Source organism: Stomoxys calcitrans, chromosome 3, assembly GCF_963082655.1.
Source record: "Stomoxys calcitrans chromosome 3, idStoCalc2.1, whole genome shotgun sequence".
NCBI lineage: Eukaryota > Metazoa > Arthropoda > Insecta > Diptera > Muscidae > Stomoxys > Stomoxys calcitrans.
This window is the reverse complement of record NC_081554.1, coordinates 25,229,899-25,301,987: the sequence shown is the minus strand read 5'-3', so window position 1 is coordinate 25,301,987 and position 72,089 is coordinate 25,229,899. Positions and strand designations below refer to the sequence as shown.

At 36.4% G+C, this 72,089-nt stretch overlaps 4 protein-coding genes across 7 annotated transcripts; 3 read left to right on the top strand and 1 right to left on the bottom strand.

Annotated features, from left to right (window-relative positions):
- The first annotated feature begins 25,826 nt into the window (after positions 1-25,826).
- Positions 25,827-27,937, top strand: LOC106084883 (cysteine desulfurase, mitochondrial). Its single transcript, XM_013248829.2, has 6 exons — positions 25,827-26,105; positions 26,217-26,308; positions 26,376-26,587; positions 26,646-26,854; positions 26,920-27,511; positions 27,571-27,937. The coding sequence occupies exons 1-6, from the start codon at positions 25,973-25,975 to the stop codon at positions 27,722-27,724; spliced, it is 1,392 nt and encodes a 463-aa protein (XP_013104283.2). The 5' UTR covers positions 25,827-25,972; the 3' UTR covers positions 27,725-27,937.
- A 16,328-nt stretch (positions 27,938-44,265) lies between these two features.
- LOC106084885 (very-long-chain (3R)-3-hydroxyacyl-CoA dehydratase hpo-8) lies at positions 44,266-45,678 on the bottom strand. Its single transcript, XM_013248832.2, has one exon. It carries the CDS (start codon positions 45,513-45,515, stop codon positions 44,790-44,792), a length of 726 nt encoding a protein of 241 aa, XP_013104286.1. The 5' UTR covers positions 45,516-45,678; the 3' UTR covers positions 44,266-44,789.
- Positions 45,679-47,158: 1,480 nt separating this feature from the next.
- LOC106084884 (uncharacterized) lies at positions 47,159-49,026 on the top strand. The gene is made up of 4 exons (XM_013248830.2): positions 47,159-47,546; positions 47,632-47,906; positions 47,980-48,121; positions 48,182-49,026. Exons 1-4 carry the CDS (start codon positions 47,257-47,259, stop codon positions 48,867-48,869), a joined length of 1,395 nt encoding a protein of 464 aa, XP_013104284.1. The 5' UTR covers positions 47,159-47,256; the 3' UTR covers positions 48,870-49,026.
- Positions 49,027-52,360: 3,334 nt separating this feature from the next.
- On the top strand, positions 52,361-70,431 carry LOC106084902 (actin-related protein 2/3 complex subunit 2). Of its 4 annotated transcripts, none has more exons than XM_013248868.2 (9): positions 52,361-52,565; positions 52,905-53,371; positions 62,622-62,715; positions 62,870-62,969; positions 63,073-63,259; positions 63,467-63,687; positions 69,400-69,491; positions 69,565-69,674; positions 69,733-70,431. In XM_013248868.2, exons 2-9 carry the CDS (start codon positions 53,298-53,300, stop codon positions 69,758-69,760), a joined length of 906 nt encoding a protein of 301 aa, XP_013104322.1. In that variant the 5' UTR covers positions 52,361-52,565; positions 52,905-53,297; the 3' UTR covers positions 69,761-70,431. The 4 variants fall into 4 exon arrangements, with proteins under 4 accessions (XP_013104322.1, XP_013104321.1, XP_013104320.1 ...); XM_013248867.2 differs by having other exon boundaries at positions 52,361-52,601; XM_013248866.2 differs by having other exon boundaries at positions 52,361-52,704.
- The last annotated feature ends 1,658 nt before the right edge of the window (positions 70,432-72,089 follow it).

The window sequence follows — 72,089 nt, the reverse complement described above, 5'->3', positions numbered from 1 at the left end:
CCAAGATTTTTTTCTGATATTCTCGCCGGGATTCGAACCCAGGCATTCAGCGTCATCGGCAGACCTCTGGGTTTGTTTGTTTCGTATTGACTCAAAAACGACCGATTGCCTTGAAATGTTCACATATGGGCTGAGCGTCACTTTTAATGACATTTTTCCCTAGGCAGCGATCAGCGGGACATAGCGGACGGGGACATGCAGGAGGAGACCTTCCAGACATTTCCATCGCATCCTTTGATGTTTTGAGTGACGTAGTGCCTAAGGGACTCGAATAAAAGGTAGTTGAGTACAGAGCACGAATCTGATATATACTTTCAGAACCAAGTTGTTGGATGGTGGGGTGGCCTACCAACAAAACACTGCTGTTTTTCCTTTATAAAATCAGCTGTTTTTGACAAACAAATCGAGTGACAAAAAGATAACAAATTTAGTGATCTACGCCGTTGCTTATTTAAGAGTCCATTTACACGATGAAGGCTATAAGACTTTTCTGAACAATATGTTTCTCGAATTCTTATCTGGTTTGGTATTCCCCCATACAAAATAAATTTGCAGTTAGTCATTCAAGCCCTAGCTAAGCAAGAAACAAAACAAAAACGAAAAAAAAAACGTTTTTCTTGTAAACAGACGGAGAAATGGCAAAAGAAAATATGCCGAGTATTATGTCTCTGACTAAAAACACATTTCATTCGCACAAAGTCAACAAATTTGCCAAGAATTAACCAAAATATGCCCATTGAAAATGTACTTTGCTTTACAAAGAATCTCAGAATAAACAACAACAGCAAACACAATAGGCCTCAGCTTCATTACCAGGCAGCAACAGCAGCATGAAAGGCATCATCATATCAACTTTACCCGGCGGCAGTAGCAGCGGCAGCATCTAGCAACGCCTTTGTCATCACATAGATACATAGAAGTGGTGGTGTTGTTGTGAAAGTGGCAGACAGCTGTCGTGCTCACAAAACGATGTTGCCACTTAGAAAAAAAATACACTTATATATTAGGAGAATAGCCAAGCATTACTAGGCGAATGAGGTTATCACGAATGAAAGGAGCCTTATCACATGTACATTAATGAATTTAGTGATTTAATTTTTAACTCCGTGATAAGGGACTTTATAGCTGAGTCCCAACAGTGCTAACCCCTCCTTTGGATAGACAAGTATTACATGGCTGATTGCTTCACAAATGCAGTGGGGTGGAGAATCATTAGTGGGGGATTACCATCGCTGAAAAATTCATTTAAATTCGGTCAGCGTCATAGGTGAACATGATCATAGACTCTTACATTGTAAATATGTATTATGGTTCTCACTGAAAAATGGGAATGAGTTGCAACTAAGAGAAAACTGACGTTTTCTTTTGCTTGGGGTGGAGAATCATTTGTGGGGGAGTACCACCGCTGAAAAATTCATTCAAATTCGTTCAGCGTCATAGGTGAACATGATCATAGACTCTTACATTATAAATATGTCTTATGGTTCTCACTGAAAAATGGGAATGAGTTGCAACTAACAGAAAACTGACATTTTCTAGTGCTTCTTTCTTTAGAGAAATAAGAAGAAGAAAATGAGACAACCCAAAAACTTTGAGAAACACAAGTAAATTAACAAAAAAATAAACAGCAAAGCGTAAACATGTTTTTCAAAAATAATTTATAATTCCTTGGGGATTGCAAATGGGCCATATCGGTTCAGATATAGATATAGCTCCCATATAAACCGATTTCCCGATTTTATTTCTTGAGCCCCTGGAAGCCGGAATGGTTTTCCGAATCGGCTGAAATTTTGCATGTAATGTTCTGTTACGACTTCCAAAAACTGCGCAAAGTACGGTCTAAATCGGTCTATAAGCTGATATAGCTCCCATATAAACGGATCTCCCGATTTGACTTCTTGAGCCTCTGAAAGCCGCTATTTTTGTCCGATTTGTCTCAAATTTTGCATGCGGTGTTCTGTTATGACTTCCAATGACTGTGTAAACATGTTTTTCAAAAATAATTTATAATTCCTAGGGGATTGCAAATGGACCATATCGGTCCATAACCGGATATAGCTCCCATACAATCCGATCTCCCGATTTAATTTCTTGAGACCTTGAACGCCGCAATTTTTGTCCGATTTGGCTGAAATTTTGCATGTAGTGTTTTGTTACGACTTCCAACAACTATGGTAAGTACGGTCCAAACCGGTTTATATGCCAATATCCCGATTTGACTTCTTGAGTCCTTACAAGCCGCAGTTTTTTTCCGATTTGGCAGAAATTTTGCATGAGGTGTTCTGCTACGACTTTCATAAACTATGCCTATTACGGTCCAAATCAGTCTATAACCGGATATAGCTCCCGTGTAAACCGGTCTCTCGATCAACCTTGTTCGGTACCTAGAAGCTTCAAGTTTTGCTGGTTTGGCAGAAGTTTGGTATGTAGAATAAAATTATTCCATTCAACTAAATTTATTTTGCATAAATTTTTAGCAGAATCAATGAAGGTGGGTTCCCAAGATTCGGCCCGCTTCACGCTCTTACTCGTTCTTCATTCACGAGAAGTTTTAAATCACCCGGTTTTGTTTCTACTTGTTGAAATTGTCTTATTTTTATATCCACAATCATAAGATGTTTGAGACACCTTCAAAGATTGATCTGCGACCCCATAAAGTATTTCGAATCTTTTCCACTTTCTGAGTCGATCTAGCCAAATCCGTCCGTCCGTCTGTCGTAATCACGATAGCGGTCGAACGCGTAACGCTAGCCTTTTGAAATTTTGCATAAATACTTCTTATTGATGTAGATCGTTGGGGATTGCAAATGGGCGTTATCGGTTCAGATTTCAATATAGCCCCATATAAACCGATCCCCCGATTTGACTTCTTGAGCTCATAGATGCCTCAATTTTTATCCGATTTGGCTAAAGTTTTAAACAAGGACTTAAGTTACGACTTTCATCATACATGTACAAGTATGATCATATATATCCGCCATATAAACCGATTCCGGATTTGACTTCTTGAGCCCTATATTTTCATCCGATTTGGCTAAAATTTGGAACAAAGACTTTTTTTATGACTACTTACATCAGTGCCAACTTTTATGCGAATCGGTCAATATGGTGATATAGGCCCCCCTAAGTGCCCATGTCCCGATATGACTTCTTAAGAACAAAATAGTTCAAATACTCAGTCAATAAGGGTAAATTTTCAGGGGAATCCATGGTGGTGGGTACCCAAGATTCGTCCCGGCCGAACTTAGCACGCTTTTACTTAAATCATTTCTTATCGTTGCAACTGAAGATGTTGATGTGGTCGGAAGAGATATCTATGTAATGTTATAGTTTATGAACATGGTAGCCACTATAGCTGTGGCTCTCGATATCATTAAAAAAAAATATCTAAATTTATTTTTTAAAGCAAATTTCTTCAAAGTTTGCTTTTCATCGACAATTTTGTCAAAGAAATTTTTATAAAAATTTACGTTGACTGATAAAATACCATCTTAACATGTGATTTTATATAATTAAAATGGCTTTAATTTCGCTGTAATCCATAATATGGCAACACTATTACTACGCTCGATGTCCCTTCTCTGTTTTTGCTACTTTCTCTATCTCCGGCATTTCCTTCTTTTTCAAAAATAGGCTCATTGTCAAAAAAATAAATAAATGGATGGAAAGAAAATGCGGCATAAAGAAAATAATAGAAAATATTTTCTTTCCTTGCAACATTTTTCATGTGTTTCTTTATCAATGTCATCATAATGATGTTTGTAGTGGCGTTGCGGCCCGGTCCGGCCCGGCTCGGCTCATCGTCTTTTGTTTTTGTATTGCTTAAGCATGCTGCTATCGTTCTCATCATCATCAATGTAATGGTTCTTATAATTTTTGTTGTTGTTTCTGGGTGTTGATTCATTCTCTCATTGCAAAGTAAAGTAAAGAATATCTATGCATGCACACATATCTATACACTGTACACACGTGTATATAATGTATTACTCGATGTATTCTCAACCGGGTTGATGTTATTGTTGCCTTCTTCTGCCCTGTCTCGTCCTTAGCTAATACAAACAACATTAAAACCCAAATAATGTTGAGCCCACCAGCCCAAAAAAAACACACGCAAGCACATAACTTGTAAGGTAGGCCCCCCTAATGTGGAAGTGGGGATATTTGTTTATGAGAGGAAAGTCTCCTCTATATTTCGTACATACCTATATATGTTTTTGATGTTTGTATGTGTTTGTGGGCAATTCATGACCAAAATTAAGTAGAAGAGTTAAAGAGTCTTGTAGATTGATACATCGGCTTGCTGTGAGGAAATCGATTATCGAGATAAATTAAAACCGATAGGTATTTAATCTTAAAAGATTTTTGGTCGTACAAACAAATGTACTGTAAAAAGTTTAACTGACAAAAACAAAATTGATTAGAAATGTGTGTGTTGTTAATTAAACTTTCGATTGCAGCCAAAGAGTTCAGGTAATCCCACAATATATGTATATGAAGGGTAGCTGACACAAAGTGTTACTAATTAAAACGTCCACATTATTTTGTGTGAAAATAACTTTGTTGATTCAAATGACAGATATGTGCGAAAGTAATCTAAATTTCAGAATCCAGTAAATTTTACTCGACTTTTGTTCTGAGTCAGTCAAAAATTAGTTGCAAACTGTATTACTTCTGGTGGCCATTTAGATTTTTAGATTAAATCTTCATAAATAAAAATTCAACTAGGTACATAAGTACAATGTTCTTGGTTTTTCTCCTTTATTAAAGTTAACAAAACCGGTTCAAATTAGACAATGTTGTTGTATTAAACGTCTGTCTCATTTGTGTTTAGTTTAATTCTTGTATCAAATAATGCCCGTATTCATGGGCCATTTTATATATTTTATCAAATTTCTCCTATTATCCTCTCGTTGACCTTCAATATATTGATCATTTCATCATGCTCACCAAGTATTATTTTCCCAAAGTGCAGTACTCGAAACTCTTTTAACACTGGGCGTACTGCTATGGCAGAGGTTACATAATTTATGGTTGACCTCCACTCCGTATAAGTTTCCATTTAAATTTAGCATTCCGCCTCTCGCCATTAGGATCCATGTAATGTTATCTAAAGTATTTTCATCTGTTATATGTATATTATAATCCCCTAATTTAGTTTGTTGAGTTTTTATTTCGGATATTACCACGAATGTTTCTCAGTTTCAAAGCCGTTAATAGTTCATTAATAAATGTTTGCCATTGGTAGAAAATATTCGGCAATTCAGGCCAACTGATGTTTAGATCACTTGCTATATTTCTCAAATCTTTCACCCAAAACGAATCTCGTTCAATCAATGCTCTCGTTAGTTTCTTTGGCAACCGATTATCATGATGAATAGCAAAACATTATTAATATATCAAATGTAGATATATCGTATATATATGACTCTCTTCAGCAGCAGTTTCCAAAATCAAAATATAATTTGGCGTATTATTCGGCAACCTTTAAATTTTCTTCATAAAAAAGCGTTGAAGTTTGTCTACTTCATCAAAATGTCTAGAACCATATTTGAGATGCATAGCACTGTATTGTTCTACAAACTGCTAAGCACATCTCCCATTTCATATGTAGACTGATGCGGTTTTCCTTCATTATATGGTTCCAAGTCGTGTTTAGAGCATTATTTGCTAGCAAGTTTCTCTTTTCTATATGCTTTTGAAAGTGACTCGCAAAAAATTTAAATTCCGAACTAATTTTTATTTCTTCTCCTTTGTACCACCACTTTTCTAGTGAGGTTAATCTTCCACCTTTTTTGAATATCGTCATATGTGATTTTAACATATTGACTGAAAGGTTCCATTTGTTGCAGTAGATTTCAAAGTCGTCAACCATTCGGAGGTCACCGTAGCGCAGAAGTTAGCATGTCCGCCTATGACGCTGAACGACTGGATTCGAATCGTGTAGAGACCATCAGAAAAAAATGTCAAGGGTGGTGTTCCCTCCTATTGCTGGCAACATTTGTGAGGTACTATGTCATGTAAAACTTCTCTCCAAAGAGGTGTCGCACTGCGGCACGCCGTTTGGCTATAAAAAGGAGCTTAATCTTGAATTGGGCTGCACTCATTAATATGTGTGAAGTTTGCGCCTGTTCCTTAGTGGAATGTTCATGGTAAAAATTTGCAATATTCAACCATTCATTGTATTGTTTCTATATCATCACAGATATAAACAATATCATCTGCGTAACATTTCAAGTTAGCTTCCCATAGATGAATAGATTTTGAAGTTCACAAATAGACTGGTTGGTGGCGACTATGCCGCAAGAAGAATTTTGGTCTCAATATCAAGATGTTTGCTTTGTTTGCATTCTCCAAATGTCCATAATTGCCTTTCCCGTTAAGGGAACTATGATTTAATGCGCTTATACAGTGTTTCGTGGGTCTTAGCTTCCAATATGCGCAACTTTCACTCTTTTATTTAGATATAGTTTTTTTTTTGCTGTAAATTTAACTTTTAAACCTTTTTTGACAGAGCTACCTGCTTCTAAGAGACATAATAATGAAACACGTCAATAAGCTAGATATTTGCTGTCAAATTTTGAGAGAAATTATAATCCTCTAATCTACCTCTTTGAGCTACCCTCTAGATTCTAATCTTGACCGGGCTTCGACAAAGGCTATATCATATCTAAATGCTGGCTATGTTAATTTGGTCACCGATTCAATTGTGGAGCCCGATTTCTTCTTACCATGTTTAAACTCTCTCTCTCTCTCTCTCTCTCTCTCTCTCTCTCATATCCTTAAGTTTCCCTTTCAAAATCTCGTAAAAGAATTCAACCAAAACTTAACAAAATATTCATCCTTTCCATAACAAGCATTGAGCTCGAAAAAAACCAAGAAATACTATGAAAGAGTTTTGTAAGGGTTGAATGCTTTCATTGTAGTCTAACAAAACTACAATGAATACCATGGTGTATGTGGAATATGTAAAGTATGGTGAATACACTAGAAACCACACAAATTTTGATTAAAGAACTTTTGAGTGAAACTATACACGAGTAAGATGATGCTGTGATCATATATACATACCCATTAAATTTCTTTGAAAAGAAATAAGATATTGATAAGGCCATGATAAACTTTACATTAAAATAATATTCAACTAGTTCTTTCTTAATCTCCCATTTATATTCCAGATTTGTACTCATTTCTTTTTTCTAAATGCCTTCAAATAAGCCCTATTATAAATGAACTCGGTTAATATGAAAACAGGTTACAAGAGCAAAGTTTCAAGGGCCATAATAATCTTCTACTGCGATGAAATGCCGAAAACTTGTTTTTCCCATTTTTTGTTTTGTTTTGAATGAATATTCTACCGGCATTTTTTATTTTTCTTTGGTTAAAATTTCTACCTGAGTTATGTTTCCTCAAACAAAAAACAATAATATTCAAACATTTTGTTTGGCTCTCACACACTCATATCCATGTTCTAACGATGATCTAACTCTTGCGTTAGTAAGATAACAACTTTATTATAGCCCCTCTACAGCATTTGGGCAATAGACGTTTATTTGTGAGTCTTTAAATTTCTCAACGGCCATAAATTTCAGTTTGATTGTCCAGCTTTAGCCAGCTTATTTAAAGTGGTGTTTTATGGCCAAAACTTGAGGCGTTGAACTTGTAAAAACTATTGTTAGGAGAATCGTGCAGATTCCTTCTAAAAACAACAATGGGAGAGCTGGACAATAATATTGCCAACAAATTTATTCAATGAATTATATTTAATTAAAGCTTTTAGGCAAAAATTTATCAAGAAATATTGGTCTACAAATGACCATTAGTCTCCAAAGGACCATTGGTCTCCAAACGACCATTGTTCTCCAAACGACCATTAGTCACCAAACGACCATTGGTCTCCAAACGACCATTGGTCTCCAAACGACCATTGGTCTCCAAACGACCATTGGTCTCCAAACGACCTTTGGTCTCCAAACGACCATTGGTTTTCAAACGACAAATGGTCTCCAAACCACCATTGGTCTCCAAACGACCATTGGTCTCCAAACGACTATTGGTCTCCAAGCGACCATTGGTGTCAAATGACCACTGGTCTCCAAACAACCATTAGTCTCGAAACGAACATTGGTCTCCAAACGACCAATGGGTTCCATACGACAATTGGTTTCCAAACGACGATTGGTCTCCAAACGACCATTGGTTTTCAAACGACCATTAGTCTCCAAACGACCAATGGTCTCCAAACGACCATTGGTCTCCAAACAACAATTGGTCTCCAAACGTTTGTTGCACCCCAAACTACCATTGGTCTCCAAACAGCCATTGGTACCCAAAAACGACCATTGGTCACCGAACGACCATTGGTCTCCAAACAAACATTAGTCTCCAAACGATCAAGTGTCGCCAGGATTCGAATCCAGGCATTCATCGTTATTGGCGGACTTGTTAACTTCAGCGCTACGGTGGTCTCCAAGTTAAAACAATCTTTTTTTTCAAGTACATGATATTTGGTCACCAAAGAACTAAGGGTTTCTTAAAGACTTATAGTCTCCAAAAGAATTTCAGTCCGCCAAAGACATTTTGTCATTTTGATGGATTTCAAAAAACGTTTGATCTCGGAAAGACTGTTCACCGAAAGACTTTTGGTCTCCAAAAACACATATGGTCTCCAAAAGACTCTCGGTCTTCAAAAGGGTTTTGGTCTCTAAAAAATGTTTTGTCTCCAAAAGACTTTTGCTCTCTAAAAACAATTTTGGACCCAGAAAAAGTTGTTATCTCCAAGAACACAACCTTTTGGTATCCAAAAGACTTATGGTCTCCAAAACAAATGTTGGTCTCCAAAAGACTTTCGGTTTCCAAAAGACCTTTGGTTTGCAAAAGACTTTTCGTCTCAAAAATGGTGTCAGAATACATGTTGGTCTCTGAGAGATTTTAAGTCTTCAAAAAACTTGTGGCCTTAAATATGAGAAACGTTCGCCAGTGGTGTGTTGTCTGTGTCCATTCGGCCTGTATGTCTGAAGATTTCCTTCCATAATCAATAAAAACTTTTCATTCTCATGGTCAACAGCCCGTATTCCTCCCCTTTCAGAGATTAATGAAGAAAATATGAAATCAGAAGAATATAATTATAGGCGACCATAACTAATTACAAATGTTGTGTTCTCCAAAAGAGACGTCTGTTTCAGGCATTGCGTGTATCAGAGGTTTTATTATTTCGCTCCACAAGAATATTCTGCAACTCATAATAGGAAGTTATTTTCGGAAAAAATTTTAAGTCACTCAAGGACAGGCGGTTGATGATCTGCGTCTGCTTACAATAGAGAGGAAGATCGAGAGCCGGCGAGTAGACTTAAAACAGACGTCTCAGTCTCTAAAAATAGTGTGGTCTCCAAAAGACCTTTGATCTCTAAAAGACCTTTGACCCCTAAAAGGCGTATGGTCCCCACAAAACTTTTAATCTCAAAACGGCTTTCGATCTCCAAAATACTTTTGATCCCAAAAATACTTTTGGTCTCCAAAACACTTTTGGTCTCAAAAGGACTTTTAGTCTCCGAAACAGTTTTGGTCTCCAAGGGAATTTGGTCGCCAAAGCACTTTTGGTCTACAAAAGACTTTTGGTCACCAAAAGAGTTTTGGTCTCCAATAGGCTTTATGTCTGCTTAAGACTGTTGGAATCCAAACGAATTTCGTCCCCAAAATACTTTTGTCGCCTAAAGACATTAATCTCCCAAAGACTTTTATCTATCTCCAAAAACACTTTTGGTCTCCACTGGACTATTTATCTTAAAAAATCCTTTTAGCGGCCAAAATACTCTTGGTCTCCAAAAGACTTTTGGTCTTCAAAATACTTTTTGGTCGTCAAAAGACTTTTGGTCTTCAAAATACTTTTGGTCGTCGAAAGACTTTTGGTCGTCGAAAGACTTTTGGTCTCTAAATGACTTTTGGGCTCCAAAAGACTTTTGATCACCAAAAGACTTTTGATCACCAAAAGACTAATGGTTTTCAAAAACACTCTTGGTCTCCAAAAGACTTTTGGTCTCCAAAAAACTTTTCATAACAAAATGATTTTTGGTCTCCAAAAACTTTTGATCACAAAATGACTTTTGGTCTCCACAAAACTTTTAATCTCCGAAAGGCTTTTGGTCTCCAAAAACTTTTGATCTCAAAAAGACTTTTGGTCTCCAAAAAACTTTTATTCTCCTAAAAACTAAAGATCTCCAAAAGACTTTTGTTCTCCAAAAGACTTTAGTTCTCCAAAAAAACTTTTGGTCAACAAAAACACTTCTAGTGTCTTAACACACCTTCATTCTCCCAGAAGTGAGACAAAGAAGCTGCTAGATTTTCTTAAAATACTTTAAGCCTCCATTGGGTTATTGTGACACCAAATTAGTAGTACATATACATATTGGGTTGCCCAAAACGTATTTGCGGATTTTTTAAAAGAAAGTAAATGCATTTTTAATAAAAGAAAAGAAAAGAATGAACTTTAATCAAATATACTTTTTTTACACTTTTTTCTAAAGCAAGCTAAAAGTAACAGCTGATAACTGACAGAAGAAAGAATGCAATTACAGAGTCACAAGCTGTGAAAAAATTTGTCAACGCCGACTATATGAAAAATCCGCAATTACTTTTTGGGCAACCCAATAGATCACCTTTCAAATCTTTGGCTCAACATTTTTATGTTCAAATTCAATTGCATAACATTTAACCAACCACCCATCCTCTGAAATTGTCAGCCCCAATTTTGGTAGATCTTATCCTTTTGTTTCTAAGAGATATTCCTATGCCGACATACATTGTTTAAAATGCCAATCATTGTGTTCAATTCAATACTTGCACTTTTCGACCTTGTAATCAATTTTCATTGTTCCTAGTCCGACGACACATGCATATGCTGCTCGTTCGTATTGCTGCTGGGGGCGAACAACATAATGTCCTTCCCTTTCGATTCTTTAGGAAGACAAAAAATATGTGTGCCGAAACTTTGAAAACAAACCAAACCTTACTAAGCCCAAAACCAAACCAAAGCAATCCAAGCCACACAAACAATTCGGGCAAGGCAGAATGTCTGTTGTTCAATAAACTGCCTGCTGTGCAAACAGGGAAAACGATGACAACGAATGAATTGCATTTATGAAACAAACAAACTCAAACGGATTTTCACTTGAGGATACAAAAGGACCCTTCAGCTACACACCTGCCTCACACCCACTCATCCGCAGCAAATTCAACCAAAAATTTGGAAACTAAAACAAAAGAAGAATGGTTTAAACAGAAATGGCCACAGATGCAGATACATGCAAATCAAGGCCCCCTATTGGTAATTCCACAGCCAAGAGAAGTGAAGAGCAAACAGAGTGATCTTTGATGCATGCATATACAAGAATTTTCCAACAAAAAATTTGGGTCAGGAAGGATACCATCTGGTTTTACGATTTTCATTTATGGCTTTAGCCGAAACCAAATTCAAAGCTGTTTGTAATGGCACATTGACAAGTGCATTGTCATGAGTAAGGAGCACAGAAAATGTTTTCAAAAATTTAAATGAAGATAAAATTGAACTTGCAATGAAATATTTTTTCCGGGTTATATATAAAGGGTTTTCCAACAAGAATTGTTATTTTGAATTACAGGTATTTCGGTAGATGTCACTTTTGAAGCTTTTATTCTTTGACATTTGATAAAAAGAAACTACGCCATTATTAAAAATCGAACGATAAAGGCTTCAACAACGCCTGTAATTATTAAAATTCCCTAAAAATATGGTGAAAAACTTGCATTCACTGTTCGGATCGTCTGTTATCGCACCGCAATGCAGCAAAATTTTCGCATTTGGGGCTCGGAAAAGCCAAAAGTTTTGTAGAGAAGCCTGTGACTGGTGCGGTTTATGGTCCGGCGGGGATATTGAACCTTACTTTTTTGAAAACTAGGTTGAATCAAAAGCTACGATGAATTGCGCTTGCGAGATATGATTAATGAGTTTTTACGTGAAAAGTTTCCGGGCCGTTTTATTTTTGGACAAATTAACCAGAGATTTTGGGATGCCAAATCGGACAGAAATTGCGGCTTGTAAGGGCTCAAGATCTAGTCGGCTACGTAGAGGGTTCTCTCGCTGTCAAGGAATATGCAATGGTAGCATTTCTTGACATTGAACGTGCTTTCATTGATGTAAAACCGACGAGGAGTTCCTAGGAATCAATTATACCGTAAGAAAGTTTATTAATAACTTACTAAAAGATGCTTTACGGCAGGTTTGGGATCTGTGAATCTAAAAAGATGGGTCAGCAGAGGAACACCTCACGAAGGTGTACTGTTTCCTCTACTTTGACAACCAATGCTGTCATTGGCTAGAACAGACATCTCAATCATTGTGTCCGTCATGACAGGTCATGGTCTGATCGGAAAACATGCTGACAGACTGAAGGTTGCCAGAAACGAGGACATTAAAGAGTAAGAGACTATAGAACACATAACCTAAGGGCTCATATAAAGTATCTGTGCAAAACTTCACGCGGTTAGCTTTTCCCTTTTGACCACTATCGTGATTTCGACAGATGGACATGGTTAGATCAACTCAAAGTCGGGGCGATCATGAATATATATACTTTATGGGGTCTTAGATGAATATTTCGAGGTGTTACAAACGGAATTACTAGATTAGTATACCCCCATCGCATGGTGGTGGGTATAAAAATACCAAGTTTGCATCCCTACTTGCGATTTTTTCCTTAGGGGAACATGAGAGATAAACACCAACAGTCCAATGTGGATTCAAGATCTCAAAGATAGAATTCGTGAGACTATCAAGAACATAGGGTATCCATTTTGCAATTTGATAATGGAAAATTTTACGAAAATGATATGGTCCTCTAAGCGTGGTCGCGATGTTTATTTTGCTGGTATTCTCTTACGGCATACCTTCATCTCTCTTATGAAATAAGCATACGATCATTTATCTGAAAAAATTAAGTTTTCTTTGAATACCAAAATAACACCTCTTATTGGAAAACCCTTTATAATACAAAGCCTTTCAACTTTTATCATAGACAATATGCCATTCCCAAAAAATAAATCATTCATCTTCTAAAGGTTTTGAACCTTCAAAATCTTTTTTCGAAAAAAATGTTTGCTTTAGGGCCTCTTGTCTTTAAGTAGAACACTTTAAAGATACCTGATGAATTTTACTAAGAAATTGTTGTTTCTTCATGTGTAGTTTATGTGTGTAGGCAATTCAAATATTAATAACAGTAGATGAGAAAGAGAGAGAGAGAGAGAGAGAGTATGACAGATTATGAGATATGAAAAAGCATGGCATTAGTAATACTGTGGTGAAAATTAGAGTACAGATAAAGATCAGAGTAGTTCTTTGTTAGTTGGTGAGAGAGAGAAGAGAATTGACACATGTAGGTAGTATATACATATGTATGTAAATGTGGTGCATTAATCCTTCTATGAGAGTTCAGTATTTGTTCTTATACACTGTTATGCATATTTCATGTCAATTGAGAACAATTATCTGTAAGTTCGTAACAGTCTATGGTTCTTATTCAGTGAATGGCAAGGGTGATGTGATTGTGACATCCACCCAGAGAACATTAGGAGCAGAGATAATTTAAATAAATATTTGGTGTAGTTGTAAGTGTATGTGTATTACTACATTTTAACCATTTAACCAGCTTTTACCCTATTTTTGAACGCACATTAAAAAAAAATCTAAACAAATCTGAAACTAAAAAATATCAAATGTTGTTGAGAATTCATTAAAGGTATTAAATGCCGAATACAATGTTTTAAGGGTCCCTAGTGATAAGATATATATACAAATAAAGTGTACATTTCTAACTTTTACTTGCCTTTTTTCCGTTTTTTGTTCAATGTAGTAAGCGTGACTGCATTTTATTGCGGCAATATAAACATTTTATTGCACTACTCCCTCGATGATGTCCCCCTGTTTATCTATAAAGCAGCCAAGGAAAGTAATGGAACGCTTATACGACAACCCACAGACTTTGGGTTTTGGTTTGGTATTTTTTTTAACCTTTGTTTAATAATTTTTATAATTTTCTTTATTAATTTCACTTTTATAAATTACACCCGTATGGTAATTCCATATGGAAGACGCAGCGTTCTTCTTTGCAACTCTTCGGAACTAGCCGATGGCCCGATTTCACACAACCGGAAAGAGAAACAAAAATCGATTAAACTCAAACAAACCGTATGGGTATTGAAATGCACTATTTAAACGCGATTCACTTGCAAAAAGAGGATTAAATCGAATACACTCCGTCTGGATTTTCTACGAAGATTTCGTTGTTGTCGTTTGATGGGTGGGCGGATTTTTTTTAATTTTATTGGTTCCGTTAATCGAAGCAGTGTTTAAGAGAGACTCCGCGGCGGCCGCCGCCTCTGTTCTTAACGTTAGAGACTAAAAATCCCCATTGGGATCTTAACGCCCGGCGAAAATCTGAAATTTAAGAAAAAAAATAATTATAACAACACACAAAACAATAACGAACAACAATTTTTTAATAAAAATATTTATTTTAAAAAATACAATTATTTGTCATAACTATTCTGCCGTTTTATTTCTAGAGATAAAATGAGACTTAAGATATTCAATGTGTGCCACGTTTGCAACCGGGGATCACACGTCATTTTCAATGTGGGCTGTCAAAGTTAAACCAAATTTTTGTTAAAAATCAGGTTTTAAAGAAATTTTCTTTAAAAACCTAATTTTGACATAATTTCTAAGAAAATAAAATTTTGAAGAAATTTTATACAGAAACATATTTTTTTTGTAAAATTATTTTGCGACGAAATTTTTCAAGAGGCGGAGGCTAACGAAGCGCAAAGGTTACCATGTCCACCTATGACGCTGAACGGCTGGGTTCGAATCCTGGCGAAAACATAAAAAAGCAGTGGTTATAGCCTCCTAATGCTGGCAACATCTATATATTTTTTTATGTATCTTAAGAAAAAAAAAAATATTTTAACACTATGTATTTTCAAGATTCGATCCGGCCAAGTTCGGTCTCACCACCATGGATTTTGCCGAAAATTTATACAAAATAAATTCAGTCGTAGGGCATAATTTCATTCTACATACTAAACTTCTGTCAAATCAGCAAAAATTAAAGCTTCTAGGAACCGAACAAGGATGACCGAGAGACCGGTTTACATGGGAGCTATAACAGTCGTAATAGGACACCGCATGTACATTTTAAGTCGAATCGGACAAAAATTGGGGCGCATGTACATTTAAGTCGATCTGACACGTCACATCGGTTGATATGGGAGCTATATCAGGTTATAGCCAGCACAGTTGTTGGAAGTCATAACAGAACACCACATGGAAAATTTCGGCCAAATCGGACAAAAATTGGGGGTTCAAGAACCCGAATCGGGAAATCGTTTTATATATCTGAATATATATCTGAATCTGAGTATATCTGAATCTGAATCGATTTCGCCCAATATACAAGGAAAATTTCAAGTGGCTAGCTTTACGCGTTCGACCGCTATCATGATTTCGACAGACGGACATGGCTTGATCGACTCAGAAGGTCGAGGCGATGAAGAATATATATATATATATATATATATATATATATATATATATATATATATATATATATATATATATATATATATATATATATTATTTTAGACGATGTTATTTGATATTTGGCCACAAATAACCTGGGGGACGCCCCATCCCAAAACCCACCCGAACGAACAAGGTTACCGATTGGGGCAACATGGGTATCAAATGAAAGGTATTTAAGCGTAGAGTATGAACTTGGTATACAAATTTCACCCTAAGTGTTCTGGGGGTCCCCACCCCAAAAAACCACCCAACAGGACACCTTCACCGCTTTGGGCAATATGGGTAGCAAATGAAAGGTGCGCCTCTCCACCCCTCCCCCATAATGTATATATATATATAAAGCTAGCAGCTTGAAATTTTGGACCCTATCGGTTCAGATTTAGATATAGGTTCCATATAAACCGATCTCCCGATTGGACTATTTGATCCCCTGGAAGCCGCAATTTTTTCGATTTGGCTGAAATCTTGAATGTGGGGTTCTGCGATGACTTCCAAGAATTGTGCTAAGTACGGTCCAAATCGGTATATAACCTGACATAGCTCCCATATAAACCGATCTCCCGATTTAACTTCTTGAGCCCTTACAAGCCCCAAATTTTGTCCGAAATTTTGCTTATAGTGTTCTGCTAAGACTTCCAATAAATATCCTAAGTACGGTCCGAATCAGTGTGTAACCTGATATAGCTCCCATATAAACCGATCTCCCGATTTGACTTCTTGGGCCCCAACAAGCCGCAATTTTTATCCGATTTGGATGCAATTTTGCATGTGGTTTCCCGTTATGACTTCAAACAAATGCGCCAAGTACGGTACAAATCGGTCTATAACTTGATATAGCTCCCATATAAACCGATACCCCGATTTGATTTTCTTGACAAGCCTCAATTTTTGTCCGATTTGGCTGAAATTTTGCACGTTGTGTTCTGTTGCGACTTCCAACAACTGTGCCAAATACGATCCAAATCAGTCTATAACCTGCCTACGGGAAATGTGTAGTCATTGTTAAAAATTCCTTTAATTATTGTTAAAAATTCCTTTTCCTATATTTGCTTACTAATATTATCTCCCTTAGAAATACTTGCAAAGTATACTCATCCTTTTCGAACTGCCCCAGGACCTATCCTACGGTGTTAGAATGGTGGCAAATCGTCACCTCCAGCGACAGACCCTTATAAAAGTGAGTTTTTTTCCATGTAAAGAGACGAGAACTGGGACCGGTCCCTATCACCAAAGGACCTATCCCGTGTTTGGGTTTGGGACCTGTCCCATTTCCCGTAGGGCTGATGCAGCTCCCATGTAAACCGGTCTCTCGATGATCCTCGTTCGGTTCCTAGAAGCTTAATTTTTTGCTGGTTTGACAGAAGTTTGGAATGTAGATTAAAATATTCCCTTCAACTAAATTTAGTTTGTATAAATTTTTAGCAGAATCCATGGTGGTGGGTGCCCTAGATTCGGCCCGGCTAAACTTTGCACGCTTTCACTTGTTTCCTATTAAATTCAATAATTCTCAATTTGAGGCTATTTCAAACGATTAATGCAATTTTTCAGTTTCAATATCTTTGACAATTTCACCCAGAGATACATTGCTTCATTTTAAACTATTCTAATTTGGAATTCATTCCATAAACTTCTTTTCGACAAGAGCTCTCTTCGTCTTGAAAAGGCAAAAAAAGCGGTGAGATAACGCACCAGACAACAATAATCCACAGCTGTTAAGAAGTCGTGGATGTCTTCGTGTTTATCGTACAACAATGAAATCACTTGGCCTGCCGCAATCAAAAATAATAACAACAACAAAACAAGCACAATAAGGTTTGCCTTAGCACAGTCAACAGTAATAACAACAAAAATAAAGGGGCCATTGCAAATGTTCAGATGGGATGAGTAAAATGAATCTCTTATCTTAAAACACAGATGACAGCTGAAGACAGTTATTTTTCGTCTTGTTGTATTGTATATATGGTGCTCTCTTATAAACTCCCTTTAATTTTAGGGGCGTGTGTGCGAGTGTGGATGGTGTCGTCACAACTAAATAATTCCCTTTGGAAATTTAATTTTCACATATTTTATTTTACGTTTTTAAGGCCTTATGTTTTTCTTTTCACTTTTATTATTTCATTTGTGACGTTTTCTGCCAAGTTGTGTTTTATTTTGGCTTACTCCTCGGCAATTCTTACGTTGCCAAAAACCATGGGAAAATTCTACACATTCATAATTTTTCCTTTCTTTATCGGGTGTTGTAGTTGTTTTTGTTTGAGTTTTTTTTCTTTTGTTTTTCCTCACAGCTGCTACTAAAGAAAACAACACTAATGTGGATTTGGTTGTTCACTTTATTGAATTTTCCCTTTTAATATTTCATTGCCTTGAGAATAATTTTTGTAAAATCGCATAAGATAGTCTTGGTCTTTTGTTTTTAATATTTATTTAAATCATATATAGTATTTATTTACTTTTGCCGATTATTTTAGAAATATTACTGCTGTTTTCAGTAGCTTTAGCAACATTTTTTATTTTTTTCACTTTTTATCAGAGAGAAAAAGAATAAGCTGCAAAGTTCATAAAACAATAATAATAATGTAATTTAATTTATTTATATTAAAACAAACACTTTGAAAAACATTAGCAACTTGCCTCACACTTGTAAGTTGATTGGCTTTATGTTATATATTTTATACTACACATTTATTAATTCTTTGTAATTTTTTTTCGTTTTTCATAAAACGAGAATTTAGTATTTTTTTATAGATTTTTTTCTTTCACAAAAACCTTTATAAATTCACTGACAAATTTCTTGATATTGTTGTTGTTGTTACTGGCACAAGAAAAGAAAAACACGGAAAAACAATCCTCGACCGTTTCGTCTCGTTTCCAATCAATGAATGAAATGCCTGAAAAGCCAGTAAACCACGATAAATAAAAATTCAAAAGCTGTATTTTAGTGCTTTTTTACTCTTTTTTGACTGTTGACATCACTGAATTGTTGTTTGAATTTGATGGGCGACCAACGTGGAATGGAAGAATAAAGATTGAGAGTGAGAGTGAGAGTGAGAGCGTGTTGCGCAACATTGCACTACGTTTTCCAATTTGTGCGGATTCAAGTAACATGTTGCTTGGTTGCTTGGAATGAAACAGAGATAAAATTGCTACTAATTTCTCTTTCTGTTTTGTTTATTCCTCATCCACTTTCGTCGCGGACGGCCATTCCTTCATTCCATTCAATTTTTAGTTTTTAACAGCGTTGCCACTACACAAAATATTTAATAAACAACATAATTTCCTTTTCACCTATCCAGATTATCTACTTGACTTATTTACTTGGTCTTTTGTATCAACTCTATTCTTCAAATCATGTTTACACTTAGAGCAAATCTAGATTTTCGACGAGATTTCGGAAATCTCGTGTTTTGCAACGAGGTTTTCCATACATTTTCAGTGTGAGCAAATCTACTTATTGGAGGAGATTTTCAGCAAATCGGCTTCGAAATTCAAATGCAGCACTGCGTTTGCATTGAATACCGTTTATTAGCGGTAGTTTTGGGCAGCACTTTTTCTCAATATCTGATATATATATTGTGGATAGCAGTCAACAATATATATGCTGACCACAATTAAAATGGATATCGTAATAAAAACGCTGTCAAAAACATCCCTGTTGGCAAATGCAAATCACTTGAATTGTAGTGTACACGGGTTTTGGAAATTATCTCAAAATTTATTTATTTAAATTTGGGCTCTAGTGTAAACATGGTTTTGTCATTATTATTATCTATATATTATCTATATCATTATTATATCTATACATTTATTTGTATTGTTAGATTATTCGATTAATTATTTCTTTGAAAATCCAGGTTCAACTATTAATCCAACAAGACAAAAATTGTTGGTTCAATAATCGATTAACCGATTAATCGAAATGATATATTTTGGGACATTTTTTAAGATCTCACCCTCCAACTATTTCTCAAATATGTATGTCGTTCCGAATTGTCAACACGGCAAATTGATCCTTTTTATTTGATTTTGTAGAAGCAGCTTTTATATAAATCACATTGAAGATAATTATATTTTTGATATTATACGTAATGCACTTTAATTTTATTTGAACTTAGATTTTTGCTTGAGTGTAACCAATTTCTCTTTAACGTTAAATATTAAAACACTCTTTTGAGTTTTGATTTATACCATTGATATTTTTACCATTTGTAACATTAACTTATACCATTGATTTATATACCATGGATTTATTCTCTCATTTGCAATTTTACACTCGAATCATTATCACTCACCTAATAGCATTTGTCTCTTTCTTTATTATACGTTTTGTCATATGATCTATAGTGAGTACTCTCACTCTCGTTTGTATAACATGTTTTTCTTTTGTTTTGAGTGTATAACAGATTAAGTTTGTCAAACACTTGTAGGCTTAGTCTTAAACTTTGTTAAAAATAAAATGATTCTTCTAATAGCATTCAACGAAGACAGTTGTCTCATTATTTAAAGCGGAAGAAACTCATAGGAGGACAAGTTAGGACTTTTAAGTCTGACTTGGCCCGTAAAATAAATATAAAATTAAACTGAACATTATCCAGCTAGGACGTTTCGTCTGGTTAGGATTTGTTCATAAAATTCATAATTTAATGAAATATAAAACCACTAGGGTTGGACCCTTAATCTTGCCCTCAAAACTGCTAGGGTTGGACCCTTCATCCTGCCCTTAATATATCCTAGGGTTGGACCCTTCATCCATTCCCTACAATTTCCCTTTTTAGCTAAAGTAAAATAATCTCATCCCAAGCAAAGAAAAATTTGGACTGTTAGGGCCCAAATGATCGAAAAATGGAGAAAAAGTATGTAAAGGGTGATTTTTTTGAGGTTAGGATTTTCATGCATTAGTATTTGACAGATCACGTGGGATTTCAGACATGGTGTCAAAGAGAAAGATGCTCAGTATGCTTTGACATTTCATCATGAATAGGCTTACTAACGAGCAACGCTTGCAAATCATTGAATTTTATTACCAAAATCAGTGTTCGGTTCGAAATGTGTTCATTCACCGTTCAGCGATGAGGCTCATTTCTGGTTGAATGGCTATGTAAATAAGCAAAATTGCCGCATTTGGAGTGAAGAGCAACCAGAAGCCGTTCAAGAACTGCCCATGCATCCCGAAAAATGCACTGTTTGGTGTGGTTTGTACGCTGGTGAAATCATTGGACCGTATTTTTTCAAAGATGCTGTTGGACGCAACGTTACGGTGAATGAACACATTTCGAACCGAACACTGATTTTGGTAATAAAATTCAATGATTTGCAAGCGTTGCTCGTTAGTAAGTCTATTCATGATGAAATGTCAAAGCATACTGAGCATCTTTCTCTTTGACACCATGTCTGAAATCCCACGTGATCTGTCAAAAACTAATGCATGAAAATCCTAACCTCAAAAAAATCACCCTTTAGTTTGTTTGTTTTGAAGCTTTCTAACATTTAACGATTAATCGATTAACATCCCTAACTATTCGTTTGTTTCTTTTTTTTTGGAAAATGTGTCACTTTCAATTATTCGATTATTTGAAATATCACGATAATCGAATTTACACCCAAGTACTAACTCAATCTTGAATTCATATAAGGATTGACTGAATAAGGTTAAGCCAACCTATCAGCCGACAATTTTTTTAATTTTTGGCAGTACTTGCCATTGGGGATGTCAATTGTTCTCTTTTTTATCCATTCTTTGTTTCATCCATTCCATATGATGACATTTTCAATCGGCAGATTCGACATCCTTAATGATGTGCATGGGGCCTATCCACTTCATGTTTTCGCATGTGACCAAACCTTCTATTGGTTAATCCTACATCCATATAACTCCAAGATTAATTGTTTTTAAGCGCTCCTTTTAAGCCATTTGTGAAAAAAAAAATATTTTTATTTCACATGTTGTTTGCTTATACATTTTTATATATGGAATTTTACAGTTGTTCACGACCGAATAGCTGAATAGAGTACCTACCCTAACCGAATAAGACCGAAAGAAGTTCTCGATCAATCAACTAATATGTATTGTACATATAGGTTGTGTGTCGAATAGTTCGTTTACCTGTCATGAGTTTTGTTCATCATTTTCATGTAAGCAATAGAAACAAATTCGCATTTGCATTAATTTTTCATAAAATAATTGCTTCTCCCGCAAAATTATTATGTGTCGCGCACATCTTTTTTTACTTTTGATTTTTAACAAACTTCAAAATTTGCGAGTGTTAGAAAAAATGGTCGATTGGCACAGCAAAATGAAATTTGGCCGTCCACATGGTAGTTACGATTTTTAATTATTTTCCTTTTAGTTTTTTTTGTAGTGGCAACGCTGCTAAAACTTCTGTTTTTGTTTAGAATTAAGAGGGAATGAAGGAATGGATGTCCGCGACGAAAGTGGATGAGGGCTAAACAAAACAGAAAGAGAAAAAAAAGTAGCTCCTTTTCTCCGTCCCGTTCCCCCATTCTAAGCAACATGTTACTTGAGTTAATGTTGCGCAACACACACGAAAGGCTTAGTAGTTTTGTTTTGACTAACCAATTCTTTCGAAGAGGGATATTCGAAAACATCTGGGTAGTGCTTTAATATTTTACGCAGAAAGTATTTATTAGATTTTTAAATTTTTTATTCAACCAGCCAGAAAAAAACTCACGCGCATACAAAAGAGGGTGAGAAATAGAAGCGAGGGTTTCTGCTTAGTCTTCCCAATACCCGTAAAGAAACAAGCGTCAAACACAACAGAAATCATCCAAATCATCATCTTGTGGATAGATACCCACCGCCCAGAAGCCTTAAGGTAGATCTACATGATCTAGAGCGTGAGGTCCAGCGCTACAAGAGAGAACCTCTAGATCAAGCGGGTCTGAACAACATTCATGCAGACACGGTAGCAGACGCGTTAACTGGCTACCGAGTGAATGTAGTCCTTGGAGAACGACCGCCACCCATTGCACCCGAAGAAATCGACCTCCCCCGGCAAACCAGAGTGATTCTGGCTCAATTACGTTCCGGCAGATGCAGCCGCCTCAATTCCCACAGAGCTAGGATTGATGCCGACGTGCAAGATGTATGTCCCGACTGTAACCAGGGACCGCACGATACACGTCACCTGTTTAACTGCCCGGCCAGACCCACTCGACTCAGACCCAGATCCCTGTGGACGCACCCCATCTTAGTCGCGGAGTTCCTGGGTCTTGACACTCAACAGAATCAAGCAGACGAAAGATAGTACACAATAAACTGCTACAACAACAACAACAACAGCAAAGATTTAATGAATTGAACAAGATATACAAACGGCTTGGTCTTCTTTTTTAGTAAGTCGCACAGATAAGGTTCATACGTGTGTGAAACTATGATCGCGCAAATTAGACTAAAGCCAACTCTTCTCTTTCTCACCCTCTTTGGTTCGTTCGAAGATGGATATTAGAAAACATCTGGGTTGTACTTTATTATGTGAGGGTTGGTATTCTATTCTGCTTTCGGAATAGCCGCTGAAATTTTTAATTGTTTCATGAGCGAAATTTGACAGCAATCAAATGTTTTTGTTTCCATACCACTACACGTCTCTTTATGTGCACTTATTGTTTTCCCTATTTTATATATTTTTCTCAAATAAATAAAGAAAAACGAGCCATTGAAATCAATAAAACAAACTAAAATGATGCCGGCAATAGTTTCAAGTGTTGCCACTATAGTAGTTTTTTTGCAATGTTCTTCACTTTAAACTAAGTATTACTTTTCCTACGGTTTTCAGCCAACGATTCGTCGAATTTTTTTATATGGGGTTTGACAGACAGCAGAATACCCAGCTTTACGTATAAAGTATTAATTTTTTCAATTTTTATCCAACCAGGCAGAAAAAACTCGCGAGCGCATACGACTGTTCGCTTTAAAGTCTCTTAGAAATCTAAACAAAGTTTATTCGTCATAATGAAGAGAGCTAAATGTTTCGATTCTATGTTGGAAAAATTTCTTAGTTGTTTTGTTTTGATTATGCTATTCTTTCGAACTTGGATATACGAAACATATGGGTGGTACTTGTATATATGACGCATAACCCAAAATGTATGGCAAAATTAGTTGCTCCACACTTGTGTCGCCAAATTAGTTTTACTATTAATTATTTAATTTTTTTAGAGAATAATCTTTAAATAACGTGATGGGGCTACTGACGTTGAGCTCTCTAAATCTTAAAATCTACATTCTACTATTACACAAAAAAGCAAATGCACCATTTAATAAGGTGGTCTCACGCGAACAGTTCTTAATAATGGACCAGGTTTGTCAAATCTGCCGATTAAAAATGTCATCAAACAGGAGAAAACCTAAACAAAGAACGAATGTAAAAACAGAACAGGTTGACAACCTCAATGCCAAGTATTACCAAAAATTAAAAAAAAATTATGTCGGCTGATGGCTTGAAATAACCTTATTCAGTAAATCCTGACTATCACCTATGGATTATTTTAAAGGTTGTCTTATTTGTACATGAACATAAAAATATATGGTGAGATATATGGTACGTTTGCTGAAAGTGTGCGTATTCGAGCAGAGAAAAAGCGAGAAAGAAGATAACAACATAGAAAAATCTGATATCTTTATACCGTCAAATTTGACCGGATGTTAACAGCTGTTCGCGTGAGACTTCTTTTTTTAATCCACCTTGATTATCGCTTATTAAATAAGCTTATTAAAACATGTTGGTGTCATCATTCAATCTGAATGACAAAACTAAAAGAACCAGAACGCAACATATTTATTCAATGAATAAACGGTCTGGAAATCAAAAATTTTTAGGATTTTAATATGACCTATTTTGTTTGAATAAATTGGTATTGATAGTACTTTCCTAATAATAGTGTATATTTTATTTAGATTTGTGATGTTTTTAAATTAATAAAAGAAGAATTTCAGGCTATTGTTGAGTATTCTGTTCAGCATTTCAAGCGGAATGCTGTCAATCTCCATAAAAAAACGTCGGCGAAACGCTGGAGGGAAATAGATGAAAGTAGTACTCTGTTTATAGTGGGGAAATGGCAAAAAGAAATTTTAGTGGTAACGCTTGACATCATTGTCGGCATTATTTATGCTTTATTGGGTCAATTCTTCGTTTTGTTTTTTTTTATTTTATTTACTTGTAAAAAATATAATAAACCCATAAGTGCAGATAAAAACGTCTTTTGGTACGAAAATAAAAACTAAACATAACTGTCAAATTCCGCTCGCGGAACCATTAAATATTTCCGCAACTATTCCGAAAGCAGAATAGAATAGCAACCCTGGTACTACGTTCGTTTTTCACCGGTGAAAACAAATGTTCTTCACGGTTACTTTTTGAAAAATTTTAAATATTTATAAGTAATGAGGGAATGTCTTATTGAATGATATCAGTAAGTTCTTTTGCTTCAAAATCTATTATCTAAAAAAAGTAATCATGGAAATATGTCGCTAAAAGCGAACATATTGGGTTGCCCAAAAAGTAATTGCGGATTTTTTAAAAGAAAGTAAATGCATTTTTAATAAAACTTAGAATGAACTTTAATCAAATATACTTTTCTTCACGGTTACTTTTTGAAAAATTTTAAATATTTATAAGTAATGAGGGAATGTCTTATTGAATGATATCAGTAAGTTCTTTTGCTTCAAAATCTATTATCTAAAAAAAGTAATCATGGAAATATGTCGCTAAAAGCGAACATATTGGGTTGCCCAAAAAGTAATTGCGGATTTTTTAAAAGAAAGTAAATGCATTTTTAATAAAACTTAGAATGAACTTTAATCAAATATACTTTTTTACACTTTTTTCTAAAGCAAGCTAAAAGTAACAGCTGATAACTGACAGAAGAAAGAATGCAATTACAGAGTCACAAGCTGTGAAAAAATTTGTCAACGCCGACTATATGAAAAATCCGCAATTACTTTTTGGGCAACCAATTGTACCACCCTTAAGAGAAAAAATTTCTTTTAACGAGGAATTACAGAATAACATAACCGTTGGTGCAAACGATTTTTTTGTCGACATATTTAACTAAACGATGTTTGTTAGAAGTTACAGAAGTGCGGTACTGGTAAATAAAACGACCCAATAGAATTGCACTACCTTTGTTTTGTTGCCATGACAACCTTTTAGATATACCCTGCGTTATTTCACCGGTGTGAAATGTCTTATCAGCTGTTTAATATTTCCCAAACAGCTGTAAATTTGCATTTATCTTTTCAATTCGTAAATTTGTGGTTTGAAAAAAAAATTGTGAAATAAAATTCTTTAAAACACATTAAATACTTAAAAATATAGTCGAAATTTGCAAGCAATATAACCGAATAGTAAAATGTTGCGTTTAATGTATAGTAGAGCAATTCGAGCTCCCGCAAGTCCAAATACCCAATGGGTGGCTTGTATAAGTCGATCCACTGCAGGAGGACAACAAAGCAAGAGTGAGCCCAAAATGTCAGCATCAGAAGGTATTTTCCTAAACATTTATTGCAGTTACTGCGCATCTAAGAAGAAACAATCCTTGTATTTTCTTCTTTGATTGAGGTTATGTAAACATTGTTGTTTTTATTCCTCCTCAGAATTCAGACAGAAACGGGTAAAACTAAATATCAAAACCGATAATGTAGAGGGTCGGCCATTATACTTGGATGCACAAGCCACCACACCTTTGGTAATTGTGCCAAAAAGGTAACATGTATGTATTGGTAGGTATTTACGTCTTTGTTTTTTTTGTTTAGGACTTTCGTGTATTGGATGCTATGTTGCCGTATTTGACAAACTATTATGGAAATCCTCATTCTCGAACACATGCTTATGGTTGGGAGACAGAACAGGCTGTAGAAAAAGCTCGCGAACAAGTAGCAAATGTAATAGGGGCGGAACCAAAAGAAATTATATTCACATCGGGTGCCACAGAATCCAACAATATAGCTGTTAAGGGGGTAGCAAGGTAAGATTGAGGAATACACTTCGGGATGTACATTGGTTGTTACTTTTTTGTTTTGCAGATTTTATGGGTCTAAGAAGAAACATGTCATTACCACACAGACAGAGCACAAATGTGTTTTAGATTCTTGCCGTGCTTTGGAAAATGAAGGTTACCGCGTTACGTACCTTCCTGTGAAATCAAATGGAATAATTGATATGAAACAGTTGGAAGAGGCCATGACCCCTGACACTTCACTGGTGTCTATAATGACAGTCAATAATGAAATAGGTCACATTTAAGCAAATTGGGTATATTCAAGCAATTTTAATCAATATTTTTTCTTGTTACTATAGGTGTCAAACAACCAATCTCCGATATAGGAGCTCTTTGCCGTTCCAAAAAAGTTTTCTTTCACACAGATGCTGCTCAGGCAGTGGGAAAAATTCCCCTTGACGTAAATGCCATGAACATAGACCTTATGTCCATATCAGGCCACAAAATCTATGGGCCAAAAGGTGTGGGTGCGCTCTATGTACGCCGCCGTCCTCGTGTTCGCTTAGAACCTATACAGAGTGGTGGTGGTCAAGAGCGAGGACTACGAAGTGGCACTTTACCAGCTCCCTTAGTTGTTGGTCTGGGTGCAGCAGCCGAATTGGCACAAATTGAAATGGAAGCCGACTCGAAATGGATTAATTTTCTATCGAAACGTTTGTTGGAACGCATAACAACAGCATTGCCCAATGTAATACGCAATGGAGATGCCGAAGAGACATACGCCGGTTGTTTAAATTTATCCTTCGCTTATGTAGAGGGTGAATCATTGTTGATGGCCTTGAAAGATGTAGCCTTGTCTTCTGGTTCAGCATGTACATCGGCTTCATTGGAACCCTCATATGTATTGAGAGCCATAGGCACAGATGAAGATTTGGCCCACAGCTCTATAAGGTATAATACTAGAAACTAATTTTGCAATCATAAAAACTAAAAACGAACCTTTTAATTAGATTTGGTATTGGTCGCTTTACTACAGTGGAAGAAGTTGACTACACCGCTGACAAGTGTATAAAGCATGTGGAACGTTTGCGCGAAATGTCACCTTTATGGGAAATGGTGCAAGAGGGTATTGACTTGAAAAATATCCAGTGGTCACAACATTAAAACGTATACACCTTTCTGTGTTGCTTTGTCAACGACTGGTTTGTATAAAATAAACTTCGATATATGTATCATCCATAGACTTAGCGACAATTCCTTTTGTAGGCCTTAAAAAGGCACTCAATCATAAGTTGTTTTACGATATAAAAAATTGTGTATATTTTAAGCTCCAAATAATAAAGCTAATAAAAGGGGTAACAAATCTCAAAGATATAACTTATATTTTTTTAAGTTCTATACCTTAAAAGGTTTTTCCCATTGAATGAGTGAGAGATTATGAGAGACATTTCAAGATTGTTTTTATCAATGCCCAATCCCCAAATCAAAAGCTATATTAAATGAGTCCCTAAAAAACCGAACCGCGGAAAAATACGAATAACGAATTTTTTTCTTTGAGTTATTATATGCAATATCAACAATTTTGTATTAATGTTGATTAATTTACTTATTCTTTTTATACTCTCCACCATAGGATGGGGGTATACTAATTTCGTCATTCTGTTTGTAACACCTCGAAATATGCATCTGAGACCCCATAAAGTATATATATTCTTGATCGTCATGGCATTATAAGTCGATCTAGCCATGTCCGTCCGTCTGCCTGTCGAAAGCACGCTAACTTTCGAAGGAGTAAAGCTAGCCACTTGAAATTTTGCACAAATACTTCTTATTAGTGTAGGTCGGTTGGGATTGTATTGTATTCTCGTCCGAATTGAATTAAATTTTGCACGTAGTGTTTTGGTATCACTTCCAACAACTGCGGTAAGTATGGTTCAAATCGGTTAACGTTTTGATATAACTGCCATATAAACCGATCTTGGGTTTTGACTTCTTGAGCCTCTAGAGGGCGCAATTCTCATCCGATTTGAGTGAAATTTTGCAAGTATTGTTTTCATATCACTTTCAATAACTGTGCTAAGTATTATTCAAATCGGTTCATAATTCGATATAGCTTGTATATAAACCGTTCTGGGGTCTCGATTTCTTGAGCCAATAGAGCGCGCAATTCTCATCCGATTTGGCTGAAATTTTGCATGAGGTGTTTTGAATGTTTGAAGGTGTTATGAATTCCAACAACTGTGCTAAGAATAGCGCAAATCGGTACATAACCTGATATAGCTGCCGTATAAACCGATCTGGGATCTTGACTTCTTGAGCCTCTAGAGAGCGCAATTCTCATCCGATTTGGAAGAAATATACGTGTCTAATATGGTATGAATCGATCAATAGCTTGATACAGCTTTCATATAAACCGATCACCCGATTTTGCTTCTTGAGCCTCTACAAGGCGCAATTCTTATCCGAACGAACTGAAACATTACACAATAGTATATTCTCTTTCAATATTCTTTGCTTGCCTAAAAAGAGATACTGCGCATAGAACTCGACAAATGCGAACCATGGAGGAGGGTATGAAAGATTCGGCCCGCCCAAACTTAGCACGCTCTTACTTGTTTTTTATTGATTTGTTTTCATTGATCTATATTTTCCTGTCTTTGAACACTCTTTTAGTACCTGATGTCTGGAAGATAGGCAGAATGTTCCCGCTTCTGAAGCCTGGAAAGTACTCAAGCATGGGGGAGTCGTACAGACCGATCTCCCTTCTATCACCAATAGCCTAGATGATTGAGAGACTACACCTCCCGAGCTTGTTGGAGAATTTCCTGTTGTCGAGCACAACAAATGCTTGACATGCCATCAGGGCACACATTTGCCGTGGCTTGAATCGGCCCAGCCCATGTGATAGGGCGGTATTCGTGGCACTGGACCTATGGAAAGCATTCGACATGGATTTGCTGGCCAAACTATTTGAGGACATTTCCAACACGTCCTCCAGCCAGGCGTGAAACGCAATAACTTCTGAGCTATTATCACAGGAACCATCGAATCTTGTGGATAGGTATCCGCGGCCCAGATGCCTTAAGGGTGGTCTTCATGATCTAGAGCGAGAGGTTTGAGGTTACAAAAGAAAACCTCTAGTCGCAGATGCGGTAAATAGCTAGCGAAAAAATGTGGTCTTTGGAGAACGATCGCCCCCCATAGCACCCGCAAAAAAATTGAATGAAAAATTTGCCATGTTACTACTCGATTTTTAATTAAAGAGCCGTACAAACTGTAATTTCGGACGGATTTGCCCGAAATTCGGTACGAATTGTTTTTTTTTTCCATCTGAATAACTCCGCTATTTAAATATAGCATTTATTCTATTATATCACATAATTCATGCTCATAGGGTATCGTAAGGTTTATAAAATCGGCACCAGAGAACTGCGCCGATTAGCTAAATTTTCAAGCACACTTCAGTTCAGCGACTCGATTTAAGTTGATGATTTTGTTTGGGTGGATGAACGGAGAGTTATTGCTTTTGTATTTGCACGTACCGAACATTCAGTTCGAATCACTTTATCGGTAATCAAACATGAATGTTCGTACTCGCTCGTTTCATTTAGTAACTAGGGATGAACGAACAAGCTATCTTGACTTGAATGAACTTTTTCTTTCCATTCGAGTTTGCTAGGGACATTTGATTGTTCATTCTACGTACATTCATCCAACTCGGTGTACGTGTACTTAAAATAGCAACAAACACTTTAATTAATTTTTCTGTTTTGAAATGGCTGAAAATGTTGAAAGTGGAAACTACACACCGTCTGGCCAACAGAAAGGTCGAAGTTTTCTGTGGAGCGTTTGACCGTTTTTTCTTCTTTATTGACTGCAACGCTTATGTTGATTCGCGTTTGCTATTACCGATAATAAAATCAGGATTAATAGGAATTTTAATTGAAGTGCTGTTTTTTTTGCTGGGAATATTAATGAAGAACATTGCATAACATTTATTACCTTCGTTGTATTATTGTTGTTGCTGCTTTATAACTGCTCTGCTATTGATGTTGTTGCTGCTGTTTATATCTTGCTTTGCTGATTGTTACTTATTTGCAAAATGCTGGGTGCTAAAACTGTTGATTATGGCACTTGCAACACAGCGATCCAAAGGGGTACTAAGACCCTAGGGTGTATTTCGAGCAAGATCTGTTCGAAATGGATTCATGCATGTTGTGCACAAAAAACCATCAAATCGAGCGCTTTCATGTGTGCCGGTTGTGAGTATAACCTCACAAATCTACATGACATTGACAGTATTGCTGGTGATGTGCGCAATCTTAGCAAGAAGTTTGATGTGTCATGACTTCCAACAACTGTACCAAGTATGGTCCCAATCGGTTCATAACCTGATATAGCTGCCATATAAACCGATCTTCAATCTTGACTTCTTGAGCCACTAGAGGACGCAATTCTTATCCAATTTGGCTGAAATTTTGCATGAGGTGTTTTGTTATGATATCCAACAAGTGTGTCAAGTACGGGTGAAGTCGATGCATAACCTGATATAGCTGTCATATAAACCGATCGGGGGTCTTGACTTCTTGAGCCTTTAGAGGGTGCAATTCCTATCCAATTTGGCTCAAATTTTGCACGATGTGTTTGGTCATGATATACCAACTATACCAAGTATGGTTCCAATCGGTCCATAACTTGATATAGTTGTCATATAAACCGATCTGGGATCTTGACTTCCTGAGCCTCTATAGGGCACGATTATTATCTGATTTGGGTAAAATTTTATACAACTTTTTCCATTTTCATTATATGCTCGGTTGTACAAGGTGTTTTGGGAGTTAAAACGATCCATTTCGTCTTATCTCCATTTACTGCCAGACCCATTTTCACTGACTCTTTCGATTCTCTCAAAGGCAGCAGTTACTACTTCCAGTGACCGACCTATGATGTCGATGTCGTCGGCATAGACGAGTAGCATGTGTTCTGTTGTGATTAGTGTGCCATATCTATTCACTTCTGCATACAGCAGGATATTAAAGAGATCACACGATAGGCTGTCTCTTTGTCTGATACCTCGTTTGGTATTAAATGGTTCGGAGAGATTCTTTCCTATTCTTACTGAGGAACGCGTATTAGCAAGTGTCATCCTACAGAGTCTTATTAATTTTGTAGGGATACCAAATTCAGACATGGCTTGAAATACTTTTGAACGTAAAAATAAAGGGGCTTTGTAGTCAACAAAGAGATGGAAGGTGTTGATTTGTCCTTCTCGGGTCTTTTCCAGGATTTGGCGCAGTGTGAATATCTGGTTCAGGTTGGATTTACCAGGTCTAAAGCCGTATTGCTAGGGTTCAATTATCTCATTGACTTTTGATTTTAATCTTTCACAGAGTACGCTTGAGAGTATCCTGTATGCGATAGGGAGGAGACTTATTCCTCATTCCGCCTTGTATCCTGTCTTGTGTACGGGACATAGTATGCTGAGGTTCCCATCATCGGGAATGGAAGCTGATGCATACGCCTTATCAGAGTGTCGCCTTCGGTCTTAAATAGTTGAGCGGGTAACCCATCGGCTACTGCTGTCCTGTTGTTCTTTAGTCGTGTCACTGCTACTTGGACCTCATTCTGACTAGGAGGTAAACATTCTATACCATCATTATTGATTGGTTCTGCGGTAACCTCTTTGCCGCCAATGTCGGACACTAGCAGTTGGGTAAAATGTTCTTTCCATATCCAAAATGCAAATTGTAAATTGCAAAAAATGCAAAATTTGCCCATGAACATTCCACTAAGAAACAGGGGCAAACTTCTCACATATCAATGAGTGCAGTCCGATTCAAGTTTAAGCTCAATGATAAGGGGCCTCCTTTTTATAGCCGAGTCCGAACTGCGTGCCGCAGTGCGACACCTCTTTGGAGAGAAGTTTTACATGGCAGAGTACATACTATGAGGGGAAAACCACCGCTGATTTTTTTTTGTTTTTTTCTGATTTTTCTTCCATATCCTCAGCATGTTAACTGTGTCAGTTACCAGATTTCCTTCTTTGTCTCTGCAGGAGGATGTGCCTGTATCAAAGCCATCGGTTTGATGTTTAATTCTTTGGTAAACTCTCTGTTAATGTCTCAGATAATTTACGGTTTGGAGGTTTTTTCAGATACTAATCATGCTAACTTTACAAAATTGAGACGAATTGTGAATTCCGTTGTGCGGTTTGTCTTCAATGTCCGAAGACGAAATCGTATATTTTGCTTCGTAAAAGGTTTTCTTAATTGCTCATTTAAAAGGTTTGTCGAGTGTAGGACTTTACTACTTTTTCATAACGCTTTTGCTATTATTAGACCTGTTGCTCTAAGAAGGATTTTTGTATTCTCTCGGTCTACTAGAAACCAGCAATTATTTATCCCTACAATTAGAAGGAACATATATGCGAGATCATATGCTGTTAGAGTAGCGAGATGCTGAAACCGACTGCCTCATGAGTTACGCATCTTTTCCCATTCCAACAACGTTTTCCGCTTAAAACTTCTTGATTTTTATACCTCTTTTGCTGATGGTTAAATTTTGTTTTTTTTTCTTGTTTTATTGACATACTCTCTTACTTTTGATACTCAAAGCTGCAATATTTTTAATAGATTGGGAAATCAAAGTTCTTGTGCACTGTGTTGGACCACTTTCTATTTATCGCTGTCTTCCACTTGAATTTCTTGTATCTTCTTTATTTTATTTTATGGCTGGGGAACCAAATATTAGGTTAATATAATAAATTATCTCTTTATGTTAAGAAATTGATTAACATGAATTTAACTATCTGTTATACTCAGGTTATTAAAATGTTTGTATGTAATTATTTTATGGGCCTTATTGGCTTTATATTACATATTTGGTTACTAAATGAACTGAACTTTGAACAAATAAAATACAACAAACAGAAAAATCATATCCAGCACGAGCCTTAAACATTAGAGTCCCGTTCAGCAGAATCATTCACAGGCCTCTATCCAAAACAAGCATGTTAGTTGTCCGACAGCAACATAGTGCTTCAATGAATTCGTTTTTGAATCACAACATTTTCGTTGCGTTTTAAGCGAGTTGAATAGACTGGTTTGACTTGTGCAAATGATTGATTTTAGTCGTTTTTCAAAACTAATTATCTGGTCGACACACTCTAACTTTAGCCATCCCTTACTTGTCTAATTTATTACAGTACATGAACCACCAGTTTTGGAGAACAAACATTCACCTATTATTTATATTTGCTTTTTAAGAAATTATTGCATTGAATTTTAACCAAATTTGCATTTTTAAAGATGTAACAAAAAAAGGAAATAAAGTTAATTGTCTTAATGTCATTTATGATGGAATACCCTTTTAAGCCAATAACAAAAAAAGCCCGTTCTTCGGGTATTGTCAGTGTTTCTATTGCGTATTTTGCAGGATCTGGTGTAGATAGTCAATTTACTGGGCTAGATTTGTGTAAATGGATTGATGCCATGAAAATAAGCTCACCCGTAAAGGCCAGTTCGGGACCAATTTGATACCCCAGAGATGGAAAGTAAGGAAAAGAAAGGAATGTGTTGAGAGTCTCTTTTCATTGATTCATTTTGATACCCACCACCCAAGGATATTCATTTTGTCATTCCGTTTGCTACACATCGAAATATCCATTTCCGACCCTATAAAGTATATACATTCTTGATCAGCGTAAAAATCTAAGAGTATATAGCCATGTCCGTTCGTCTGTCTATTGAAATCACGCTACAGTCTTTAAAAATACAGATATTGAGCTGAAATTTTGCACAAATTCTTCTTTTGCCCATAAGCAGGTTAAGTTCGAAAATGGGTTACATCGGACTATATCTTGATATAGCCCCCATACAGACCGATCAGCCGATTTCGTGTCTAAGGCCCATAAAAGCCACATTTATTATCCGATTTTGCTGAAATTTGGGACAGTAAGTTATGTTAGGCTAGTCGACATCCTTCCTTAATTTGGTTCTGATCGGTTCAGATTTGGATATTGCTGCCATATAGACCAATCCATCGATTTAAGGTTTTGGGCCCATAAAAGGCACATTTATTGTCCGATGTCACTGAAATATGGGACAGTGAGTTAAGTTAAGCCCCTTGACATACTTCTGCAATATGGTACAGATCGGTCCAGATTTGGATATACCTGCCATATAGTCCGATCTCTCGGTTTAAGGTTTTCAGCCCATAAAAGCCACATTTATTGTCCGATTTTGCCAAAAAAAAATTGGGACAGTGAATTGTGTTATGCCCTTCGACATTCTTTTCAATTTTGCCCAGATCGGTCCAGATTTGGATATATCTGTCATATGGACCGATCCGACGATTTTGGGTCTTAGGCCCATAAAAGCCACATTTATTATCCGATTTTGCTGAAATTTGGGACAGTGAGTTGTGTTAAGCCCATCGATATCTTTTTTCAATTTAGCCTAGATCGGTCCAGATTTGGATTTAGCTGCCATATAGACCGATATCTCGATTTAAAGTCTTGGCTCCATGAAAGGCGTATTTATAATCCGATTTCACTGAAATTTGACACAGTGACTTATGTTAGGCTTTTCGACGTCCGTGTCGTATATGGTTCAGATCGGTATGTTTTTAGATATAGCTACTAAAAAGATCAATATTTTTTTATACACAATTGAACAATGACTTGTACTTATTAGTATTTGGTTCAAATCGGAACATATTTCGATATTTCTGCTATGGGGCATAAGGTATGAATTTTGCACCGAATTTTTTGACGAAAGGTGGTTTACATATATAGCCGAGGTGGTGGGTATCCAAAGTTCGGCCCGGCGGAACTTAACGCCTATTTTCATGTTTTTTAATGAAACATCGCCCACCCGGGATTTACACTGATAGAATTAAAAACTTTCAAGTTTTCAAAATACAAAAATCATTATAATACTATTACTAAAATAAATGACTGACAAATTTATTGAAGGCAAAAAAATTTTTTTTTTTTAATTAGTAACATAGTCTAACGCAAAATTATCCTTCTAAACACTAAGAAAAAGCAGCAAATGTGAGGTAACATCAGTGATGAAAACGAATTCAATTGAGTTACCTATAAGAAATGTTGGATTGGCCTAGACTTAAAAGTGTTTTGACATACTGAGGTGTTTTTAAGACTAGTAGGCAAGATATTGGGTTGCCCAAAAAGTAATTGCGGATTTTTCATATAGGCGGCGTTGACAAATTTTTTCACAGCTTGTGGCTCTGTAATTGCATTCTTTCTTCTGTCAGTTATCAGCTGTTACTTTTAGCTTGCTTTAGAAAAAAAGTGTAAAAAAGGTATATTTGATTAAAGTTCATTCTAAGTTTTATTAAAAATGCATTAACTTTCTTTTAAAAAATCCGCAATTACTTTTTGGGCAACCCAATATATCCATTAACAGGTAGTGGCAGTTGCCCAACAACAAAATATTGAGTGCACTATCTGTCAAAAACAGTGACTAGTGCAACTCTGATTTTGTTATTGTTACTGGTTGTGTTCGGAAACTTAAAAATGTTTACTGGAAGCCGTTCGCGTCAAAGAGCGTAAGAAAGAATAAGAGCTGGCGTTAGAGCCCAATACGGGATGACAAGTGACAAATTTTAAAGACACAACGTGTTTGAATTGCTTTCGATATTTCGTTTTTCCTTTATTCCAACTTTTGGTTGCGAAGAAACAAAGCAAAATACAAAAAAATGTTCGAACGAATGCCCGAATCAAAACAGAATAACCCGAAAAAAATGGTAGTGTCTTTAACGCGAGGCATTTTACGATACGGCAAGACAAAGCAGAAACCCTCTCTTGTATTTTCCTACGCTCTTTGGTTCGCGTACTTTATTTGCCAGCAGAAGAGAGCGAGAGAGAGCAAATTTTGACAGTTCGAAAATAACCTGCAAACTTCTACAGGGGCTTTTTTTGCCAGCAGAAATTTGCAACTTTGAACAGCTGTTTTGTAAAGTTCAGCTGTTTTATGAAAAGCAGCCGTTACATGAAAATACAAAAGCTAAGGGCAAAATGGATCAAAAAGGCAGAGGAAAGTGAAAAATATAAATATTGTTTATTGGTAAATATTAAATTTGTTTCATTTCTATTTACTTTAAATGAAGCAGCAGCTAGTGTTCAGGTACAGAAAACTCTACAAATAAAGTTGTAATTTAACCTCAAGTCGGTTGTTCTACATTAGAAAGTAAGTGCAAAATTTGGGGAATTTTTTGGAAAATCTTGAAAAATTAAAACATTGTATCCTTCCAAACACCAAGAAAAGGGCAATTATCCGTTTCTTAAGTATTTTGATGGAATCATCCTTATCGGAAAGCTATGATGAAACCAACACCGTTCCTTTAAATTTGTTAAGGAGGGAAGATGCTGCCATGGGATTGAGTAGGTCTAGCTGGGCAGTTAAACAAGTGACGCACAGTGGGATAAGAAAAAATGTGTGCAAATTAGTCTGCCAATTGTGAACAGATACAGATATATTCAATGATAACAAAGTGTCCGTAGCCGCCACATGACCAATTAGAAAGCTCCTTTAGCCTCACATCAGTGGTCGTAGCAATTTATCTAGCCACAATATCCAAAAGCATTAGATGGTTAGTCCAAGGTATCTTTGTCAGCACAACAAGTGTACTTTTGTATACGGTGATGGCATGTAAAGCATTTGTCGTCCTATGCAGCCTTCAAAATGCATGCTGATGCTTGGCGAATGGAAATTGTCCAACGAGATGAGCGGGAGGATTAGTCATGCGTCTGGGCTATTGATGAGAGAACGGTGATCGGTCTGTACGACTCCTCCTTGCTCGTGTCCTTTTCAGGTTTCAGTAGCGGGATCAAACTGCCCATCTTCCAAACATCGGGTACTATAATAATGTTCAGATAGGCTGAGGACAGTTGTAAGGTAATCGATTCCAGGCAGATCCAGATTCTTCAGCATTATGGTGTAGAGATATTGTCTGGAACCAGCGCTTTGCGCGACTTGGCGCCACGGATGATGCACGGTTGTTGTTTTAGCAGTGTGTTGTGCACGGAAAGACTCCATCGGGCCAATGAAAGACTCCATTGGGCAAATGCGGTATATACAACCGCCTGCCATGGAGTTGCACGGTAATTTGTGATGGTTGTCCAGCGGCACGGAGAAAAAATTGTTTTCTAAGCTAGCATATAAAAAACTACTTTTGTACTTTAGCTTGCAAACTTTTAAAGAGAGAAAATGGCTTTACCAAGTTATATTCATTTACAGGCAGTGGCATATGTTAACAATTTGCGCAAGAAAAATGTTGGTTTGTATTGTGTGAGTTACACAACAAATGCACGCACGCATCTGACAGAATAAGTTAACCAACTTTCAACTTTGAACGCTTTTCAGGGCGGAAAATATATGATTTGAATGTTTTCTATTCAAAAATTCTTTAATGATTTTAATATTCGACCACATTGTTAACAATTTCCATTGAAAATAATATAAATAAGCTGAATGGTAGAAATTAGTGTGAAGCACAAAGCGCATGGTATGTAACTCAAATCAAAGAACGCATGTGGGCGCATCTGATTGCATAAGCATGCATAAGCGCTTCGCGTGGCATGTAACTCCATCTTTATAATCGGTCATTAAAACTTTTTCTAGACAGAATGCACAGAAAAGCTAATATATATGCCTTTTTACCCAGTTGTATCCTGTCTTTAATAGCCCACCTGACAATCCATCGGCTACTACAGCCTTATTATTCTATAGTTGAGCTACTGTTTTCTTCAATTCATCCTGACTAGGCGGTATAAATTCAATTCTATAGTCCGAAATTGGTCCAGATTAACATCACAGCACATTTGAATTCCAACAGCTTCAACAAATCCCAATGGGAAAACTAGTAAGGCTTAATAACAGCGCTTAAAAGCCTTCTAATAGAAGGATCGTGTGTCTTGTTAAATGAAGTTTCTAACAGGACTACCTTGCAAATTTGGCAAGGGATGTCTCTACCATCTTTATGCATAACTTCTGAAGTACCCTATAAATGTATGTGACACATGTGAGTGTCCATTGAACTTCAGATGTTTTTTAGAAGTAATTATGTCCTTCTTAAGACCATGTATTTACACCGTGTATGCCAATGTCACTCAATGATAAAAAGAAATACAAACCTATAACTCAGTGGTCTTTTCAACTACATCGACTGGAAGTCATGGATGTGACAAGGGATACGATAAGATTCTCCTATGCGGCAATTTTGTAAGGACGCACACATTTGGGCAGTCGTTAGAACCTCTTCTGGACAGACAGGTAAGCTGATACATACGGTTTATTAGCTGTTGTATCTTGTCTTGTCTTTGTACCGGAACGACCCCACACTGACGTGGGTTCGAAACCCCCACACTCAAGTAAACGATTTTTGTATATGATTTACTTTTCAAATTGCAACTATTTGCATAATTTGCGTACATATAATTCAAGAATTCAAATTCAAATCGAAAATTTGCAACCAGTTTTGCTTTTTATAGTACATATATTTTAATTACCCATTTGCAATCTTCCACGACCTGCATCAATAAGAAGTATTTGCACAGATGTTTAAGCAATTTGCATTACTTGTTATTTCCTTAAACATTGAACGGACATTGGCCGATAATCTTCGAATTTAGTTCTTAAAGGAGAAAAATCGAACAATACGGAGCGGAGTAAGGGGGAATGAAAGAGTAGACGATATGGCAGTGAAGGCCAGCCGAAGCCTTTCGGATCGCGCAGTCCGAGTTAAGGGCGTGGTCGACAAACGCGCATGTAACACTGTGGAATAGCGAAACGGTCTGTAGGACGGCGAAAATCCTATGGGGAGTTCCGGATCGTGAAAAGACGAGGCTATTAACTGAAAGGAAGTAAGAAGGAGGCGAGTATAGCTTTCGGTATCATAACGGGACAAAAAGGACAACGAGCCCACTTATACAAAATCGGTGCGGCAAGTAATAACATGTGGAAAAGATGATGATATGTTGGAGCAATTCCTATGTCATTGCCCGGCTTTCGCGGCTAACAGACACCTGAACTTAGGTGGGGACATAAGTGCTGCTTTTGGTGCTATAAGTGCTATATATATAATATAATTTTTCTGACCTATTCAGGACTTCCGATGTTGATGAACAACTGAATCTGCTTTATGATAAATTGGCTGAAACTCGTTCGATCTTTCCTGTTCGCAGAAAGAGGTGTTCTTATACTAGAAAAGATGCTTGGTTTGAAGAGCATGAAATCCGATATAGTGTTTCCCTAAGGGATATAGCTTGGCGGACTTATCAACGCGATCGTTCTACTGCGAACTGGAAAGTTTATTGCAGATACCGCAATAAAGCTAAGGCTAAGTCAATAGCGCATTCAAAACTATTTGATGGCAAAACGCCTAATACTAGAAAAGATGCTTGGTTTGAAGAGCATGAAATCCGATATAGTGTTTCCCTAAGGGATATAGCTTGGCGGACTTATCAACGCGATCGTTCTACTGCGAACTGGAAAGTTTATTGCAGATACCACAATAAAGCTAAGGCTAAGTCAATAGCGCATTCAAAACTATTTGATGGCAAAACGCCTAAGGAAATGTGGCAAATTCTGGATAAGTATGGGATTGGGAAAAACAAAGTCATTGTTGATGCGAGCGTGGATGATTTAAGCAGGACATTTTTGTCATATCAGGAAGCCAGACTATTCCTAATATCAGGAATTGAATTAATTGATGCGTTTTCATTAATTAAATCACGATGGATTACAGTTAAATTTCTTGAAGATTGTTTTTCCTTTTATAAATGATTTTGTCTTGCACATTGTTAACACCATACTCACAACATCAATATTTCCAGCTGCGCGGAAGCGTGCTAAAGTTATACCCATTAGGAAGAATGATGCGACTGACTGTTACAGGCCCATTTCTATAATGCCTATATTATCGAATATGATGGAACATATTATGAAGGCTCAAATTAATGAGCATATTTTGAGGGGATCATTATAACATGACTGCCAGTCAGGATTTAGTAGTGGTCGCCCCACGACGTCTGCCCTTATAGGCTTAACTGATAATATTAAAAGGACTAATAGGAGGCCACCGTAGCGCAGAGGTTAGCATGTCCGCCTATGACGCTGAACGCCTGGGTTCGAATCCTGGCGAGACCATCAGAAAATTTGTCAGCGGTGGTTTTCCCCTCCTAATGCTGGCAACATTTGTGAGGTACTGTGCCATGTAAAACTTCTCTCCAAAGAGGTGTCGCACTGCGGCACGCCGTTCGGACTCGGCTGTAAAAAGGAGGCCCCTTATCATTGAGCTTAAACTTGAATCGGACAGCACTCATTAATATGTGAGATGTTTGGCCTTGTTCCTTAGTGGAATGTTCATGGGCAAAAATTTTGCAATTTTTTTTTTTTGCAAAAAAAAAATTTGCAAAATCAGTAGTTATGAGAACTGTGTTGTGCTGTCCCTTGAAATAGAAAAGGCCTTTGACAGACTTGACCATGCAATATTAGTAAGCAAATTGCACTCTTGTTTTGGTTTTTCTAGGTCTGCGTGTTTTGTTGAAATCTTATCTGTCTGATAGGTTTCAATATGTGAGTTGTAATAATAGATGTTCGAATTTGTTGGCGGTAAAAAGTGGATGCCACAGGGTTCAGTCCTTGGTCCGTTACTATTTATAATGTATATAAATGATTTGTTTGTTGCTATTGAAAGTTCTAACTGTTTACCTTTTCCTAATGATGTCCAAATTTTATTGAAAAGTTCTGCTGAATTCCCAGAAGTTTTGAAAGGAGTTATTGACTCCAGTATCTCTATATTAATGAAGTGGTGCGGGTTAATAATCTAACTGTAAATACCAGAAATACAAAATCAATGTGCTATGGAATTAGAACTAGCTCGCCTGTAGTTGTCTGCAAAATTATGTTGTTATTGAGTACGTGGACAGTCTCAATTGTCTGGGAATGATCTTAGATAATGACCTGAGGTATGACATATTGGGGTTGCCCAAAAAGTAATTGCGGATTTTTCATATAGTCGGCGTTGACAAATTTTTTCACAGCTTGTGACTCTGTAATTGCATTCTTTCTTCTATCAGTCATCAGCTGTTACTTTTAGCTTGCTTTAGAAAAAAAGTTTAAAAAAAGTATATTTGATTAAAGTTCATTCATTTCATTTCATTTATTAACCAAATATGTAATATAAAGCCAATAATATAAAGCCAATCATTCTAAGTTTTATTAAAAATGCATTTACTTTCTTATAAAAAAATCCGCAATTATTTTTTGGGCAACCCATACTTTATGGGGTCTTAGAAGCATATTTCGAGGTGTTACAAACAGAATGACGAAATTAGTATACCTCCATCCTATGGTGGAGGGTATAATTATGATTGGTAATTTTTGTTTAATATAGGAGATTAACTGCTTTTGAGTAGTATTTAATTCCTGATTTATTTTTTAAGAAAAATTTTAAAGTTAACTTTTATTATATGTACTATAAATTATTATTGGTAATATTAGTTAAATTTATTTGTAGTGTTTTAAGCGTATATGGTCTAACGACTAGACTAAAAAATGAGCAAATTAAATTTAAAAAAAAATGTGGCTACAACAATAACAACAAACTAGGTTAGATTTTTCCTTTTCGAGGTTATTTTTTTGTATTTAGAGTACACAAAAAGCCGATTACTGGTTTAGGTGTATATCCATAGTGGCATGTAGCGGATTAATATCCGCACCCACTTTTCAAACTAACTTAACCTATAGAAGTATATTGTCCATTAATTTGTTGTTGTAGCCGATGACGAACTCCATCGGGTCAATCAAATCAAAACACTTTTTTTTAATGTGAATTTAGTATGAGAGAGTGTTATGTATATCACACTATTTATTTAATGTTAAATCAATTATGCGGCGCTTATAACCCCATATTCGCTTCCAAAAGTGTTTTAATCTCTAATTTTTGTACTTTATTCGGCTTTTCACGTGAAAAACTGTCAAACTCCATTTAAAAATAAGTAAAAAGGAGCTAAAGACCGGGCCGAACTTTGAATACCCACCACCTTGGGTATAAATGTAAACCGCCTTTCCTCATAATCCGGTGAAAAATGCATAATTTATGCCCCCATTGCAGCTTTCTCGAAATATTGAATGGTCTATTAAGTACAAGTCATTGTTCAATTTTGTGGAACAAAATATTGGTATTTTTAGTAGCCATATTCAAATATAGACCGATCTGAACCATATACGACACATATATCGAAAAGCCTAACATAAGTCACTGTGTCAAATTTCAGCGAAATCGGATTATAAATGAGCCTTTTAGGTGGCCAAGACTTTAAATCGAGAGATCGGTTTATATGACAGCTATATCAAATATTTTACCTGAAATCAGACTATAAATGTGGTTTTTATAGGCCCAAGAGCATAAATCGAGAGATCGGTCTATATCGCAGCTATATACAAATCTGGACCGATCTGAGCCAAATTAAAAAAAAAATGAAGGGCTTAACACAACTCACTGTCCCAAATTTCGTCGAAATCGGACAATAAATGCGCCTTTTATGGGCACAAGACCATAAATCAAGAGATCGTTCTATTGGTTTGCCCAAAAAGTAATTGCGGATTTTTCATATAGTCGGCGTTGAAAAATTTTTTCACAGCTTGTGACTCTGTAATTGCATTCTTTCTTCTGTCAGTTATCAGCTGTTACTTTTAGCTTGCACCGATCTGTGCCATATTGCAGAAGGATGTCGAGGGGCCTAACACAACTCACAGTACCAAATTTCGGCAACATCGGACAATAAATCCGCCATTTATAGGCCCAAAACCTTAAATCGAGAGATCGGTCTATATGGTGGCTATATCCAAATCTGACCCGATCAGAACTAAATTAAGAAAGGATGTGGACAGGCCTAACATAACTCACTGTCCCAAATTTCAGAAAAATCGGATAATTAATGTGGTTTTTATGGGCCTGAGACACGAAATCGGCGGATCGGTCTATATGGGGGATATATCAAGATATAGTCCGATATAGCCCATCTTTGAACCTAACCCGCTTATGGACAAAAAAAAAAGAATCTCTGCAAAGTTTCAGCTCAATATCTGTATTTTTAAAGACTAGCGTGATTTCAACAGACAGACGGACGGACATGACTAGATCGTCTTAGATTTTTACGCTGATCAAGAATATATATACTTTATTATGAATCGGAAATGGATATTTCGATGTGAGCAAACGGAATGACAAAATGAATATACCCCATCCTTCGGTGGAGGGTATAAAAAGGTATCAGATAAAAACATGTGAAATAAAAAAATGCTTCTTTTACGCAAATGGGACCACTTAAAAACAATTAATCCTAGTGTAACGTAAATGTAAGATTGAATTAGTATAAAAATTCTCATTTTTTATTATGTTTTAAAAAAAATTATAATATTTTCTTAATTTTTCGCAACAATTCCGAAAGCTGAACAGAATACACTGCTTAAGGTAAAATTGAAAGTGTAAGCCTAAGCATACTTTCAATCAAACCTGAATATAAAACAACTACAACAAAAGCAAATTACCATTTATAAATAAACAGTAGTGTCTATCTATATATATATATATATATATATATATATATAGATACTTTGAACCAAAACCCCGATGTTATTTGGAATTAAATAATTCAATTTCCATAAGGAATACAATTAAAGCTTGCATTTTTCTGCCTCATTCATTATTTATTGGCTTATAAATTAATGTAAATATACATTATACAAATTATATAAAAGTTTAAGCTGACTTCCATAAGGAAAAATTGGAAAATTGCGTACATACTATATTCACATAACCTTGTTTGTAAAACACTTATTTAAAAAATGCCTGTGTATTAGCTAATACAAGTTGCAGCAGAAATGATTTTATGTAAAGAAGAAATTTCAAATTAAATACTTTCAACTTTTGAAAATAAAAATGGAAAGTTTAAAATGTGTCAAAGAGAAAGAGCAGAGACCTTAACATAACACTTCATTGACATCACTTATGCATTTCAAAGATAATACAAAGGTCACGACGACGATGATAATAAGCATGGCTAAACACCAAACAGGTTTCGGTTCAAACAAATATGTTACAGTGTCAGGGCAAAACCAATTTGGTGATTGAAAAGATCACTTTTGACAATACAAAAATGAAAATTTGATGTCTTTGCGCAATTGGAATACACGTATGTTTAGTTAATCTTTTTTGCAGCCGTCTTACTGGCACCACCTCCCAAAATCTTTCTTCGTTGGGCAAACATATGCATGTACAGCTGAGGGAACAATGGTATATAGCCCAGCATAACAATCCACAGCAAGGCAAAATAGGAAAATGTCGCGTTGTAGGCATTCGGCATCTCCACGGACCATACGCTGGTGCTTTTGGCATAACGTTGAGCCCACCAGAAACACAACAACTCTCCAGTTACGCCAATTGGATACAAAAAGATAAAAGTTGTGTAGCGCAAGAAAACCAAAAGATATGGCACAAATTTCACTATGTTTAGGGCATAGTAACCATATCTAATAATCTCCGTAATCGACCAGGCAAATAAAGCAATGGGCAGGCCCGGTGATTCCTTGGCTGTCGGTGTGGCCATGACAACTCCAACCACAACCATCATTCGACTGAATACCTGGAACAGGGTCAACATTGGGTTCGATTTTACCAATCCAAATGAGGCATTAAGTATTTCCACGAAAGCAGCATTCTGAAAAACGATAACCGACAAACGTGTGTAGTCCCATAATGTTAAACTCGCTCGGAATTCTGGTCCTTGCAGCAGATAGTAGTTCACCAACTGGTATAAAATGTAACTCCAGCCAACCACCTGTATGGCATTATAGGCGAAAAGGTACGACTTGACAGTGAAACTTTGATCTTTAGCTGTTGATTTTTCGGATTTTGTTGCTGCCATTATTGAATGTTTTGCCGACGACACCCGCTTATCAATGCGCGCTCCTCGTCATTGACTTTACAAATATGAACTAAATGTATTTACTAACTGGTCAATTTGTTATGTATTGTTTTTTTATTTTATTGATACGGAACACACTTTCTTTTTCGGTCTTTTATAGCGTTGCCACTCATACAAGTAATTTTGCTTGGCCAGACTCGACAGCAAGCAGGGGGAAAAATGCCTCAAATTATTGTTTAAGGTGCTATAACACGACCATGGTACAATTAAGAGGTAGCGTCATTAACACAACAAAAACCTTCTCCTTAACGAAACTGCCATGATTGGCAAATGCCATAACTTCAAATGTCATTTCATTATTATATTGTTGTTGTAGCAGTGTGTTGTACACTGAGGCGGCAGCCCTTCTCGATGAACACTTCATCGGGTCAATGCGGTGCATACTACCAACATATATTCATTTACAGGTAGTGGCAGTTGCCCAACAACAAAATATTGAGTGCACTATCTGTCAAAATCATCGATTAGTACAACTCTGTTTTTGTGTATGTTACTTGTTCGAGCCATTTTTCGTTGTTTGTGTGTGTTCTCAATCTTAACTACAATCATGACACAATTACCAGGTAGTGTACCGTAAGCAGCTGAGTACAATTTTTTCTCGCGAAGTGCACTATCTGTCAACGCGTTTTGGTTGTCTGCGTGTATTTTAGTTAAGAACCATAACACACAAACAATGAAAAATGGCGCGAACTAGTTACATACTCATCATAAGAGTTGCACTAATCACTCATTTTGACAGATAGTGTACTCAATATTTTGTTGTTGGGCGACTGCCACAACCTGTAAATGAGTATATCTTGACTACAATACACACACACACACAACCAAAACTCGTTGACACATAGTGCACTTCGCGAGAAAAATTTTACTCTTTACCACAAATCATTTGGTGCAATCCGCCATCTTACGTTTTGCCAACACACAAAGAATTTTATGTGTGTGTGTGTATAGGTGTGCGTACATGAGCAGAGAATATGCGAGAAAGAAGATGACAAGAAAGAGAAAGCAAACAAAAATCTGATATCTTAATACCGTCAAACCTGCCCGGATGTTAACAGCTGTTCGCGTGAGACCACCTTTTTAAATCCATCTTGTAAAAACTTCTTCCTAGAAGAGGTGTAGCGAGAGAGACAGTTTTGTGTGTGCCACTTTCCCTTAATAATAATAAGAGCAACTTTTCTGCACTAACACAATTCTGCCTTCATACACAAGGCATTTTAGTTTTCACACACATTTCATTTGCTATTTTTTTGTATATGAAGTGTGACAGTTGTTAACGTGAAAACCCGAATAGAGTCCCATGCCCATATTCACAAAACTTTTTGTAGCGTTAAAGTAGGCTTATTTCGCAGATTTCCTTTATAGAACTGTCAAAAAAGCCTACTATAAAGCTGTTTAAAATTTTTGAATATCGGTGCCAATCTTTAAAGATGAAAATTCAAAAAATTTTATGCCAGCTGATTGTTTTTCCTAAACTTATTAAGTGAATCGTGACGTTACGCAAAGATAACAATTAACGCCATATGCTACGTCACTAATTTCATTCATAATTGAATATGGCAACTACAAATCCGTGTATGGGAAGTGCTCAGAAATACCAAACATTGTTGACGAGCAGACAATTTTCACTGATTTCGATGAGCAAAATAATATAAAATAGCGCGATTTGTATAAACTTACCATGAATAATAAAGAATCAGATTTGGAATTTGTAAAATTGGTAGAGAGTTATCCAATACTTTATGCCAAAGAACATACGCGTGGCCACAAAAATTCCAGCTTAAAAAATGACGTTTGGCGAGAAATTTCACAAATTCTAAAAAAGTCCGAAGTGGCCTGTATCACCAGATGGAAGTCAATTCGTGATCGTTTTGGAAAGGAATTTCGGCGGCAACAGCTTAATCCCACAGAGGTGACAAATTGGGAGCTATTTCCGCATTTATGGTTCCTAAAGGATCACTACAAACAAGGGTAAGGGGAAAAAATGTAAATTCCTGTTCGATGGAATGTGTGTCTTGTGGTTGGGCTCATCTCTACTTTTGTACGTTTCCTACAGATGTGCAAGTAACAGTGATGTAGTTGAATGCATAAAATATGAACCAAAAGTAAAGAAACGTAAGATTACAAAAACCGAAGATTACCTGGACGAGGATTCTGGAGAAAATAGCGACATAAAAATAACCCCCGAGGAGCTGGCACTAAATCAAAACATAATTGCATTGGTAAGAGAACATGATGTGCTCTATGATCGTAAAAGGGTGAGAGATTCCAAAAATTTGACGGCCAAAAATGAGGCTTGGACAACCATTGCAAGTACTCTGGGAATATCGGGTAAGTCATTATGCTCCGTTGTCTAGTATAGAAACATTAAAAGGAAATGATATATTGCTTTATATTTTTCTAGAGGAAACGTGTTACAATAAATGGAAAAAATTAAGAGATCGATTTTCTCGCGAATACCGTCAACTTCAGTTAAATCCCGAGAAACCCATTACTTGGATATATTTCAACGATCTGAGGTTTTTGGAAAGCCATTATCGAAAAGGGTAGGCGTAATCAAATTGGTATACCAAAAGCAAAAACTTAAATTTCTCTGCGCTTTTTAGGGTCCCATTGCCTATCGAAGAAATTAAACGTAGAGAGAAACCCGTTGCCACTACCGTGGTATCGCATCCTGCTGCCGATAATCCATGGGGAGATGATTATAGCCGTGCATATTACTCTGAAAACGAAGATCACCATGAGGAAAACGATTTAATAACGGAGGAGACAGAAATACAGGATCTTCAAGAGCAAAGTTTTGATGAATTTCTATTTCTACCAAACAAAAAAATATGCCTAAGCAATAGCAAGCCCAATACCAATCAGCAACAAATACAACAATTAACCTATCATGTGGCAGAAATTGCACCCACAACCTATATATCGGGAACACAGCCATGTACTTCTACAACAATCACAACCTCGGAGCAGAACAGTCCACAAATGGATCCGGAGGACAAACTCACTAATGTTATCCTAAATATGGAAAATGTTTTACGTCAATCGCAAGATTGTCTTAAAGCAATACAAACACAAAAGGTACATCATCAAAATGAATTGCAACAACAACAGCACAATAACCTCAGTATGCAATCGGATATGCTGCAAAAAGTACAGATATTACTGGATGGTTTGCATCCTGAACAAAAAACGAAGGCAGAACGTAAGATTTTGCAATTTCTATGCGAATGTCAAATAAAGATATTAAACAATGAGGAAGTCAACGATGTCGCACCTGTACACATATATTGACAAGAAACTATTCATATTTGTTTTTAAAAGAAAAAGAAGAATGATTTGTTACTGAACGGATGATGTACGATTTTCTATAAATAATACTTCTCTTATTTACATTCATAATGATAATGTAAAAATTATTGAAATAAATTCTAATAATTTATAAGTTGAATATGCATAGCATGGTTTGGACGTTGAAGAGTTTCATGTGCCCTATTTTTAATAATGGTAAAACGCAAAACTGATTTTTTGGTTTCGCCTAGAGGATGTATGAAGACCATTTAAAAGGGGTCTCCGTTGCTCTTAAGAATGCAATCGTAGCTTTATTTGAACAATACATATAAAGCACGTTAAATGAACGGTACTTATTTGTCTGAAAAAATTAACAAAATAATGACCGATAATACTAAGAAAAAGCGTACTTTAATGTCAAAGAAACTTTGTAACGAGCAGTAAGTTCTCACCCATTTTCTGGTCAGAGGAGAGCACAAATCGGCTACTGATGTGAGTATGAAGCGATGGTGTTGTGCCATGTGAAGGTTTAGCGCCTTTAAATAACCGATTATCAACACGTTCCCACGGCGATCGGTCCAATGGAACTGAACGAGCTTGCTCACCTATGGGAGCGTAAAGAGCATCCACTTGCAAAATGATGGACGACAATCAGAACAAACCCAAAGCCGATTAATGGAATTGCTCTCATCAGATGTATAAAATAGATGGGTTGTTGTTGTAACTATGGACATACACCTCAGCTTCACCTCTGGAACCAGCTTGTCGTGCGCTCTAAATATTAAAAAATAATAATCTAAAAACCAGAAACTCCGTGGTACTAACAAATTCACTGATTGTTCTTCACCCTAGCGAAAAGGTGAGCATGTCCCCCCATAACTCTGAACACTTCGGTTCGAATCTTAATGAGGACATCGGAAAAAATTTCAGCGGCGGTTATTCCCACCTATGCTGGTGACTGTGAGAACTATACCATGTAAGAACTTCTCCCCAAAGAGAACGCCGTTCGCAAAGCGCTATAAAAAGGGAGGTCTCTTATAAATTTATTAACTTGAATCGGCCACCACTCATTGATGTGAAAAGTTTTTCCTTGTTCCTTAATCGAAAGTTTATGAGCTTCAGTGACACAGGAAATGTCATGCTATCGCTTGACGTACCTATTCTCCGTAAGTGCGCTCGTAGTCTTATGTGTCCCTGTATGATGCCGAAATCTTTGCTGGTCTCCTGACTTCCTTTCAGTAATAGCCTCGTCTTCTCACGATTTCGATATCCCCATAGGATTTTCGTATCCTACCGACCGTTTCACTTGTCCACATTTTTACATGCGCATTCGTCGCCCACGACCTTAACTCGGACGGCGTTACCCGAAAGTCTTCGGATTCATCAAGTTTACTTATGGCAGTCGTCTGCTCTTTCATTCCAGCTTTTTCCTGGCATTCAAGTGAATTTCCTTTATACACTTCAAGATTGTTCGTGACCATGCCGTCCTGGGGCCGAATTGTCGCATACGTGGACGATTAAAACCGTTCGAAATCTCTCTATTGTGAATTATGTGTTTCCTTATTGAAAGAGAATTTTGGAAATTTAAGAACGCAAATGTTAAATTGGTCATATTTGATAAAAAAAAATTATATTAAAATGTTTATAAAAAGTGGTATAAAATCCATTAAATATGAGATGAAATTTCATTTGATTCGAAAACGAAATCGAACACGTAAGCGGTAATTCGGCCTCTGGTTGTTATAGCCCTAAAAGCCAGTAAAATGTACGTAAAAATGCTCGCACTCGATTTCCTCGCGTTTACACCATATCACAAGCACTCCGCGATCGCCCAAATTCCGCCTGCAGGGTCGCATAATATTTAGGCGGAAACGGGTCTCAGTCCCTGGGTTCTACCCAGGCCCACTCAGTCCTCCAGCTTTGGTCAATTCGTGTATCACGAACGTCCGGGCGTCAAATTACCGCACCCGAGATCGATTGCACTTTCAAATCAAATGAAATTTCATCTCGTTGTTGTTGTAGCAGTTTGTTGTGTTCTATCTTTCGTCTGCTTGATTCTGTTGAGTCCACAGGGATCTGGGACTGAGTCGAGTGGGTCGGGCTGGCGAGTTAAACAGGTGACATGTATCGTGCGGTCCCTGGTTACAATTGGGACATACATCTTGAACGTCGGCATCAATCCTTGCTCTGTTGGAGTTGAGTCGGCTGCATATTTGTCATCTGTTGGCAGCACGTGATGGTCCTAAGGGCTATGTTTGACAGATTCCTTATGAGCACGGGATAACTATGGGTCCCACACGAGTTAGGTGGTCATCGCAATCAACAAAATCTCGCGGACAGCCCCCGGTATTGAATGAAGAGTCGCAGTGAAGGGCCGGGCGGCACCAGATCTTACTTAAATACTGAATGCCTGTGATATTCGATATGACAAGCGAGTTATTGACGCCTTTAAGTAACCAATGGACATATGTTTAGTTCCGCGGCGATCGGTTCTATGCACCGGAATAAACTTGCTCATCTATGGAGCTTGGCGAGGATCGCTACATCCAACAACATATCAACTTACCTTAGGGAACTTCCTGGTTTACTTTTCGAGAATTTGAATTATCACTAACTTCCACATACATACAAACGGCGACCACATAAATAATTCGCTGTCCAACGATGATAGGGAGTATTTCATATTTGGGGGTTTTTTGAGCGAATGTTTTACTTTATAAAATTAATTTAATTTTAGACTGTGTCCGAAACAGCCTTTCGTGCTTCGGGTTTGTAGCGGCAAAAGTTCAAATTAACAATCTTACGTAACGCAACGCCGAACGACGCATACCAATTGGCATCGAGATCGTGGCGAAACAATAAAAAATGGTCTCATTTGTACAACAACCACAAATCATATGGAACAATCCGCCATCTTGTCATCAAGCTGATCGACGTTTTCCCAACACACACAAAATATTTTGTGTATGTGTGCGTACATAAGCAGAGAATATAGGAGAAAGAAGATAACAACAAAGAGAATGTAAACAAAAATGTGACATCTTACTGCCGTCAAACCAGGCCGGCTGTTTACAGCTTTTCGCATTAGACCACCTTTTTAAATCCGCCTTGCGTCGAGATATAAAATACATCACATATTGTAATTATTAGATCATTGTTATTTTGTTGTATGTGGAAACAACCATATAAATTTAATAATAAAAAATTGTCCGTGACTTTTTCGACATTTTTTGTTTCATATGATATAATAAAAAACTAGGGAGCATTGAGAAATAATCCAAACACAAAACAAAACTCAACTATTATGTTTTGTTCGCTCTTTATTCTTTTTAACTTTTTACTGGAAAAGTACGTGAATAGGCTTTTTATCGACTGGGCAGCTAGTTTTACCTTGTCCAAGTATACACCGTATTTATCCTACCTTGATGAGCGTTTCTGATTAGGGCACCATGTGACAGATAGCTAAATGACGTACTCTTTTCAGCAACGCTGTGACGTGAGTCAATTTTATTCGTAGCCGCACGCAAGTTATTTCGACTCGATAAAGCAGGAAAAAATAGTTTTTGCACGGAATTTTATCGAAATACACTAATGCACTAGTCAAATTAAATAAATTATACAAGTAGTAAACCAAACGAAGATCAAAATATAAGCACGATTTTATTAGAAAATGTCCATTTGCTACTATTAGAAGAAGACGTAAGAAAAAAAGCAGAGGAGTAGTTATACAAAAGTGTATGTGTGTGTGCATGGAGCAGTGTCAGACAGACCATTGGTGTACGCAAAAAAGTGCTGGAATTTCAATTTAAGCCAAAAAAGCCGACATCAGCGCAGCAGAGTAAAAAAAAAGCCTCAAAATCATCCACATATAGACCTCGGCACAAGCAAACATACTTAAATAATAAAAAAAACGAAAAAATAATCAAATACATTTGGTGTTGGTGTTTGCAATTCGCTGCCTTTATGTTGTTGCTGCTGCCATTGCTGTTGATTCATTAATTTCTCCTCTCCGTCATAATTTTGTTTTTTTTTTTGAAGACAACCAAAAAGTGACTGAATAAAAGAGGGCGGGGTGTTGCTTTATTTGGATTGCAAGGTAACAAAAAGCCTAATGAAGAAGACGACCCCAAATAAAAGTAATCAAATTTCAAAGAACTGAATGCAAGCAACCACATGATTTAATTCTGGAACAGCATACTTTGAACAGTGAAGCAAAGCAGTTAATAGTGTGGCTGTTTTCTTTTCATCATTATTAATACAACAACAAAAGCAGCGATTCCATCCCAAAATTAGAATCATCGCACGGTAGTTGTAGGACACCCACAGCAGCATCGCCGCTACATTTGACTTCTGTGTTTTGATTTTTTTGATTTAGAGAGATTGCAACATTTTTCCTCTCTATAAAATAAAGTAAAACAAATAGAAATAACAATGATCTTATTGGAAATCAATAATCGTATTGTGGAGGAGACTTTGTTGGTTAAATTCCGTAACGCTTTGGCCGGGTGAGTAATCAAGATTGATAAGAAATAAGTTTGAGTTAATTTAAGAAGTGTTATCTTTATATTCTCCCATTTATTTGTAACTCACATTATTTGTTTTCGTATGATAGGGGTTTGGGTAGTAGTGAATATCTTTTAGGTAAAGGACTAATGGGTGAATAATTTTTTACATATGGGCTCTGAGCATTGTTTTTCCTGAGAATAAGAAATCATTCATTAAAAGGACAGTGTGGCAGGTCTTGGGCTAGGTGTGTAATTGTGATAGCAGGTCAAACCAGGTGGGGTCTCTTAGTAGCGCTGTATTTTGTTGTTGTTTGCCTATTGTCATAGCTTTGTAATTAAAAGGTAATGTAACTTTGAACACAAACGAAAACATGTGTCATCGTGCAATGTGGCATTTTTGATGCCAAATGTAAATGTATGCTAGTTGTTAGCTACTTACACAATATTTAGTAAATATTTGTTTTGTATGGAGATTTCGCTTATTAATATGTATTAGTAAAAATGCGGGTTCTGGCATTAATAAAAATTGCTATTGTTTCATGAAATATTAAAACAAATTAGATATATACATACGTCATGTGAGACCTTATTTGCTCGGACCGATCGCGGCAGGAATATAATGGCCATTGGTAATTTTAATGGGCCAATAACTCGCCTTGTCATATTGAGCATCAAAGGCACACAGTATTTAAGCAAGAGCCGGTACCGACCGGTTTCTCACTGAGACTCTCTACTCTATGCCGCAGATTGTCCACGATTGCCATTGCACCTACTCCGTATACGGAGCAGTCGACTATCCTGAACCTGACGACGCACCCGGTAGCTCCCAGCTGAGCTTCTCGAGGTGACGATACACACCACACAAATCGGTGTTCAGAGTTCCAAATTTTAACGTTTTGCTGTGCCTTCATCTTTTAATAGCTCGCGGGGTTCCGTTAAATATTCAAATTAGGAACACAGCGACTGCGTGCGTCCAGAGTGATCTAGTAGTTAAATTGGGCTGTTGGACAGCAAGCGACTGGCAACCTCGTTTGCTAACCCCTTTATTCGGCGGCCTTAGGTCCATGGTGCTCGCCCTTGAAGGTAGAAGAAAAAAAGAGGGTGAGGTAATAAGTATAGATACACCCCAGGATAAGCGATGTCTAGTGTCGGCCACAGCGATGTCTCTGGCGTCGGATGCCTATCGACAAATGGTGATTTGGATGGCCGCTGCGATAACAGTTGATATTGTTTCGATGACGTATACATAATTGTGTCTTCGCACTGGAAGGATATTTGTTTCCTAATAAAGTTGCTCTACATGAGAACTGAGAACATGAGGCAATTCTGGATCTTATTTCACTGCGTATCTCGTAGAAGGCGAGACCACACTGACGCTGTATAGTTCACTCCTGAACGGTGAATTGTGTTAGAAGGTAGAAGAGAAAAACATGTGAGGAAATGAGTATAGATACCCCCAGGATTAGCGATTTCCAGTTTGGCCACAGCGATGTCTCTTGGCGTCGGATGCCACATTTTCTTGTAAAGTTGGCGATCCTCGTCAAGCTCCTGTAGGTGAGCAAGCGCGTTCCGGTGCGAAGCACCGATCGCCGCGGGTACAGGGTAGTCAACCCGTCTTGTCATATCGAGCAACATAGGCACTCAGTATTTGTGCAAGAGCCGGTTTGCCCGGCCTCTCAATGAGACTATTCGCTCGATAACGCTGATTGTCCGCGACTGCTGTTGCAGCAGCTACTCCGTATGGAGCATTCCACTATCCGCGATTTGTGGACGCTCCTGGTAGCTCGCAGCTAAGCTTGTTGTTGTTGTTGTAGCAGTGTGTTGTACACTGAGGCGGCTGCCCTTGCCGATGAAGGACTTCATCGGGTCAATCCGGTACGTACAACTGCCATGGGATTAATATACACATGTATTTTGTGCATCTTTTGGAATTTGTGTTAATGGCTACGAACGCCAGACTACGGTACGCTACAGTTATTGCTCTGAGTGTCCTGATTCGAATACCGGCCGGGCTCTGCCCAAATTTTTATTTCCAAGTTTTTTTTTGGTTCGGAGGGTAACTCTGGCTTCCCTAGTTAAATCTTTTTTGACAATGCAATGGGTTGAGGGCATCCACCATAGACTATATTCGGCTATCATGTATTCTGTAGTCCTCTCCTGTATGAGGAGATTGTAAGTGGATAGGTGAGGTTCCCCTTAACATCTAGATATTCCTTCTGACATGTTTCGGAGGGGTCAAGCTTAGTGAGTGAAATTCGGTTGATCCTCTTGACGATAGCTCAAGAGATACTGTTCAGAGTAAAGTTCACAATCATCTTTAACAGGTTTACATGATGGTTGCTTGTTGTCTGTAGACATCCTCTTAAGGGACAGTTTCAGAAACTAGATATTCCGTCTGGGGCCCAGCGCCTTGGACGATTTGGGGCAGCGGGTGACATTTTTAATGGGATTTTCATGGCATTTGCTATTCCAATACTAATGGACCTGGAATCAAGGAATTGTATCTAGCAATCAATAATTGTATCTAGCAATCAGTACAGTTGTACACTGAGGCGGCAGCCCTTCCCAATAAAGGACTCAACCCGGTACGTACAACCGGCTGCCATGGAATTGTTCAACGAATATAAGCGGGCTTTATGATTAGAGCACTTGAATCATAGTAACTTAATTCGTACATTGTAAACTGTGGTCTACTGTACTAATTTTCAAAACAACGTTGAAGGTTGATATAACCGATGTCACTTGGCTATTATGAAAAAAGTTTCCTCGCTGTTCCTTAAATGGATGTTCATAGCTTATTTCAATTTGTCTACATATATACAACTATTATGAAGCGTTCTTTAGAATATCTTTTTGATTGTATAATAGCACTAGACATTTGATAGGGTTTATTAGATATAATCTAATATGCCGCGAATTCCAATTGCTGTATATTAATCAATCTATTTCACACGACTTGAGATGCTTACCTTAAAAAATAATAAACTTTTCTAGATCAAAGCTTAAGCTGAGTGCAAGAATACGAGAACTATAAACATTGATGATGCTCACATATGAAAGACCTACATACATATACCAATACATATAAGTATGCTTGTGAGAAAAATACATTATTGCTTAAGTGTGATGCAGTTAGCATCATTATCTCGTTTAGTGACGTTATAAACTGCATCATAGTGACTAATAACACTAGTTGACAAAAAATAATAATAACAATCCCATGGCAGTCGGTTGTATTGGATTGACCCGGATTGATCCGATGAAATCCTTCATGGGCAAGAGCTGCCAGCTTAGTGTGCAACACAATGCTACAACAACAACAATAACAAAATAATAAACAACTTTGCAATCCCATGGCAGCCGGTTGTACGTACCGGATTGACCCGATAGAGTTTTTCACCGGCAAGGGCAGCCGCCTCAGTGTATAACACACTGCTACAACAACAACAATAAAGTCAGTAAACTTTGCAACATTTATGATATAGCATAGTTTGCTGTCTTCATTTTATGGCCTGCCCACATGCAAGCTGGGAGTTTTATTAAAAAATAAACATTTTTCGTCATTTTTTTTGTTATAAACGGTCCAAAGTTTAAAATACAAATTTGCCCATGAACCTACCATTAAGGAACTGGGGCAAACTTCTCACATATCAATGAGTGCTGTACCATTCAAGTTTATGCTCAATAACAACATGAACTATTTAGCTATTATTGATGGGTCAGTCCCATTGTAATCCTTACTTAGTTGTTGTTGTTCTTATTGTAACCACATTTTCATGTGGAGTTGGCGATCCTCAAGCTCCTGTAGGTGAATAAGCTCGTTCCGGTCCAAAGAATCACTCCCTGCAGAAACAGATTGCCCATTGGTTATTTAAAGGCGCCAATAACTCGCCTTGTCACATGGAGCGTCATAGGCACTCAGTATTTGTGCAAGAGCCGGTGTGGCACCGGCTGATGGTGGCACCGCTGATGGTCCGCGACTGCCGTTGCAGCTACTCCGTTTGGAACATTCCACAATCCGCAACCTGTGGTCGCAGCCGGTAGCTTGCAGCTAAGCTTTTCGTGACTGCAAAGAACACCACACAGATCGGACCTCAAAGTTCCAGCATTTGTGGTGCGCACAGCTAAGTAAGGATTCCGGCACGGGAATCCACACCATTTTTGAAAATCTTTGGCCTAGACAAATCCATTGTTTTATTTATTCATTTATGTTTTTTATTTTTGTTGATCTGTTTTTTCTCATAGTTCTTTTTGTAGTCTATGCGTTCATGTTGCGTTCGATGTTGGCTTCGCATATGCGACAACAACAAACCGTATGCAGTCTCTCCACAAATAGTGCAGCTGTATGAAAATCAAAAATGTTTTAACAATTGTTACTGACAGCTTTCTTCAAAGTTATGAGCAATAGTGTTTTTCTCATTTAGACTATTTTTGTTTAAGCTCATAACATTGCCGCTGATGAAGGGATGGAATCCCAGAAACTGCAGTCCGTTCAACCTTTCGATAAAAATTTTAATATTATTTCTGATTTAAAACGAAGTGGGAATTCAATTAATAAACAAAGTCAGCCACGTTTGTCAACTAATAAATAAGGTGGAAAACCATTGGCTTGCTAGTTTACACCTGTCGTAATTGCCAGCAAAAAGAACTGATCTTGAACGCATAAGTACAAATCGGGATGAAAATCTTATAGTTATAGCGCAGGTTAATCAGAACAGTTTTATATCATTATTGTGAATTTTCCCACGAACAAAGAAAAACAATATATTAGCGGAGACTTCTCAAATGTCACAATGGCTTTCTGTCCACGTTAAGCTCATGCTTAATGATAAACGCTGCATTTTTAAATGAAAATCGTGTGTGAAATTGTGTAATATGACTTGAGTTTGCCCAAATGATGCAAGCACAGCTTACAATTCTTTCTTCGATTTTTTTTGCTCTTTAGAATGTAGTACTTTTTTCAAGTTTATTATGTTCTGATTGAAAATAATTTTTTTTACAATAATTCTTTTTACTTGGTGTGAATGTATGTGAATGTTATAATATATGTATTATTAAGTTTGAGTCATCACTTGAATTCATTATTTAATATTACAAAAAAACGTTGAGCTAGTATTTTTTAAACGTGAGAAATATATAAAATGCTCATTTGGCAGATTGCTCTGAATTAAGGTGTATCAAAACACCCCCGATATATTATAAATTTCAGATAGGGAACGAAGTGTTATTCAAATGAAATTTTCTAAGGGTGTTAATTGAATTCTTTGGGATTAGAAAATCGTAAAGGCTTTTGGGCAGATATGATGGTGATAGTGTTCACTAATTTGCATGCTATGACAACGATTTGGAGGCTGGTCTTGATATCTCAGTTACTTTTGGAAACCTAACAGTAATTGATACGAAGAGATGCACCAGACTGTTCTTCTGTCAATTTATTATGCTTCTCGAGTGTTGTAGGAAGACTCACGAGACAGTCACGACTCACGGGTGGGCTGGAGTGAAATATTGCAAATCCCTAGAATCCAGCATACTAACTAACTACTAAATATCCCATGAACATTCCACTAGGGAATAGGGGATACTTCTCTCATATCAATGAGTACAGTACGATTAAAGTTTAAGCTAAATGATAAAAGGCCTTCTTTTTTATGCCGTGTCCGAACGGCGTGCCGCATAGCGTCACCACCTGATAGAGAAGTATTAACATATCAGGATACCTCACAAATGAACCCAGCGTTAGAACCACCGCTGAGAAGTTTTTTGGTGTTCAGGCCAGGATTTGAACCCAGAATCCAGCACACAGTGTTGCCAAATGGAAAAGTTTTGGAAATAATTCTACATGGCATAGTACTTCACAAATGTTGCCAGCATTTGGATTTTTTTAATTTTTTCTGATAGCGGACATGCTAACCTTTGCGCTACGGTGACCTCCATAACCAGTTAAGAATATTACAGACTTTTGAAAATATCTTTTTGTAGAGCTCTATCTTTAAAAAGAATGACCCAATCAATGACCATAATGACAATGACCATACATATCTTTATGCGTTCAAAAGTTCTAGAACTATTTCCAAGGTTTTTCGATTCGGCACAGATTTGCATCATCGCAAATGCAATCATGGGGTTGATGATCAACTACCATAGTTAATTGCGAACGAAGGTACAAAGATAATCAAGACATTGGGCTATTACGAAATGTCCACACTGAATAGAACCGAACCAATGTTGTTGTTGTTGTAGTCATATTTTCATGTGGAGGTGGCGATCCTCTTCAAGCTTCTGTAGGTGAGCAAGCTTGTTCCGGTCTATACGACCGATCGCCGCGCAAACATAGTGGCCATTCGTTATTTAAAGGAGCCAATAACTCGCCTTGTCATATCGAGCATCATAGGCGCTCAGTATTTGTGCAAGAGCCGGTGTCGCCCAGCTTCTCACTGAGACTCTCCGCTCGATACCACTGATTGTCCGAAACCTGTGGACGCGCCCGGTAGCTCACCGCTAATCTTCTCGTGACAGCAATGAACATCACACAGATCGGACCTCAATGTTTCAGCCTGTGTAGTGCTCACAGCTATCTCGTGCCGGGGTCTCACCAATGTCCTCAGTGTAAGTGTAAGGGAGAGTCGTAAAGATCGATTTTTTCTCTATCGCCAGCAGCTAAGACGCTGGGACACTTTGCTCGAAAATATCCAGTTACGAACATCAGGATGGATTTAATTATCACCGCACATATTAGCTGATGTCTTAACGAGGTCAAACCGTGCCATAAGACTTGGTTTTGACCTATCGAAGTATGTGAAGATAAATTCGAATATAACTAGTCGAGATGTAAACCAAACTCAAATTTGGTCGGCGGAAAGGTCTTGGAATGCTCTACAATGTTTTTCTCCTCAAAATATCGTTTACTAAATCGAATATTGGTATTCATAGGAAAAATTCGTTCCTGGAGAGAAATATGATCACCATGGAAAAAGATGGTTATTTGTAATTTGGACTGTAGGTCTTGGGATGCTCTATCCAGTAATGTAGCTTTTGATGCCAAAATATTGTTTAGCTAAGTCTAATATGGAAATTTTTCGAAAAATGTTTGCTTTTGGATTGACATGTGGCCACCAAGGACACACGAAGGAAGATGACCGTTTCAAAATTGGACTGGACACGGGTTTCAGAATAATCTATCCAGTAATGACAGCATCTAATTCCAAACAGCCATTTAAGTATGCCTTTGGAAAGAAATGTCGCCGCTATGGACACATCCAAAATGATGGCCATTCCAAATTTACACTGTCGACCAGTTACGGAATGCTCTATCCAGTAACGTAATTCTTAGTTGCAAAATATTGTTTAACTAAGTCGAAATATGGAGGCCCCCGTAGCGCAGAGGTTAGCGTGTCCGCTTATGACGCTGAACGACTGGGTTTGAATCCTAGCGTGACCGGTGGTTTTCCCCTCCTAATGCTGGCAACTTTTATGAGGTACTATGCCTTGTAAAACTTCTCTCCAAAGGGGTGTCGCACAGCGGCACACCGTTCGGACTCGGCTATATAAAGGAGGCCCCTTATCATTGAACTTAAACTTGAATCGGACTACACTCATTGATATGTGAGAAGTTTGCCCTTGTTCCTTAGTGGAATGTTCATAGGCAAAATTTGCAATTTGCAAGTCGGAATAAGTTTGATCATATAGAGAAATGTGGTCATATGGAAAAATAATGCTGTTCCCAATTTTTGTAGCCGGTCTTGCGATTCCGACCACAGATTTTGTAACATTTAACGCTTTCATATGTACTCCGTATATCCCACCGTGATGTAGGACAAAATCCTGAGTACATTTTATTACGTTAAGGCCGGTGGAAAATACACCATTTATGAAACCTTACTTGCTATATCGAAATAATGTCCAATTTGGACCAAACTTGCCAGAGAAGTCAATAGGTCAACAACAATGGGCCCTAGAGCTTAAAACGGTAGACCGGTATATATGGCAGCTATATAAATGTAACCCAATCTAGACCGTACTCGGTACGAACGTCGAGGGGCCTAACACAGTTAATGGAGCCAATTCAGAGTGAAATCGGGTAAAAAATGCACCATTTTATGGGCCGAAGATCCTAAATCAGGAGATCGGTATATATGGCAGTTTTATATATTCAAAACTAGACTGATTTAGGCAATAGTTACCAGGGATCTTGAAGAACCTAGCACAGCCCACTGTTTCAAATTTCGGCTAAATCGGTTTATTAATGAGCCTTCTATTCATCCAAGAACTTAATTTGGAAGATCGATATACATAAAAAGGGCTATATATAAAGATATCTTCTAACTTATCATGCCTTCTGGACAAATTTCATCAAATCAATTGATAAATGCACCCTTTTTTGGCCCAAAAACTTAAATCGGGAGATCGATATATATGGCAGCTATATCCAAAATTAGCCTGATCTAGAACATACAGAATGTCGAGAGGCCTAACGTAACTAATTGTCCCATATTTCAGCGAAAATCAGTTAATAAATGCGTCTTTTACGGACCCAAGAACTTAAATCGGGAGACCGGTCCTATGGGATCTAAAGCAAGATATAGTCCATCTTCGAACTTAACCTGTCTATGGACAAAAAAATAATCTGAGAAAATTTTCAGTTCAATATCTCTATTTTTAAAATAGCGTTATTTGAACAGACGAACGGACAGACATGGCTAGATCGTCTTAGATGTTTACGAAGATCAAGAACCTACATAATTTATAGGTTCAAAAATGGATATATATTGATGTGTTGCAAACAGAATGACAAACAAAATTATCCTTTTGTGTTGGGTACAACAAGGTTTTTAATTGCCTTGCAGGCAGCAGCCTAAGGTGTGGAGTAAGAAACCTTGTTGACCGCATATGTAATAAAAAAGGAAACTCAGTGGTAAGCTATACATAGTCAATTAGCGGCATTTGCACCATCTTCATCGTGAAACAAAGCCTCTTTCCGCTTTGTTACGGTTTCTACCAGTATATCATTTTTAATTTTATAATATAATTTGAAATTCTAACCATTTTGTTGCCTTCAAAGATGTCTCACTGAACAATTTCCCACTTTACCTCTTTGATACGCCATTGGCATAGGCATTATCTTATCCATAATGATAAGAATGTTTAATATAACAATTCTTTATCGATATGATTTGAGAGTAAATATATATGAGTTTCTGTTATAACTATATATGACTAATCTAACTTTTGTAAATTTTTATTTTTTTTACAGTCTAAAACCCGAATCAATAGACATAAAAATAGCAGACTTTGATGGTGTGTTATTTCACATATCCAACATAAATGGCGATAAGACTAAAGTGCGAGTGAGTATTGCCTACTGCTGTTCAATTCCCCTTACAATTTCTAAGTGTGACCACAAAATCTCGCGTCATACATTTTTATAATTACCTCGTATGTAATGTTGTTTCCCTGGTTTTGTTTTTTCCCCCTTTTGCATTGTCGTCTTGCCATTTCTAGACTAGCATTTCTTTAAAATTTTATCAACAATTGCAAGAACATGGTGCCGACGAATTGCTCAAGCGTGAATATGGCAGTTTGTTAACTGAAACGGAAGATGGTAAGTAGGCGAATGAATGAATGAATGCTGGTGTTATATGGATTTGATAATGTTATGCATTTTTCTGATATATTTATGTTTTCACCCCACTATTTTACACTAGGCTACAATGTATCCGTACTTATTAATTTAGAAGATATACCCTCAGATTGGGAAGACATTGCCAAAAAGATTGGCTTGCTGAAACGTAATTGCTTTGCGTCCGTCTTTGAGAAATACTTTGATTTTCAGGAACAAGGAGAAGAGGGACAAAAACGTGCTGTTATCAATTATAGAAATGACGAGACTCTGTAAGTAAAATGTATTAAGAAAAGGTTGATTTTTTAGCTGTTAGGGGAAAAACAATGTAAAATATTTTTTTTCAAGAACCAAATAGAAGAGAAATATCCATTTTATTGTTATAAATTTTTTATTATTAGTAATTGATTGTTTATTATTTTTAATAAATTGTTTTTTCCTTTTTAATGTTGCTCCTTTTTGTCTCTTCCATTTTTCAGTTATGTTGAGGCCAAACCGGATCGTGTTACTGTTGTTTTTAGTACCATATTCCGCGATGAAGATGATGTTGTTATAGGTAAAGTTTTTATGCAGGAATTACGTGAAGGTCGCCGGGCATCGCATACTGCACCACAAGTGCTCTTTTCGCATCGTGAACCACCATTAGAATTGGCCAATACGGAGGCTAAAGTTGGCGATAATATTGGTTACGTTACATTTGGTAAGTATTGCAAGAGTGTTGGTGTTAGAAATTTATTATATCCTCCACCATATGGATGGGGATATATTAATTTCGTCATTCTGTTTGTAACACCTCGAAATATGCGTCTAAAGCCCCATAAAAAATATATTATCATTCGTCATGACACTGTAAGTCGATCTAGCCATGTCCGTCCGTCTGTCTGTCGAAAGCACGCTAACTTTTGAAGGAGTAAAGCTAGGCGCTTGAATTTTTCACAAATACTTTTTATTAGTGTAGGTCGGTTGGAATTGTAAATTGGCCAAATCGGTCCATGTTTTGATATAGCTGCCATAAAAACCGTTCTTGAGTCTTGACTTTTTGGGCCTTTAAAGGGCCCAATTCTCGTCCGATTTGACGAGAAATTTTGCACGTGGTGTTTTGTTATCACTTCCAACAACTGTACTAACAATGATTTAAATCGGTTAATATCCTGATACAGCTGCCATATAAATCGATCATGGGTCTTGACTTCTTCAGCTTTTAGAGGGCGCAATTATTATCCGATTTTGTTGTAATTTTGCACGTGGTGTTTTGGTGTCACTTCCAACCACTTTGCTAAGTATGGTTCAAATCGGTTAATAACCTGGTATAACTGCTATATAAACCGATCTTGAATCTTGACTTCTAGAGCCGCCAGAGGGCGCAATTCTCATCTGATTTGACTGAAATATTGCATGAGGTATTTTGTTATGACTTCCAACAACTGTGCTCAGTATAGCGCAAATCGGCACATAACCTGATATAGCTGCCATATAAACCAATATGGAATCTTGAATCTCTAGAGGGCGGCGTTTTCCAAGTTGGCTGAAATTTTGTACAACGCCTTCTCCCATGACCTTCAACATACATGTGAAATATGGTCTGAATCGATCTATAGCTTTGACACAGCTCCCTTATAAACCGGTTTTCGATTTTGCTTCAAGGCGCAATTCTTATCCGAATGGAGTAAAATATTTCACAATGACTTCTACAATGTTCAGCATTCAATTCATTTATGGTCCGAATCGAACTATAACTTGTTATAGCTGCAATAGCATAACAGTTCTTATTTAATATTCTTTGCATAGAACTCGACAAATGCGATCCATGGTGGAGGGTATATAAGATTGGGCCCGGCCGAACTTAGCACGCTCTTACTTGTTTTTCAATTGACTTATCTCACAAATACTCCCAGAATAATATCTGCAATACAAATATAAAAAAAATTTAAACAACAATAGAATTATTCTCAGAGTAAGATCGCCACATACAACTCTCTGTAAAAATAAAAAAAAATTAATAAATTTGGAAATTTGCGGACACAATTTGTCATAGAATTTTTTAATACAATTTTAAGAATAATTTTTTCTGAATAGAAGAAATTAAAAGTTGTGCAAATTTGCAATAATCTTGCAGTTGTTGTTGTTCTTGTATCAGTGTGTTATACACTGAGGCGGCAGTCCTTGCCGATGAAGAACTCCATCGGGTTAATCCGGTACGTACAACATGCCATGGGATTGTATAATAGTAATCTTGCAATGATTGATCACATTGAAACAATTTTCTTCTCAAAAATATCTAAATAGGGTACAATAATGTACAACCAAATTAATTTTTAACATTTTCTAACCTTGTTTAGAAGGAGTTAAAAGTGGGATATTTCAAAGTATTCCATTTACTTATCTCTCAAATAACTCCAAGAATAAGAACTGCAGTAAGGATATACGATTAAAATATTAACAAATTTTAATTTCTATCATATTGCGAACAACAGTTTGTATATAAAAGTTAATGCAACTTCGCAAAAGTTAAGTTTTGTAGTTACAAATTTAGATTAATAATATTCGTAAGTAAGAAGTAGTAGCGGACCTTTGAACCTAAGAAATCAAGGAATTAAAAGTGGGATATTTTCATAATTTCCATTGATTTATCTCTCAAATACTCCAACAGCAACACCTACAATAGCAGTTTTGATTAAATAGAAATTTATTTAATCTTTTGCAAAATTGAGGACAATTGAGTATATTTAAAATTTTTCTTTTAACTTAATTTTCAAATATTCCAAGAATAATATGTTCAACAGACATTTGTATAAAATAAAACTTAATTTAATCATTTGGAACATTGTCTACAAAAAACTGAAGAAATTTGCTTTTTGAGGAGTTAAAAGTGGGATATTTCCAAGTTTTCCTTTGGCTTATCTCTCAAATACTCCAAGAATAATATGTGCAATAGCAATTACGATTAAATACGAAGAAATTTATTCATTTGCAATATTGTGAACAAAAAAGAGAGAGGGAATAGAAATTTGCATTATTAAGGAGCTAAAAGTGGGATATTTCCAAATTTCACATTGGCTTATCTCTCAAATACTCCTAGAAAAAAACACTATAATTTCTACTATTTCGGTTAGTAAGACTATATGCTAATCATTTGTAATGTTTTGGACAAAATATTTTGTATGAATTTTTGAACCCCGGATTTGCCCAATATTTTGCATTATGAATTCTGTTATGATTTCCAAAAATCTTATCAAAACATTAGGAAAAATGATTATCTTGAAACAATATCTAATAATACTCTATTTTCCTGCCTTTAAATAGAAAACGTAAGGGGTTTCTACTGATATTCTGAAGAAGTAGAAGTGGGGATGAAACGAGGGTATGAACTTTACTGTCTGAGAACTCTGAGAAAAATATAGGAGGAGTTAAAAAGAGAATTATAATCTTATTCTATTCGTTTATCGCATAAACACTTCTATAAAAATAATTTTTAGAAATTCGGAAAATCATGGAAAATAAAAGCTTTGCAGTAAGGATATACGATTAAAATATTAACATATTTAAATTTCTATCATATTGTGAACAACACTACAATGATTTATTCAACAAAAAGCCAGTTAAAAGTTGGATATTTTTTAGCTTTCTTTTGTCTTATCTCTCAAATACTCCTAGAATAAATTTACAAAAACATTTGTCGGCTAAAATAAAGGACATTTTAATCAATTTGTTGGTTTGTATACAAAAGTTAATACAACTTCGCAGTTTAAGATTGCTTTCGAAAGTTAAATTTTATAGTTAGAAATTTAGATTCCTAAATTCGAAAATAAGAAAAACCTTAGAAATCAAACAGTTAAAAGTGGGGTATTTTCAAATTTTATATTGATTTATCTCTCAAATACTCCAATAACAACACCTACAATACCAGGTTTGATTAAATAGAAACTAGTTTAATCTTTTGCAAAATTGAAGACAATTAAGAGTAGAATGTGGTATATTTTAAATTTGTTTGTACAACAGTCATTTGTATAAAATAGATTTGGATTTTTAGGAGTTAAAAGTGGGATATTTCCAAGTTTTCCTTTGACTTATCTCTCAAATACTCCAAGAATAATATGTGCAATAGCAGTTACGATTAAATAAGAATAAATTTAATCATATGCAATATTGTGAATAAAAAAGAGAGTGGGAAGAGAGATTTGCTTTATAAAGGAGTTAAAAGTGGGATATTTCTAAATTCTGCATTGACTTATCTCTCAAATACTCCTAGAAAAAAAAAAAACTATAATTTCTACTATTTCGGTTAGTAAGACTATATACTAATCATTTGTAATATTATGGACAAAATATTTTGTATGAATTTTTGAACCCTGAATTTGACCAACATTTTGCATTATGAATTATGTTATGACTTCCCAACATCTTATCAAAACTTCGTCTCCTTGGTTTGGCTCGAGGTCATCGAACAATTTACAAAAACAAGTGTTGGGGTTTTATTTGTAATTTTTACCAATATTTCGAACACCGCCGGAGGTCTTCATAACCATAAATTTAACAAACAAGTAATTCTACAAAAAATTAAAAAACATTTATAAATTTGAAAGTAATTAAATTTTGAAACAAAACAATCGACTTTTCCTTTACAGCGCACAAGTTCGACTAAAGCTTTCTCATTTTTGTCTGTATTTTGTACCTAATTCCTGTAAATTTGTGCACAATTGTCTGTGTCTTTCTTAAAGTTCATACATTTGTTTCTAGGGGTGTATGTTACATTTCTAATGTAAATTGGGTTTTCTGATTGGATTCTTGTGCTAGTACGTCTACGTCTTTAAAATTTGGTGTATGCCCTGTTAAAGTGCAATGTGCTGCAAGTGTAGTTTTTTGTTCTAAAGGTTTGTCTTTCATTTTTTGGTCAGATTTGTGAGATGATAATCTTGTTTTTAATTTAGTTTTGGTTGTTCCTACATATGTCATTTGACATAAATTTGTTTCATCCCCGTTACATTTAATCTTATAAACTACATTTGATTTGTCCTCCTTTTCCATCCTTGATTTAGTCCTGCTGAATATACTATTTTGTGTGCTATGGCTTTTTAATGCAAGCTGGTATTATTCTCTGTTTTATATATTGGAATTGGTAAGCCTTCCCGAAAACCCTCAAATATACGTTGTTTCTTGAAGATTTTTGATGTTGGTTCAATTTTGTTGTTCGCTGTTCTATTCTTGACGAATTTTATGAGGTCCTTAAAGGCTTTGCTTGGGAAGTAATTTAATCGTAGTATTTGTTGAAATTTCCTTTCGTTTTCTTGATGATATATTTTGTCACTGATTTTTATTACTCTGTCGATGAAATTAGTACCCGTATTTATTTTTATTTTTCTCGGATGATTTGAATAATAATTTATAAGTCTCCCAGATGCTGTATCTTTTTGATACCAATTTAATTTTAACTTATTTTAATGTCGATGGACGACGGTGTCAAGATATGGCAATTTGTTGTTTGATTCACATTCCATTGTGAACTGGACTTGTGGGTGGAAAGAATTAAGAACTTGTAGAGTATTTTCCACTTCCGTTCTTTCCAATACACAAAAATATATCGTCTACGTATTTGGTCAGAAATCTTGGCTTTGTTGTCATTTTCTCAATTGAAGCATCTAGTAAGGTTTCCATTATAATATCGGCGATTATCGGAGAGATAGGCGAACCTATTGGCATGCCATTCTTTTTCCCATAAAATTTTTCATCCTTTATGTATAATGTTAACAATTCTATAAATAAATCCTTTGGTGTCTTTGTGTGCTCCTGGATGCCATTCCACTTTTCAGTTTTAGTTTTTATGGCTAAATTAGCCGATATGCTTGGAAATAGAGACACAACGTCGAAATATATTAAATTGTCTCTGATTTCCTTGTCATTGATTTTTGATTTGAATTCTATCCCGTCTTTTATGTTGTATTGTGAATCTCTAGTCAAGTTATTTAATACGTCTGTTAGATATTTTGATAGTCTTATCAAAACATTAAAAAAACAGCTGACTACCATTGATACGATATCTAATTATAATCTTTTATAATACTTTACAAGAGCTCTCCATGATGGGGAGTACATAAGATCTGGCTTAGTCGAACGTAAGGGCTTCTACTAATATTCTGAAGAAGTAGAAGTGAGGATGAAATTTTGGTGTCTGAGAACTCTGAAAGGAGGAGGTTAAAGAGGAGTTAAAAAGAGATTAATAACCTTATTTCATTCGTTTGTCTCATAAACACTCCTATAAAAATAATTTTAAGAAATTCGGAAAATCATGGAGGTCAATAAATTTGTCCCACAGTGAAGACATACTCTTAAACAATAATTTATACTTTGATTAAAATATACATAACCTGTTATGCTTAATATTTTTTTCAAATTCAAATTCCTTCTTTTCTTGCAGTGCTCTTTCCACGTCATACTAATAAGGAAACTAGAGATAATACCATAAATTTAATACACATGTTCCGAGATTATTTACATTACCACATTAAGGTGAGACAATTCTCAAACTATTAAACTCGCTTTTACTTATTGTTGTTGTATTCTATTGTATTATTGACCACAGTGTTCAAAGGCTTACATCCACTCAAGAATGCGCGCAAAAACTTCTGATTTCTTGAAAGTTCTGAATCGTGCAAGGCCTGAAGCTAAAACTTTGGAGAAAAAGACCATAACGTAAGTTTGGAAACCTATCATATAATCTTGATAATATTTTCATAATTTTTTTTTACAGGGGGAGAACATTTATACGCAAAGAATGATTTAAGGACAATGTCTAGTTGTTTTTTTATAATAATGTATTAATTTTGTATTATTAAACAAAACGGTAGAAATTCGAGAGTAATAAATCAAGTGAAAACAATTACACGCTAACCCGTCAAGTAATACATTTCCATATAAAAGAAAGAAAAAAATTAAAACAAAATCATCATAAATATCTTCATTGTGAGAATTCTTGTCTGATAACAACTTATATTTAACAAACACAAAAAAAAACGAAAGCATACATACAAGTCATAAGTAAAGCCAATTTCTTCGTCGTAACTAAACTAAAGGTATTCCAAAAGTTTAAACTTTGTCTTAAAAACAAGCCAAGAAATGAAAGAAGGAAAAAAATATAACAAACCCACACACGTAAGCAAAGTAATACATACGAACCTATGAACCTAAAAAAAGAAAACAAAACAAAACAAAATTATTATTAATAATATTGTGGTTTAACCCTTGAAGAGAAAAACAAAAAACAAAAACAATTGTAATAAAAATAGAATATCTAAGTTTTTTTTAATGTATTATTTTTATTTGTGAAAAATCAAATAAAAACACCTTAAAAACAAAGGCAAAAGAAAAATTGTTAAAAAATATTTAAAAACAAGAAATAATAAAAATGCAATCCAAAACTTTCCTACAAAGAAAATCCAAGAAAATGAAAGTAGTGCTTGTGTTTTATTGATTTACAGATAAATAAATGACACTAATGTTATAATATTAAAAAAAGAGTGCTATATGTAGGTACCCCATTTAAGTCTATTCCAAAGCGGATCTTAACAACTGTTGAATATGGCAACATTTCCTAATATGCTCACATTTTTCAATACTCCATATCTTCAAATACAAAAGTTTCATTGGAAACATATTCAGATCAAATATTGTTGTTTTTTAATTCAAACTCGATGTCTTCAAACAACATTAAAAACAACAATATTGAATAAATAAGGTCGAGTTAAAAATAATCATTATATTCGGATTAAAATTAAAAAAAATGACTACAAATTGAAATATCGACGAAACGATTCATGATAATCAAATTTATCAGAAATTTTATTGCAGTCAAAACTTAGAGGAAATCTATGTAAGTAAGTACGAACTCAAGTCGGGCAACTGATATTTTGATTTTCTATACCACAATGAATATAGCTGTAATATTGTATAAAAAAAGTCATTGGAAAAGAACATTATAGGAAAATTTTCATATGCCAAATTTCTCAAAGATTGTTCGGAAAATTTTCGGGCTTTAAGCACAGTACTAAAATTGTGCAATTATTATAGAGTGGTTAATGGAAAAGGTTGCAAAACTTTTCGATAACCATCTATAAGGCGCAACAAGTTATCCGCTTTGTAACGTCTTCGGGCGGAGGCCATCGTAGCGCAGAGGTTAGCATGTCCGCCTATGACGCTGAACGCCTGTGTTCAAATCCTGGCGAGACCATCCTAATGCTGGCGACATTTATGAGGTTAGGTTAGGTTAAAAAGAGGGTGCAGATATTAATCCGCCTTATGCCACTATGGACATACACCTAAGTCAGTAATCGGTTTGTTGGGGGCTCTAAAAACTATAAAGTAATCTCTAAAAAGAAAATTTTATGTTAGGAATTCCGTGCTACTTACAAAATCCTTAATTATTTTCAATACCACTCCCCTAAGTTGGTTCATGCCTGGTATTGTGTCTCCACCTAAGTGCCGGTATCTGTTAGGCGCGAAAGCCAGGCAATGAGAAAGGAAATGCTGCAAAGTCACATCATATTCCCCGCATACCCTACACATAAAAATTTTGTTAGGCTCTCCCGGTTTAAATATGTCTTGTACTCACCATAGAAGATTTGCATAAGTTTTTCAGTTTTATTGCCAATAAAAGACGATAATTCTAGAATTGGCATATGAATATACATTTGATAGCTCAAAATATGTGGTTCATATTTTCACATTTATAGACAACTAGCCGAACCGGGCCCGTTCCGCTGCGCCTTCTTTAACTTTTTAATCTTTTTAGGGCGGGGTCACTTCACCCTGAATGCGGATATCGAATTCGTGCCATTGTAGCCTATGACGCTGAACGCGTTCGAATCCTGGCGAGAATATCAGACAATGCGGTGGTTATCCCCTCTTAATGTTGGCGACATTTGCGATGTACAATGCCATGCATGGCCATTTAAAAAATTTTCCCTAAAGGGGTGTCGCACTGCGGGACGCCGTTCAGTCTCGGCTAGAAAAAAGGTCCCTTATCATGGAGTTTAAAATTGAATCGGAAAAATTAGGGTAACGAGAATTGCTTTTTAGGGGAGGGATGGTTCCTCAGACATTTGGACTCAA

Bases quoted from the DNA above. Each gene is read 5' to 3' on its own strand.
- LOC106084883 (XM_013248829.2), top strand. From the start codon at position 25,973: ATGTTGCGTTTAATGTATAGTAGAGCAATTCGAGCTCCCGCAAGTCCA. The intron at 26,106-26,216 runs GTATTTTCCTAA...ATTCCTCCTCAG, and splicing joins CAAAATGTCAGCATCAGAAG to AATTCAGACAGAAACGGGTA. The intron at 27,512-27,570 runs GTATAATACTAG...CCTTTTAATTAG, and splicing joins TTGGCCCACAGCTCTATAAG to ATTTGGTATTGGTCGCTTTA.
- LOC106084885 (XM_013248832.2), bottom strand. From the start codon at position 45,515: ATGGCAGCAACAAAATCCGAAAAATCAACAGCTAAAGATCAAAGTTTC.
- LOC106084884 (XM_013248830.2), top strand. From the start codon at position 47,257: ATGAATAATAAAGAATCAGATTTGGAATTTGTAAAATTGGTAGAGAGT. The intron at 47,547-47,631 runs GTAAGGGGAAAA...CGTTTCCTACAG, and splicing joins AAGGATCACTACAAACAAGG to ATGTGCAAGTAACAGTGATG. The intron at 48,122-48,181 runs GTAGGCGTAATC...TGCGCTTTTTAG, and splicing joins GAAAGCCATTATCGAAAAGG to GGTCCCATTGCCTATCGAAG.
- LOC106084902 (XM_013248868.2), top strand. From the start codon at position 53,298: ATGATCTTATTGGAAATCAATAATCGTATTGTGGAGGAGACTTTGTTG. The intron at 53,372-62,621 runs GTGAGTAATCAA...TTTTTTTTACAG, and splicing joins TTCCGTAACGCTTTGGCCGG to TCTAAAACCCGAATCAATAG. The intron at 63,688-69,399 runs GTAAGTATTGCA...CTTTTCTTGCAG, and splicing joins TATTGGTTACGTTACATTTG to TGCTCTTTCCACGTCATACT.